At 31.6% G+C, this 72,089-nt stretch overlaps 3 protein-coding genes and 1 non-coding gene across 5 annotated transcripts; 2 read left to right on the forward strand and 2 right to left on the reverse strand.

The window, feature by feature from the left end:
* Positions 1–10,885: 10,885 nt before the first annotated feature.
* Positions 10,886–13,009, forward strand: LOC139899396 (uncharacterized protein OsI_027940). Its single transcript, XM_071882220.1, has 6 exons — positions 10,886–11,030; positions 11,758–11,938; positions 12,041–12,194; positions 12,289–12,329; positions 12,427–12,601; positions 12,719–13,009. The coding sequence occupies exons 1-6, from the start codon at positions 11,026–11,028 to the stop codon at positions 12,796–12,798; spliced, it is 636 nt and encodes a 211-aa protein (XP_071738321.1). The 5' UTR covers positions 10,886–11,025; the 3' UTR covers positions 12,799–13,009.
* Positions 13,010–14,547: 1,538 nt separating this feature from the next.
* Positions 14,548–14,621, forward strand: TRNAV-AAC (transfer RNA valine (anticodon AAC)). Its single transcript has one exon. It is a non-coding gene; the product is annotated as a tRNA-Val (tRNA).
* Positions 14,622–14,902: 281 nt separating this feature from the next.
* Positions 14,903–18,396, reverse strand: LOC139899397 (thiamine pyrophosphokinase 1). Of its 2 annotated transcripts, none has more exons than XM_071882221.1 (6): positions 18,081–18,396; positions 17,859–17,961; positions 16,554–16,626; positions 16,158–16,259; positions 15,822–16,071; positions 14,903–15,265 (listed from the first exon to the last, which is right to left on the reverse strand). In XM_071882221.1, the coding sequence occupies exons 1-6, from the start codon at positions 18,229–18,231 to the stop codon at positions 15,144–15,146; spliced, it is 801 nt and encodes a 266-aa protein (XP_071738322.1). In that variant the 5' UTR covers positions 18,232–18,396; the 3' UTR covers positions 14,903–15,143. The 2 variants fall into 2 exon arrangements, with proteins under 2 accessions (XP_071738322.1, XP_071738323.1); XM_071882222.1 differs by having other exon boundaries at positions 14,904–15,265; positions 17,859–17,966; positions 18,081–18,215.
* A 2,001-nt stretch (positions 18,397–20,397) lies between these two features.
* On the reverse strand, positions 20,398–30,070 carry LOC139899398 (uncharacterized). The gene is made up of 27 exons (XM_071882223.1): positions 29,899–30,070; positions 29,579–29,810; positions 29,315–29,457; positions 28,792–28,914; positions 28,559–28,705; positions 27,531–28,120; positions 26,718–26,839; positions 26,483–26,574; positions 25,881–26,103; positions 25,688–25,751; positions 25,393–25,541; positions 25,218–25,288; positions 24,553–24,726; positions 24,396–24,467; positions 24,179–24,283; positions 23,983–24,072; positions 23,811–23,886; positions 23,604–23,700; positions 23,424–23,493; positions 23,152–23,331; positions 22,938–23,060; positions 22,495–22,578; positions 22,167–22,351; positions 21,541–21,679; positions 21,362–21,421; positions 20,864–20,968; positions 20,398–20,623 (listed from the first exon to the last, which is right to left on the reverse strand). The coding sequence occupies exons 1-27, from the start codon at positions 29,989–29,991 to the stop codon at positions 20,510–20,512; spliced, it is 3,723 nt and encodes a 1,240-aa protein (XP_071738324.1). The 5' UTR covers positions 29,992–30,070; the 3' UTR covers positions 20,398–20,509.
* Between the last annotated feature and the right edge of the window lie 42,019 nt (positions 30,071–72,089).

Genomic DNA, 72,089 nt, shown 5'->3' on the forward strand with positions numbered 1-72,089 from the left:
AATTAGAGTTTTATCATCAGCGAGTAATATGGATAAAACAATTTGTTTATGTGAAGTGTACGAGTGAAGTTATCACAAAAGAGTGAAATAAGGAATTAAAGTTCGTCATAACTTTTGACGTTGTCTTGGTTGAATTTCCGGAATTCAAGGAATTTAAAGAAAATCTTTGAAATCTATAAGATTTGATTCTTCAGCGAGTAAGGAAGTTAAGATCTCTATATTTAAATACGGTGATCTGCCTCGATTACTCTGTCTGATATTTCCTTTATAAATTAAACTATTCCGTCCCATTATTCTCATCATTCCTACACTTTCTTTCTTAGTTCAGACACCCAGAAGATTGTGAAAATGATTAATCCCGTTCTAATCCTTGATATTTTCCTAATTTATCATTTTTGTCATCCTTCTTTTCAATCTTCCACCAGAAAAATCTATTTACTTCTACTATTACCTTGGGATGATACTATTCGTAATTATACCGTGTCTTTATATTGCTATTCATATTAATATCCATGGTTTGTAACCTTCGTGTTGTTATTGGGCTTTATATTTCCTCTTATATTTTGGATCTCTTTGCCTTTTTATTATCCTCTCGACCTCTAGTAAAGCGAGTAACAGTCCAGAATTCGTGAATATGGAACTTCGAATAAACTTAATGTTCTAAACAAGAAACAACGTAATCACACGATTTGATTTGTCAATTTACCAGAATCACTGAGGATAGAACTATCAAGAATATACTTTCTTGATATATTCAGAAATTAAACAGAATGAAAGAGTTATGTAACATGACACATGATGACGTTATGATCTGTGAATCATCACGTCCCATTAGAAACTCAGCATGACTTACTGTAATATAATCACGTTGATCAAGTGTCATTATATTATACTAACCCATGCTTCAGTTCCCAACACTACTTCAATAACATTCATATTTTAAGCTCGAAAGTTTACAGAATATAGAAACTAACAGTTTCTATGATGTAATACTGATAACACGAAGAGATTAATGATTTCAGATAAGATTAGTTATGAAAATATATTCAGAAATATCGAGGATATTTATAATGAAAGGTACGATAATATCTCGGAATATCTAAGATCAGAGGATGATAGAAACTATTGTCCGTAAGGGTTTAGAGTAAAGAGCAAGATATTCGCTAAAGACTTTAGCAGGCATTGAATCATTTGGATTCTTTAAAGTCAAACTTATTCTTTGTGATTTGTCCACGGCTTCCTTCATAGTTTCGCATAATCCGCTTTTCGGTACTAAATTTTCTATTGAATGTTTCCAATACTCCATTCTTTATTATCAAACTATTGGCCGTTTAGACCATCTACAATTTTGCTGTTTCCTCTGCATTTAATGCTACCATATCTGAATCATCGGTTATCAATTCGAGGTGGTTTCAAGGGAATTGTGTTTTTTTTTTTTTAGATGATTAAACGCTGATGGTACTATGGTGGAACATAAAAGGTTTCTTGGTAACAATAAAAGAACATACATATATATCAAGGTGATAATAAGATTGTTTCGAATGAAAAGTCGAAGTTGACTTGCTGGAGCTGTGACAAAATTTGCTACTTTGAAAGGAATCATCAAGTTATTTTTGGGTAATAATAACACTAAAGGAATTAGCATAGATACGTGTTAAATGTTTACTCAGGTTCCGAGTGTTTTTCAAAGGCATAACTATATGTATCAATCTTTTCTTCCGTAGATGAAGTGCGGTTGGTTCATCCTATCGATTGAGGTGTTTTCAAGAATCATGAAAGGTTTGAACGCAGATTGCAATCGTCAAGATACAAACCAGGTTTAAGATGAATTCAAGTGGCAAACTTGAAGAATTGTTTAGTTTCATATGTTATAATCAATATTTTAATTTATTTTTAATTGTTCAAACTTGGTAGTCCACAGTTAGCAGTCCACAGTCACTAACTCAATAATTCATATATAGTTTATAATATTCAAATTAATTAATACGTATCGTGACCCGTGTACATGTCTCAGACTCGATCACAACTCAAAGTATATATATTATTATAGAATCAACCTCAACCCTGTATAGAGAACTCGATCATTACTGCATATAGAGTGTCTATGGTGGTTCCAAATAATATATATAGATGCGTCGATATGATATGTCAAAACCTTGTATACGTGTCCCGATATTTAAAATGCGTAAAATAAATAACAGAAATTAAATAACGATAAATAAAGTGAGTAAAGTAAATAACAGAAATTAAATAACGATAAATAAAATTACGAGAATATAAATTGCGATAGTTAAACTGCGATAAATAAATTAAATGGTAATAAGGAATTAACAGTTAGCTAGGAACAGTTAGCTAGGATTTTGTTAGCGTGGATTCTTAATTGAATTTCATATTGTTAATTAGTCTGTTTCTAATCAATTTTTATTGTGATTATTATTTCTTCATTATGCCACTTGTTGGATTCTGGTAAGTCAAAATCCAAATATGAAATTGAATTTGAATGAAAATGATTATTCTGTGGTGAACGGATTCGTATATCGGTAGATGCAAATAGGATAGTAAATGACTGTTGAATCAGATTTGAAGAATGTACAGTGTAACTTATTAATGCGAAATCTAAATATTCCTCGGGTACTACCCGTTAAAATATTTTCACCATTAACAGTTTGTACAATAAAAATTTTAATTACAATCTTTATGAAAACATATATACATATATATTTTCTTCAGACATAATTATGGATTTAATGAGTCAATGTGATATTAAACTCATTTGGTTTACCATTAGAACTAGAATACATAATCTCTAAAACATTTAAAGATTACTTAATCGTCATGAAGAAAGAAGATAATCGATGTAGAACGATACGTAGAACGATGATTATACTCGAGGTACATAATGAGATGTTGAGGCACTGGTGCTGTTATTGATGGTACTGTTGGTGGCGATGATGTTGCTGAAGCTGGTACATTTTGTACCATATTCTCCAGATTGATTACTCGAGCGCGAAGTTCGTTGACTTCTCCTATTATTCCAAGATGATTGTCGGTCGGAACAAGCAGATGAATAAGGTTTAGAATTGTGGATAGAATATAATCTTGTCGAGTTACTCTGGAAATAAGACTGAAAATGGTGTCTCAAACAGGTTCGCCGGTAAACGCTTCAGGTTCATTGTCAAGAGGTGAATTCGGTTGGTGGAAGGGATTGCCTTCTGCGCATTTCCATTAATTAAGTCGACTACGAACCCATCAAATGAATTGATAATGGCTGGTTGGTTGATTCATGCCGATGATGCTGTTTTCGGAGCTTAGGTGAACGTCTATGTCGGAATAGCTGTCGGAATAACTATCAGAATAGCTATCGGAATCTGAGGGACTCGAACTGGTTGTAGGATTCGTTTCATACGATCAGATGAAGGATTTTCGGTAAGAAATAGATTATAGGATGTAGATTAGTACCCCGCAGTACATAATTTTACATATGCATATATAATACTAAAATCCCATAAGTTACGGAGGAATCTACGGAAGCTGTCAGGCAAAGGTAACAATAACAGATACGCTAAGATATGAATTTATCTATACACTGTCTATGCAATAGAGGCAGTAAGACATGTCTAGACTTTAAGGATGATAAGCAAATAATTTTCGACACGAAATGATAAGCAAAACTTTTGACATGCAGACCAGGTTCAAGTCCAGACTCCTTAAAGTAACCTAACAACTATTAAGTCGAAGTCCAGACTTACTTATGTATCCTAACAACTCCTAGTTAGACACACTAATGCAAGACCTGGTTCGCTACGACCACCGCTCTGATACCAACTGAAATGCCCCGTCCTAATCCATCTGGACGAAGTCATCAACATTTGATCCCAGAGCGATGATCGACTCCAAGTAATGTCCTTAAAATGAGCAATTGCACAGCGGAAGGTTTTTTTCATTCCTGAGAATAAACATGCTTTAAAGTGTCAACCAAAAGGTTGGTGAGTTCATTAGTTTAACATAAATAATCATTTCATAATTTTAATAGACCACAAGATTTCATATTTCCATTTCTCATAAACATACGTCCCATGCATAGAGACAAAAATATCATTAATATGGATTGAACACCTGGTAACCGACATTCAAAGTATGCATATAAGAATATCCCCATCATTCCGGGATCCTCCTTCGGACATGATATAAATTTCGAAGTACTAAAGCATCCGGTACTTTGGATGGGGCTTGTTGGGCCCGATAGATCTATCTTTAGAGTTCGCGTCAATTAGGGTGTCTGTTCCCAAATTCTTAGATTACCAGACTATATAAAAAGGGGCATATTCAATTTCGATCATTCAACCATATAATGTTGTTTCAATCACTTGTGTCCATTTCGTAAAACATTTATAAAAAAACAGCGCATGCATTCTCAGTCCCAAAAATATATATTGCAAAAGTATTTAAAAAGGGATTAATGAAACTCACCTAATGTATTTTGTAGTAAAAATACATATGACGACATTAAACAATGCAGAGTTGACCTCGGATTCACGAACCTATATCATTTATATTTATATTAACACATATAATTGAAATCGAACGAAGTTTTATATTATTAGTGATATATTTGTTTAAATAGGATTTTATGTCACTAATTGTTATTTGGTAAATTAAAATAAAAAAATTTATTAGCTTATAATAATAATAATAATAATAATAATTTTTAATAATAAAAATAATTACGATAATAATAATCATGATAATAAAAATATTATTAATGGTAATCAAAATAATGATAATAAAAATATTGTTAGCAAAAATAATAATAATGATTGTAAAATAATGATACATATAATAATAATGATAAGTTTAATAATACGATAATAAAAATATTAATTTTGAATATAATACTTAATAATGATAATAGTAAAATAATAATAATAATAATAATAATAATAATTATTATTATTATTATTATAATAATAATAATAATTATAATTATAATAATAAGAGTAAGATAATAATATTAATAAATAAATGAATAGATAAATAACTACCTCAAAGGAGTAACCCTAAAAAAAATGCCCAAGTCTGGGTTTGAACCCGCGACGTCCCGCTAACCCGATAACATCATCATTGTCGAATCTGAATGTTTCATTATCTTCATCGCATATTAACATAATCATCATCATTAATTTTGCATCTTTATCATAACTTAATCCTAATCACTAATCTAACCATATCATAACATAATCATCTTCATTTATCATTATCTATATTGAATATATTCATCTAATCTTATATCATTTTCGAATCCTTCCATCTCTATGATTATACGTAACCATCTCTATCATCATTTCTATCATAATATTACAATATATATCATCATCATCTTCATCCGTATTATCATCAATAATTCGAATCATAATCGACATTTTATGTTCATAACATCATCAATATCAACCTAATAACCATATCATCATCTTATCATCCTTTCATCATCATCATTTAACATCATACATCATGTATCATAATAGTGTATCACCAAATCATTTATCATCATATATATAATCATGCACTATCTCATAATTATCCTTCTTATAATCATGTTTATTACTCCTTTTCGGTTCCACAGCAAAACAGAATTCGTGGAACAACATGGCAGCCCAACTGCAATTGTATGAAATCTCAGCCCAATAAGATTAGGACACGGCCCAATCGTAAAAACTGAAATAGGCCCTATCAACTAAATTAAGCCCAACAAAACAAATGGATTTAGAGTCCTAAATTAAGCCCAACAATTAAAGGCACTACGGTCAAGGAAAGTTGTAGTCCTACATTGCTAAGGTACCTAATTGTATAAAGCACACATAAAATGCAATCCTGGTTCTCTACAACAACCTGCTCTGATACCAATCTGTGACACCCCCAAATAGGGCCTGGGGTATTTGTGTCTAATTATATCAAATCACGGTTGTATAAACGAGAACGACTCTACATGAGATGTTTTGTTGAGTTTTGCAGCAGAAGATAAATATGTCTTTAATTGATATGATATGTGATGAAGACTCCAAGCATAGTAAGCAATCATCATCAAAGCAGTAGATATACAGCGGAAGCAATATTTAAGTACCTGAGAATAAACATGCTTAAAAAGTCAACACGAGGTTGAGTGAGTTCATAGGTTTGTAATAAATAATGATTTCAGTAATAGTGTTAGACCACAAGATTTAGTTTGTAAAGTAGATCTCGCAAGATCCAAAAGTTGATCTCCCGCAGGATCAAAAAATTATGCCAGTGCATGATATTTAGACTAAACGTTGTTTGCCCCGTGACAAGTTGTTCTGTCCTTGTCGTTTAATTTCATTATCAAGTAATACAAAGACTTAGTCAAATGTATCGGGGACGTTACTCCCGATAGGCCTATCCCCAATAATTAAGAATGCCGCAGCATTTAAAAATATCACTGTAGGGACTTAGTCGGACATAGCCGGGTATAACATAGTTTTAATAGTTGGTACTGATATTTAGACTAGACTTTCAAGTTTGCCCCGTAACAAGTTATCGTTTATACTTGTCGGTTGGGAACTTGCTGGTCATAGCCCAACATATCACAGTTTAATAGTTGGTACTTGTATTTAGACTAGACTTTCAAGTTTGCCCCATAACAAGTTATCGTTTATACTTGTCGGTTGGGGACTTGCTGGTCATAGCCCAACATATTACAGTTTAATAGTTGATACGTGTAAAACAATTATAAAAGTTGAACATGTATTCTCAGCCCAAAAATGTAAAGAGTAAAAGGGATCATATGAAACTCACTATACGATAGTTTGTATGGTATGCGTATGATACACTTGAACAAGTACAGAGTTGACCTCGGATTCACGAACCTATATCAAGTATATATATTAACACATATACTTGTAATCGAATAAGTTTATATATTATTTCACTTGTTATATATTTCTATATATATATATATACACTTATATATATATATATATATATATTATGTATAAGTATTTGTTTGATAAAATGTTTTTAATAATGATAATGAATAAAGAGTTGTATTATTTTGTAATAACAATAATAATACTAGTAGTAAAATTGATAATAATCATAATAAAGTTTTTAAAAATAATAATAATAATAATAATAATATAGTTTTGATGATAGTAAAAGTGATAATTTTTGTAAAATGATAATAATGATAATACTTTTTAATAATAATAATACTAATAAAGATAATCATATTAGTAATAATAATAATGATAACATTAATAATATTTATAAATATAAAATGATACTAGTACTAATAATAATAATAATAATGATAATACTAGTGATAATAATGATAATAATATAAATTATAAATTATAAATTTTTATTAAAGATAATAATAATCATGGTATTAGTATTTGTAATAATAATAAGTAATTTAACAATAATAATAATAATCTTACTTATAATTATAATCATAAATGGTAACTAATATTTGTATTAGTAATAATAATAATAATAATAATAATAATAATAATAATAATAATAATAATAATAATAATAATAATAATAATAATAATAATAATAATAATAATAAATGGAAACTACCTTATAAGCCCTTTTAAAAATAATATGCCCAAGACGGGACTCGAACCCATAACCTCTCGCTCACCCGCTAACACCTTAACCAGTCCCTCTGCCCTACTTATCTGTTTTTATACCCCGTATATATTTATTTATCCTATTCTGTCTGATTATATTTTCCTTCTTCATTATATATCGTATCATCATCTTATTACTGTATCATTGTTTATACATCAAACCGTGATCATCATCAACTATCATCTTCATTTTAGTCGGTTGGGTGAGAGTCTGAACCAAAACAGACACGTACCATAGCAGTAACAGTTTCACGATGAACCCATATGAACTCAAACCTCAAAATCATTTTCTGGAACGTTTTAGATCACGAATCCTAAATGAAATATGCTCTAAATCCTTCCTGGAAACTTTCTCAACCCTTAATTTTAACAGAAACGACTTCTACAACTCCAATTTAATCTTAGAACACCCGGTTGACTTTCTGTTTTTGAACTTTGACTTACGAATTTGGATTCGATAGTTGAAATTGGAATGTGAAACTTTTCAGGAAGCTCAACTAGAGTAATCCTAACAACATGGCATTAACACATTTTGAAAAATATTTCGAATTCGAGCTTTTGATTATCGAGTTCAAGAACAGAGGTGTTTATCGAAAAATTTGATTAAATTGTTAATGTGATTCTGTAATTGATGTAGAGGACTAGTTTTTATAGCATGATTGTGTTTGCTAGATACAAATTCATAATCAGTAGAGGATTTAAAAAATACATCACGATTTGAATAAAAGAAATAAAAAAAATAGAAAGCAGAGATATATATATAAAAAAAAATAAAGCAGATGCTGGTGGAATATCGAATGTATTTATCAGTACAATTAATCAGCAGATTGTTTTATAGCCAAAAGAGAATGTCGACATAGAACACTCAATCAGGAAAAATATAGCAGATAATAATAAAAGAAAATAGAAAGCAGATCACGATCAATTAGAAAAATAGAAAAACAGATTAAGATCCCACAATGCTAATCACGATCATTTAGATAAAATTTAAAATTAGTTAGTGATATAACCTAATTTTGTTATCTGCACTTTTTATTTTTAATTACTACTACAAATTAATAAATAATACTAATTAATAATTATTATATTAATAATAATACTAATAATAATAATTATAATTATAATAATACTTTTAATATTATTAAGAGTACCAAAAATACTAATAATAATATAAATGATAATGATAATAATAATATTTTTTTAATAATAATGTTAATAATAATAATAATAATGATAATTGTATAAATGAAAATTTTAATAAGTTGTTTTATAATGGTAATAATAATATTGATATCAATGATAATGATATTTCATTATATTAATTTAAATGTTTAATAATAATTATTATAATACTGATAATTAGAATGGTTGTAAATGATGTATATATATGCGCATATATATTTTCATATCTTTTTATAATCGTTTGTTCGTGAATCGTCGGAACTAGTCAAAGTTAGGTTTGAATTTAGTCGAAAATTTCTGGGTTGTTATAACTTTGTTCACGAACATTATAGATTGGATGAAAATAAGAACATTTAGAAAAGACACTTCGTGATGAATGTTATTATTTTGGCGGGAAAACGATCGAAGAAGTTTTAAAATTTGTCAACACAGCAGGCTCTTAAACTCAAAAGAACTTTTAAAATTCAGCAACACCACGGGCTCTTAAACTCAAAAGGGGTTTTTAAAATTTGTCAACATTACGGGCTTTTAACTCAAAAGAAATTTTAAAATTTGTCGACACCACGGGCTCTTATATAATTCTTATACTTTTCCTATTTTTTTGGATCGCTATTTACGTACCAATATTAATTGCAAATTACATTTTTTGCACGGATTTTTTCAGACCCGTGCAACGCACGGGCTCAAAAACCTAGTATATATATATATATATATATATATATATATATATATATATATATATATATATATATATATATATATATATATATATATATATATCCTAAAAGAAGTATATCTGCGTAATTTTCCCTGAATCAACCTATTTCATGACTAATAATGAAATTTAAATACAATACACGTATTCAAGTACTCTACCCATTGAATAAGAGAAATTGCCTAAAATACACTTTTTAAAATTTTTTTATCACGAAATACACTTTTTTAAAAAAAATTGTCAATATACACCATCAGGGCGACCAAGACTTTGGTCGACCACCATTATAACATGGTTGACTGCGTAGTCGAGCAACCCTAATAAGGTAGTCGACCGGCCATTACAAGGTGGTCGACCACTCTTATTCGAACAAAAATTGGATCGACTACCATTATATCATGGTTGACTACGTGGTCGACCAACACTAACAAGGTGGTCGACCAACCATTACAAGGTGGTCGACCATAAAAAAAAAAAAAAAAAAAAAAAAAAAAAAAAATTTGTTAAACACGAACATGAACTCAAAAGTTGAATTTGAGATTCGATGTGTTTTAGGCTATGATTCCTTCATCAAAGTTGCATCTAAGCATACTAGGAACACTCGTGAATCTTCAATCAAACCAAAAACATTAAACTGACTTCGAATTTGAACATTGAAAATTCAGTTGACTTTTTCATCTAAACTTTGACTTTGAAATTCTAGCTCGATTCTTCAAGTTAGATCTTCAAAACTTGCAGATAGCTTCACGAAGTGATTTAGAACACAACTACATTAATGGATTTGAACAACTCATTACCTGCAAATATGTAACTGTGATGATTTGGTTAAGTATCTGCATATTTATTTATTTACAAAATTGTTTAATGGATTTGTATACATGGCCAGCTGTTTTGGTACAACTTTCCACCCTCACCAGTTCACCACAAATTTTTTTTCCAGCAAAGTAATATCATGGTCGACCACCTTGTAATGGTTGGTTGACTACCTTGTTAGTGTTGGTCGACTACGTAGTCAACCATGATATAATGGTAGTCGACCCAATTTTTGTTCGAATAAAAGTGGTCGACCACCTTGTAATGGTCGGTCGACTACCTTGTTAGGGTTGGTCGACTACGCAGTCAACCATGTTATAATGGTGATCGACCAAAGTCTTGGTCGCCTTAATGGTGTATATTGACAATTTTTTTTAAAAAGTGTATTTTGTGATAAAAGTTTAAAAAAAAAAAAAAGTGTATTTTAGGCAATATCCCATTGAATAACTTTAACTAGCCCAAAATAACTGGGCTTAATTTTATTTTTAACCATTTCTCATCATGAAAAAGCCCAACGTAGTCCACCTACACGGTAGGAACTTTTTCAAGGGTTTAAGAACAATATCATATCAATATCAATAATTGTTATTTGCTCAGAAACTAAACTGCGTTTCTAGGGTTTTCTTTTCTTGCTTTCTTTCGTCATCTAAATCTAAACAAACAAATATGAGGTAATCTTCTTCTCATGTTCATCCTACTTTTTATCTGATTTAATTTCATTTTTTTTTACAACGAGTTGTTCTTTTTTTTTACATTATCTTATCTGATTATTAACTCTATTTTTATTCTTTAAGTATTTTTTTTGTGGGGCTATGTAAAGTTTGTTGCTTGATTTACAGATGTGTATTGTATTGACTGATTTGCAGTTGTTAGTAAATTAGGGATTTTGAGAGATGAACTGGACTGGATCATTAGTAATTTAAGGATTTTGGTAACTTGATTTGGGATTTTAAAATTATTTACTATGCTTCAGCATTTGTGCATATTTGTTATTAAGAGTATATATGAGATTTATATTTGAGATTTTAGTGATGATTAGACAGTGTACTTGTGTTTTGGGGTTTTAAAAGTTAGATGTTTAATTAGCATTTGTGGCTCTAAAAATTGGCTTTTTAAATTGCAATATGGAATTTAGGTAACAAATTATAATGACGATTGGTTTATTTGGTTAATATGTTTCATTGTGACAGTGTTGTTTGTATTTGGTTTGTGGTCTTGATTTTAAGTGCTTGATTACTATATGTGTGAACCCTCAAAAGATTATAAGCTGTTACCGAATTTCATAACACGTTTAGTCCATTTATCTTCATAAGTCATTAGGGTATTATACCCGTTCTATCGTGTGTGTTTCTGTTTACTAGAACGAACTAATTTTTTAAGTACTTTCGACCTTTGTAGTCGTCATCCTGAAATTAAGTGGGCCCAGAGGGAAGACAAAGTTTTTATCACTGTGGTATTGGCTGATACAAAAGATGCCAAAGTGAATCTTGCTCCTGAAGGAGTATTTTCATTTACTGCTAAAGCTGGTCAGCATGATTACGACCTAAAGCTCGAGCTTTTCGACAAAGTTAACGTAGAGGTATACTTAGCTTTCTGCTTATATAATTTCTTAAGTCCCGATTGAAACATTAATCTCGATTTTTATTTATATCTTACCCTTTTTGTTATTGTTTATATATAGGAGAGCAAAATTAATATAGGTGAGAGAAGTGTATTCTGTATTTTGGAGAAAGCAGAGCCTAAATGGTGGAACAAGCTTTTGGGTGGTGATGCGAAGACCCCGCATTACGTTAAAGTTGATTGGGACAAATGGGTAGACGAAGATGATGATGCTGGTATGCTATGTATAATTATATCATATATTCATGTTATATATATCGTTACTAACTCTTTTGATTGGGACAAATGTTATATTATTTCTTGTTTCAGGTCCTGCTGCAGATCTTGACATGGGAGGAATGGATTTTTCGGTAAGGAGTTTGACCTAAATCACCTTGTAAATTTTGTTACACCTATCTAATAACTTTATTTTATTTTTGTTAAAATGTTTTTTTTTTCTTGTTACAGAAATTTGGAGATATGGGCGGCATGGGTGGTATGGGCGGCATGGGAATGCCTGGAATGGGCGGCATGGGGATGCCGGGAATGGGCGGCATGGGAGGTATGGGGATGCCCGGAATGGAAGGCATGCCAGACATGAGTCAGTTTATGGGCGGTGATGATGCGGATAGTGATGATGAAGGTAACTATTCGTTTTAACCTATTTATTTACAAAACTTAAATTGTATAATAACTAGTTTGCAAATTTGCAGTTAAACAGTTTGTATAAAATGATTAAATGTGGTATGACTGGTTTTAGGTGAAGAAGTGGAAACAAAGCCAGCTGTGACTAGCAAAGCAGCCGAAGAGGCGACTGAAGCTGCTCCACCAAGCACATAAATTTAATCCACTCATAAGGCGCACACGTTGAACTTATTGATGTGAACTTGAGTTTGGATGATATTTGCAAACATTTTAGTTGGACCAAAAACATGATTTCTACTTGTTTGTGGGTAGAAACCATACTGCTATCCCTTTTAATATTGAACTTTGAGTGTTGTAATATTAGTATCGGTTTTATGATATATGAACATTCTGATTGTTTCGCTTTCGGTTGTGATGCCTTTTTCTGTCTGTTCATATTTTGTTTGCTGGTGCTGCTTGTGTGGTTGCTGCAATTAGGATATTTTACTGATGCTTTTGTCCAGTCTTAGGAGTGACGTTTTGGGTCTGTTTCTAGAACTTCAAACTGTCTGGTTAGCTCACTTTGTTGCTCAAGCTTTGTAATGACTAAACATGTTCATAGCAATTTGTGAACTAGAAAAAATTACGTTGTTAATACTTGTGGTTTGTTTACACTTACTTGACAACACCTAAACTTGATTTTTTGCACGGTTGGTACCTAAGCTTCGCCTAACTTTCATGATTAGTATCCCAACTTAACTTCCGTTAAGTTTTTAATGTTAACTCCTACATGTGCCACGCATGTGAGGGCAAATGTGTCCCTATAAATAATTTAGTCCAGTAGTCCATATAAGTGCACATGGAAATTTCATGTCTTTATTTCCAAACTGATCATAAGAAAGACTAGTTAAAACACCCACGAATGGACTGTATGTTGCATAATATAAAATTAAAAAACACTGACGAACTTCCGTGTGTTATAAACCAAAAAAGTATGTAGTTTTTGACATCTACCACAAGTAACTTGTAGTTAAGGTCAAAGTTTTGGAGCATAACGCCGAGAGCTTGCATAGAAGCAACAGAAAGTGTAGCTGTAGATGCAACATGAGATGGGGAGGTTTCCAATAAAAACATTATAAAAAGTTACAACATTATAAACGCATCTGGTAGAACCTCGGCCACAACCATCCAGATCATACACCCTGCTGCAAATCACGTACAAAACGGCAGCATTTTGTTAAACGCATCCGCACATATAAAGGATGGTACTGCTACAACTGGCTACAAAGAATCAATTTTGTAAAGACTTATGATCTATAATCTAAAAGGCAAACCAAATTTGAACTACAAATAAATACCTGGGTAAAGATGTAATTACACTTCACAACATGGCATTTTGTGAATTGTTTTTATATGGACTAAATTATTTAAAGGGACGAATTTGCCCTCACATGCGTGGCAGATGTGAGGGGTTAACATTAAAAACTTACGGAAGTTAGGTTGGGGTACCAACCACGAAAGTTAGCAACCAACTGTGCAAAAATTAAGTTTAGGCGTTGTCAAGAAAATGTAAACAAACTACAGGTACCAACGGTGTAATTTTTTCTGCAAACTAATTATCTTTAATCATCTTCTTATTTGCTCCATCTAGCAACTGTCATTATTCATGTACTACTTGAGAAAAGATATATCGTCAGTTAGTCTCATTTAGTAGTGAATTTATGATCAAAATTTAAAGAGGTTCTTAAATGGGCCCAATTATATTTAGTGACTAATAATACCAAGGTGTCTATGTATGGATAACAATGCTAGTAATAATGATTAATAATTAAAAATACTAATAATACCAAGGTGTCTATGTAACAACATCGGTGATTTAAAAGGAGAACTCCGAAGTTAGAACCAGAAATACATATATTTACCACCTTTTTAATAAGTTAACAGACATTATAAATAAGTCGAAAAGGTTTCGTGGTGTAGTTGGTTATCACGTCAGTCTAACACACTGAAGGTCTCCGGTTCGAACCCGGGCGAAGCCATCTTTTTTTCTACTAGTTGATATCGAGACGATGTTTATTTTTTTTCTTTTTCATTTCACAAATAATAGAGCAAAATTCCCTTTAGTTGTCTAGAGTTCCCACAAATTAAATAGACTTTAAAAAAACAAAATCAAAGTCGTAAGCATCATTTTCACATTCAAATTATATAAAACGTGATTTAATTTACAAAGAATTGTTTAGTAAAATTTACTATTGATAAATGCTCATACAGAATATTCTGAAAAACTGCATTCCATGTCTTAACCAACTAAAATGGATAAATCAATTATATTTCAGCAACAAAAAGCAACAATTGAGCCATACGGTTCAAAGATTTCGAAATAGTAAGCCTATAATCCATAGATTCTAAGTATTACATTGTTGTCACGCAAAAAAATAATAATAATTAGTAGAATTATCTATCGAATGAATAGAAGATAGGACGTAAGAAATTATTGATGAAACAGAATATTGTACACCTACAAACAAAGTTGACGATCATGGAGCGTGCCTATTTCATATTCATGACTGCTTTTTAAGAGATATCGTCCACAAAAGATCAGAATCAGATTGAACGGTTACAGTCTCTTCTTTTACGATATTTGACGTACTCACTAGACCTCCAAATTTCATTTCAGTATTATCTGTAACCAAACAAAATTTGTTAAGTATGATTCACAGGTAAACAAATACCAAACTGTATATACTAACTCATACGGGTCGAATAAAGTAAGGGTGCGTTTGATAAAACTGAATAATTAAGCGTTGGATGGTTCATTGTCGGAATGATTCAAAGATTCTGAATGAAGTTGGTTCTGAATGAGAATAACATGTTTGATAATCAATAGATCATCTTTAACGAACAATGTGTAAGATGTAAAATTTCCTTATTAACCTTTTGCATGAATAAAATAAAGAATTAGTTGTTTAATAAGTGTTCTTGATATAATTTAAAGAGGATACTACGTAACATTTATGTGCTCAATGGTTAAGAGATTATTTGACCTCATTCAGCACCATACATCATTCAGACCATATATCATTCAGAGGTGAAAAACAAACCCGCTCAAATGATTAAGCATTCCAACGATAAGAGGTAATCAAACGCACCCTAAAATAACTCCTACACTAAATGATTAATTTATACCCGCACCATTATGTATTTGTTACCCAACCACCCATTTTGACACATCCACTTACCGAGATTCCATTGTAGCCCAGTAGTAGTAGAACTTCCCGAAGGGGTACCAATGGGAATAAGACCACAATGTGGGCCCTCAACCGAAGATTGAATATGGATCTTATGAATGCGGTTACCAGGAAGAAGCTGAATAAGACAATCATCCGATAAAAGAACTATTCGGGTCGTTGAGAAGCGGCAGAGAGTGTTAACGTTTCCCATTTCATGGTCAAACCTTCCCCCAAGTGCACCAGCAACAAGTATGCAAAGCTGCGACCCAAACAACATTGTATTCATTAAAAAATAATCCGAATCTGATACAAATAATTGTGTAATGACAAATGAATTATACTTACATTTGACTTTACATCATCGGGCACGAGATCACGAACATAGGAAATGCATTTATGTAGATCTGTTGTGTCCTGGTCATCAGAATTATCTACAACATGCGTTCCCTGCAATTGGATATACGAGGCAAATTGAGTAATAAATGGTTAGAAATAGCAGAAAGTATACTCAAGTGTATAAAGCCCTAATATTGCTTTATAAAAAAGCTTTAATTTTGTAATTATTATAAAATTTAAGTTTTATAAAATCCAAAATATAGACGAAAAAATGTTGGTGGGTCATCCATTTATATAGTTACCCGTTGCAGAGCTGCCCGTTATGACACCTAAATCATACTATGACATGTATAAACTATGCAAGATTGATACAAAATATTTAAATAAAGATTATATCCAGCTTACCAGGTCTTTGTAGAAATTTAAAACCTCTGGCCTAATTGAATCCATGTCTCCTTTAATTATATCCGGCTTGTACCTACAATATACACAATATTCAGATTAGATGTGAAACCACTCCAATTACACTCCAGTTTCAAAAAATTAATTGGACATGAATTCATAAAAATACAATCAACGCAGTTAACCAATTAATTATCATTTTACTATAAAAAAGGCAATATATGTTCCCGAACAGATTTGGATATCTTGATTATACATAGAGATACAAAATCATTTTTGTTTCCAAAAATCACCCAAAGTTATGGTAAAAGTAATTAGTAACCCACAGCACCACAACTTGTAAAAGACTCAAATTTCTATAACAAAAAGATCCACAGGTAATATCCATACACAAGGTTGCAAAATTCGCTATTAGAGGATTAATCGGTCGGGACTTTAAAAGGATTAATCGGCAATTCGGAGATTAATCAGATTGTAATGTATACATTTAAATATTAAACTTTAAAAATTATATGTGTAACTATAGAAAAAAACCATAAATATAAAGATAATTTTTAACTTAATTGTCTAAAATTGTTCATTTTGCTTCAAAACTATAAAAATCTAGTTTAAATTCATGTTAAAATGTTAACCATTTTTTACTTTGACTGACTTTGATTACCAGATTCGATTTTGATCCATTAATTGACGTTGATCGTTTAATTAAACGGATTATCGGAAATCGGAACGGATTGCTTCTAAAAATGATTAATCGGGGATTAATCGTCGAGTAATCGGGTTTTTTACAACACTGTCCATACATGGGTCCATATGTTTGACCAACTATGTGTTGGTTAAGTGGTCACCTATCACCACTGCAATACTCAAAGGTAAAAGTACTAAATTGGCCTTATAATTGCCGAATCAACTTACAATCATGGTTAGATATAATAACCCACAACTTAAAGGCACAGGTTTCTCAGAATTCTAATTCACCGCAACACGAAAATATGAGACGATATGCCACATGTTACGCACCTAAAACTCTCTTCCTAAAAATCAAAAGGAACCCTAAAACCCAACCATTTAGTGTAGATGAAAACATATGTTAGTAGATGCACACTCACTTTTATTAGGATGATTATTGTAGAAAGTTTAATAATACCATAATGTACTACAATTATTACAAGTCTTAAAAAAGTTGCTAAACCCCACACCACACTTTACCTTTATACAAAAAGCTACACAAACTAACATTTTAACACATAAACTCTCAGAAGCATTACATCAAACACCTAAAAGGCACTCAAATGATTACAATAAACAAACCTTTTTTGAATGATGGTGACATCATCATCTTTATGATCACAAAACTCCGGCATGTTATCAAACAACCTATTCGCTCCTCCATCAGCACACACACGAATTGTTGCTGCTCTACATCAATAACCCAACAATCAAAATTAAAAACCCATCATAAAAATCATAACTTTACCTATATATATGATTAACAATATACGTATACGTGTACATGAGTCATGAAAGACTTACCGTGTTCCCAAAGTAAAGGTGAAAAACGAGGAAGACGCTGATTAAGAATTATCAGGGCGTAAGTGGCCGGAAAAGAGTGTTTTCCGTCGGCGGTAATCGGCGGCGGTAATAAGAAAGTTGAAGAATGAATCATGGTTAAGTTTTCGGCCATTAGATTGAAGAAAAACTATATCTTTATTGAAATTAATATACGGTGGGAATTAAATGAATGGGATCTGTCGGTTTAAATTTATTGATTGTTTATTGATTGATAGTTGTAGTTTCAAGAAGGAAGAAGAAGAAATAATACGCGTTAGTATGTTGATACACGTTGAAAACAGAAATATTTGCTAGTTTTATATGGATGTGAAATAAGTGTAGAAAGGGTTATCAAGTTCGTTCATTTGTTTGTTTATAGTTTTTTTATTGTTTTGATGAAACATAAGTCAAAAATGTAATACTTGCACGCAAATGAGAGGTTAATAATAATAATATGTGATATGTTTACATTATAAAATAGTAATGACGGGCTAAATCATTCAACAAAGTATTAATACTAATTTAAATTAAATTATGATTATCAACTCTCAGAAGATATCTCCATGACTTTAGTTTTTTTGAAACAATGAATTAGAAAATAAATGATTCAAAAAATCGAATAAGTTACAAATGATAAGAAACAAGTCTACTTGAAGGATATTATGATTTAACACAACATCCATTGAGACAACTAAAATGTTACGTCTTGTACAACCTAACCCTAGTAAAGTTAAAACAATTAAAGGGGAGATATTGCTACACTCTGATGAACCAAATTACATCTTAATAATAATAATCTTTTTTTTTCTTTTTTTTTTTTTTGAACGGCAAGATTAATCTTAATAATAATAATCTTAATAATATCACATTGTAATAGAGGTCTTGAACATTACATTGTTATGGTTGTATTCTTGTTCGGATCGTTCATTTTGTATGAATGAATCTTGATTGTATAATTTTTGTTATTTTCGAGTAAAAAATATGTATAGAAAATATTAAAGGTACATTATTATCAATTAAAATGAGAATCTAATTTATTAACATGTTTTTTTTTTTTTTTTTTTTTTTGATAAATCATAAACTTGCAATGTAAATAATAAGTGTGTGTTGGGGTGAAACTAGTTGAAGCTCAACTCATAGCTGGAGCTTATAATTAAACTTTGTATCTAAAGCTTGTTTTTTAAACGGAAGTTATAAATTAACTATAAAAGACAACAATAATAATAATATGTAAACTAATACTCAAGGTTGGAGAATTCGGATCTCGGGGAGATCTCGTTTGGACTTTTTTAGGGAGATCTCGGCATCTCGGAATAATCTCGGGGAGATCTCGGACGTTGACTTACGTTGACTTATAGTCTTTTTAATAAAAGTATACATAAAAACATAAATATATGTATATTTATATACGTTTTTACGAGATTTTAAAAAAATATCCGAGAAATGAGCGAGAAAATCTTATAAATTAAGAATTTTACAAGAAAATCTTACAAATTGGCAAGAAAATCTAAGAAATCGTGGTTTTGACTAAGTTTAACCCCGTTGACCGAGAAATCTCGGAAGATGAACATCTCGTCTCGGTTGTCTTCTAAAAACGAGATTTACAACACTGCTAATACTCCATACTTCATATAGTGAGTTTTTAACATACATTTCATAAGCTCTATTTATTTATATAAGCTATAGATGTGAAGCTTATTTTTTAATAAGTGATGATTTTTATAACTCTACTTTTTAGTTAATGCCATTTCAACAAACAAAAATTATCTTTTTTGTAGCTTCTAAAAATCATAAACTTAAAGACTCATAATAAGCTCTTTAAAATGATCATCAAGAAAATTTTATACCGTCATTACTTCCTTGGACAAAGAAGTTCATGACCCCTGGGCTAGTGAATCAACTTCTTAATTTTTAATGCCAACAATTAAGAACTATTCATCCCTAATTGCTGTATAAAAAACCAAATAACTGTAAAGCTTAAAGTGTTTACAGCGTAACTAGGAATCATCTCTTGTTATTTTATACGTTCATAGGTGCCAAGGCTTAAGGTACAGCCACAATATATACACAACCAGACAGTCATGAAGTAGATTAGTTAGTCTATATACATGCATAAGAAATTATGTCGGGCAAAATTATTAGATTCGAAAAACCATCATAGACTAATAATAAATATATAAAATACACGTGGGGGGCTCGATGCAAACAAAAAGGGCAATAGAAAAACTCTTGGGTGATGACCTGCAATGGAATTTCCATTGATACAGGTCATTTTGTATCATCAGGATGGGACTTTATGATAAATTAAATAAAATAAAAAAACCTAATCAGCATCGTAGTTTTATCCCAAATAAACTACTTAAAAAAGGTAAACAAAAGGGATGAGGGGCTATACACTTATAACACATTGTCTACATAAAGTAACTGAGTAGTTTTTTCTTCCGGGATCCACCTTCGCCGTATAATTCATTCCATTGAACAAGCTCGTTCATATTTGATGACTCAGATGACACACTTGCACATACCTGCAGGTCATAAGTTATCAGCATCTACATAAAACTTCCATTTATTTCAACATTATCAGCTTAATCAACAATTTAAGCCAACTGTATTTTTCAGTAACTTATGCAACAAAAACCATTCTAAAATTAGCGGCTTGATCGACAAGTTAAGCCAACTATATGGGCTTTTTTGACATCTACACTTGAAATCTATAAAACCTATTTATGTGTGTCTTATTGTTTGCAGAATATATATATATATACCTGGTCATGCGCATATTTAAAATCATCTAGATTCAAAGGACGAACATCTGCACTGCTATGCAAAGCTGGAATTGGTCTGTTTTCAGCCAATGCCAATGCTTTATCCTGCAAAGTTCAAATATATAATACAATCAAAACCAAAATACATATTGGCTAATCGGATTACAGGTCAAAATGGGTTAACATTATGGGTCGGTGGGATTGAGCCGAAAAGCCAACACGTTTATTATACTTGGTAACTTAACTAACGAAATTGAATGTGATTACAAATACATACAATTACAACATCATTAGTATTATAGAATAATTAAATAATTCCTTTTAGTAAAACAACTTAGAACATTGTAACTTGCAAGTATATGAATACAAGTGACTTTTGACCTCCTAATCCTATTCTTCGACCATTTAATCCATTTCATGTTTTGCTAAATTTCTACGGTTGACCCGTTGTCAATAAACATAATATAGGTATAACAGATAGAAATCAAGAACACAAACCTTCTTTTCCTTCTCCAAAATTTCTCTTATTGGACAGTGGGCAGCCGTCACACAAAGATTCTGAAATTTGAACAAACAAACAAATACTCAAAACAAAAAACAAAAAGAACACTAAAAGAAACCAAAACAAAATAAAAAAATTAGAAATAATCAAGCAAAAAAAAAGAAAAAAGTGAGACCTTTAAATCACTTCCTGAATACCCATCAGTCATATTAGCGACTGCCTCGAGATCAATATCAGGTGACAATTCCTCTTTTGCCAATATGACTTTTAGAATTTTCTCCCTGTTTGCGGCATCGGGTAAATTAACCATTAACCTGCAATCACCACAGTAAAAACAATTCAGAACAAGGGGATACAGTAACATACATACATACATACATACATACATACATACATACATACATACATACATACATACATACATACATATACATACATACATACATACATATATATATATATATATATATATATATATATATATATATATATATATTTCAGTTTTCAAAAGATATATATAAATTAAAAAACCAAAATGATGAAATGAAGAAATTATAAAATCCAATGATACAGTAACATACATATACATACATACATATATATATATATATATATACATACATACATACATACATACATATATACATACATACATATATAACATACATACATATATATATATATATATATATATATATATATATATATATATATATATATATATAGTTCAGTTTTCAAAAGATATATATAAATTAAAAAACCAAAATGATGAAATGAAGAAATTATAAAATCCAATGATACCTGCGAGGTAGTCTCCTAATTACAGCTTCATCAAGATCAAAAGGCCGATTGGTTGCTCCGAGCACAAGTACGCGTTCTTTATCTTTTGTACGTAAACCATCCCAGTTCACCATAAACTCATTTTTCATTTTACGCATCGCCTCATGCTCACTCGGATTTTCACGTCTTCCCAACATGCTGTCCACCTATTATCACAAACATATACATACAACTTTCATATATGAAAATAGTCTTGGTCCCAAAAAGGATACAACAATGAATATCACTATGTTTGAATGCCGTAACATAATGACAAATTATTCAGAAGTACTTAACAATATGTACTAACCTCGTCAACAAAAATAACACTGGGCGAAATTTTACTAGCAAGGGTGAAAACTGCTTTTACATACTTCTCTCCTTCACCAAACCACTACAAATAAAAGCATCATAAAGATTAGTTACATTCTACTATAAAATCAATACTGATAAATTTACTAATGAACAAGTCCATTTGATTGTGTTTTATTGATGGTAGTGGTTAAACGGGTAACGGGTCAAATAGGTTAAAAAGTCACCAAACGTCTACTTGAATATGCATACAACCTCCGCATCATTTTATCAAGAAACGTGTAAAACCATTCGTAAAAATGTTTATAGGATTATAAGATGTTGGCCAACCTGACCTGGCCAATTTCCACTTGAACAAAACATAATTGAGTACTTTAAACGTTTATGTTATCGAACAGATGCTCCCAATATCAAAATAATAATAGGTAAAGAGTGACATACCTTTGAGGTTATACTTGACATCGATATGTTAATAAAATTTGCACCTGCCTCAGTTGCAACAGCTTTTGCAAGCATCGTTTTACCAGTACCAGGGGGTCCAAAGAGCAAAATTCCTTTACAAGGCTGAAAATTAACAACTTTTTTGTCAGATTAACAAACATCTTAATCTATTTTACAACATTAAACATTATTATTGTTATGCTTGTGTTCCTACCTTTGTTAACTGCCCTTTGCAAAACAATTCGGGCCGCTGAAGAGGTAACATAACCAACTCTTTTAGGGTTTCTTTAACAGATTCTAAAGCTCCGATATCCTCAAACGTAACGCCGAGCTCGTTAGGAGGGATAACTTCAGCAAGGAGTTTTTTCTCAAAATCATTTTCAGTAACCACATCCTAAACATTAGAGATTAAAAGATTAGTACTCATTAATATAACAACATTATTAATAATAATGATTGAACAAAAGATTCATGTATTATCTTCACCTTGAGGGTCTTCTTAGAACTTTTATTTTCGTTTTGAGTACCTTGCAGTATGTTGATCCCATACTCGAGACTACAGTCCACAATATGAAACAGTGAGTAAATAAGAAGTAATTAAAATACATCTAGATTAAGGGATGTTTGGATTTTCTATTTAATTTGAATATCCAATAAACATGCCACCTTTCGTTAGATATCGCCGGTTTAGCGTCCTTTATAAAAGATTCGGAACTCTGCATAAAGTGATGACTCAAGGCCCATCCAACAACTTTCTCCGCACCTATTAAAAAAAAATTAAAGCCAACAATAGTCGATAAGTATACAATTGAAATGAGAACATGTTAAGAATTTAAAATAAAAAAAAAAAAAAAAAAAAAAAGATGTACTCACTTTCATTTGTCAACGTTTGATCTTTTACGCACAATGCATCAAGGTTGGGGCAATCAAGACCTACACGGTTCAGAACCTGAAATCATGTAATCATAATCATTAGAGGTGGCATTTTTTATATACAGTTAAAAAAAAAATGCAGAAATAAAAAAAAAGGAATGGCAAAACTGACAGAACGGATGCTGATAATATTCGACTGCGATTTCAGTGTTTCTATGTCACGGTCCAACTGTTGCTTCCAGTCTGCGAGTAGCAACTCGTCCTACCATGATTTTAATATGATTAAATGAAGTCCATAAGCACTAATAATTAATAATTAATTTAAATTAAATTAAACACCACATAAGTATGAAAGTGTTTTTGCTTACCTGAGGCAACTGTATAGTCACTTTGTTTGGAAAAAGGCGAGTAAGTTGCTTCATCGTTTTAGGGGCTTCTTTGCTCCTATCATGCATTCTTCCAAAACCATTATCCTGAATATATTTTAACACAATTGTTTTAACAATATGATGTAAATAATTACTATGCAAATATGCATATGTGTGTATCTGCGATTCAAGACAGATCAAAATCTATAATGCATACCGGGAAAGCGAGGTCAAGTAACGTCGTATGATTGCTACCAAACTTTGTAAACAATAATCCTCCAGGATGAGACTGCAAGTTAAGACAATAAAATATCAACAGACAAATAAAAAATAGTATAAAAAATTTAAAAAAGACTAAAATAATGGCGACTTACTTTCTCCTTACGACTATCGACTTGAGTGTGTGAAGCAATGACAATGACATTTCCAGGTAAACTCTCGAGCTTATTCTTGAAAGAAGCATAGGCTTCCGGATTTCCCAACATCGATTTCTCGATATCTTTCAGAAACAAAAGCAACGAACTTTTTTTACTTCCTTCAACGGCAACCTGCAAAAAAAAGAAAAAAAAAAGTGCGCTTTTCGAATTAGCCAACTAATTTCTAAACCAACTTTATTATATGCAAGTCACCAAAAAAATCTATGTTAGTATCCAAATTAGATAATTGCCTCAAATATGTAGCTGTCATAAGTTATAGTTTAACTAAATGTCTTCAAAATTATTTCCTTTTTTCTTCTTTATGTTCTGTTTTATAACACAACTTTTAGAGTACAGTGAAACATTGCAAGTGAAAACACTATTTTTGTCGGTGTTTTAAGCGTATTATTTTTGTCGGTTTTTTAAGCGTATTGTTGCAATTCTATTCTGTTATACTAAAACAATCATCAGATATACTATACTAATCACTTACGAATACAACTTTTGTCCCCTAACATAATTTTTAAAAAAGATTTGGAAAATAACCAAAGAAAGGTTCAACAAGTAATCAACTAGATGCAAAAACCAAGAAGAAAAGAAAATAGTGTTGAGTTTAAACTTGCCTCAAACAGTTCATTGATGGCAAGCTTCTCGATGTCATCGGCACTCGAAGAATCAAGGCGTAACGAATCAGCTGCGCATAAAATTCATGACAAAAAAAGAAAAAACATTTACATTAAAACAGATACGAATGAGAACTAGATGATTAATATCCAATATTTATCTTCAGATCATTACCAGAACAGAAAAAACCATGATCTTCCTCACAAATTCCTCCAAGATCATTGCCTTCTTGAATTGACCTATCGAATCTAACTCCAATTTTGGAAGAGCCATTATCTTCAAATGCAAGTAGCACTTTGCCCTTATACCCATATGTGGGTCCCCTGACAAATCGAGTTGACACATTTATATTTATTTAAAATAATACCAAAAAAAAAGAGAAGTCTTAAACTATCAAATTAAGGTGTGTATCTATCTGAGACTTTTACAAATCTATCTGAGACTTTTACAAAACCATCAAATAACATACCTTGCGGGTGTCTGCAGAGTCGAAAAACCAGATGACAAGGAACCCACATACTTAACTCTATCACCTGCATGCATTAACAATATTATCACATTGGAATCACTAATGGAATGGTCATTTTAATATATAATTGAGTAAGTATTAAAAAAAAACTTCTTTTATATATACTTTACATCCTATATGTACATATGTATACCTTTCTTGAAAGTGTATGATTTTGATGATGCAGTAGATGCCTCCTGTTTTGGCTGAGCATGAGAGCCAGTAGTGGACCCACCAATTATATCAGCCTCAACACTTGATGTTGGTTTCTTAGAGTGAATAACCCCTGAATGTGATACGCGTTTAGGAAATACGCTTACTCTTTCATGCCTACCACTCTCCTTTGTAGACGTGTCTGTTTCCTTAGCAGCTGATCCCTGGTATCAGAAAAGATTTACTCAAGAAGGTGACAACATGAGCGGATCAGATTGTTCAAATATGAAAATTCTGTGTAGCTCCGAACAATTCGAGTCAAATTGAATTGACCCATTTTTCCCTTTATAAAATTTCTATAAATATTTAGCAGTATGTTCTGTAAATGTCAGATCATATTGAGTTGACCCAAATCATAATTGTCCGTTAGTGTGACAAAGATGACGATAGAATATATTTTTTTTCCAATGATAGGTGTATCTTCAATAGAAAATGATGAAAATAAAAAATATGTCCTTTCGAATCATAGTTTTATGCAATATGTAAAGCGTTGATATGTAGTTAGTATTAAAAAGACTTTGAATAATAAAATAGAAGACTTACACCAGGCAATAGAAGAGAATCGACCACAAGCAATCTAGCACCAAAATGCTTCGCTAGAGCCTTGGTCAACTTTTCCTGGTAGATTTCTGAACCTGTAGGGTATAAGTGTGCTTGCGTTAAAGTTAGGTGTTGATATAATATTATAATATTAAAATACTGTGGTAGAGCACAAAAAAAAAAGGTAAACAAAAATCAAAAGTTAGGTCCTTTTTGAAGAACATATTAAAGGACAAACCTGCAGGACCAGACAAGAGAATCCTGGGGCACAAAGTAGGCAGATCAGAGGCATACTTCACAAACTCATTACGTTTTAGAGGTATATATGTGGAAGCAATAAGCACTCCTTTTGTGGTTTCACTGTAGGTCGAGAAAAAACGATTATTAAAAATGATACATAATTACTGATAATGACAATAATTACTTGGATACTTATACCACATGTTAAAAAGTAACATAATCATATGCATATTAGAAGCTCACACTTAGCAACAAATCTCTCAATTGTAAAAGATGATCTGATATTAAAGACAGTTACCATGAAATAAAATGCATTGAAGTTGTGTTTTTTTGTTATATCAAAAAACTGATTTTTAGCAGTTTCAAAATTTAATGTCAAGTAATGTATATGCATATTAAAATATAGGGATCTTCTATAGTATTTATATATTTTGCTTGCATAGTAAACAGATCAATATTCTAACTTATGTATATGAATTATAGTCGCAACAAACTCACAACATTTTATTCATCTAAAACGAATGCATTGAAATTATATAACTTCTCAATCATCAAATACTTTTAAGAAAACGAAAAAAAATTCTTTGACGGGGATTGTATGATCACATATTGTCAAGGCCGAAAGTAGCCATGGATCAATGTGCGTGAAAAGATAATTTCAACATATATAATTCAGATGCATTCTAAACATTGTGAGATGTAATTGAGGATTCACGATAACTAAGTATAGAAAAACACAACAAAATAAAAAACAAAAACAACGATAAAGACAATTAAGACAATATAGGAAAAAGGGAGTCAATGTTCGCACCTTAAATAATAAGGGAACTCGTCAAATGTAACTTCAATTTTCTCAGAATCAAGAATTCCTTGTTGCAAGTTATCCTTATACGCTTGACGCCTTGCAGATAACGAAATCGGAGGATCACTATCTTTAATCAGTTCTCGTATTTCTCTACCCTCATCAAGAATTTTCACAATGTCAAACTCCGAAGCAGATGATCCCGCAAGCATACGCAACAGCTGTCTTAATTCATGAGTTGCTGCAGAAACATTTCCAGCTGCCACATCAGCAGAAGGTGCCACGTCAGCAGCAATAGTATTATTGGGATCAGATGCATCCTTCATTTCAGTGTCAATTACAGAGGGTGCCACGTCAGCAGAAGGTGGTTTTGCAGTTACGGTTTGTACACCTTTGCCTTTATGAGAAGACGATGGAAGAAGGGATAATTCTTTTTGGATGTTCGATAACGATGCTAATATTGAAGCTCCGGCAACTGCAGATGGATCTTTAGATCTTGTTTCTAACTGTAATCCTTTTAATGATCCGTGTGCTTCGAACACACTTACAGACGGTGCCACGTCAGCAGCTATATAATCATTCGATAGCTGCTGAAATATCTGGTCATTTGTTAAGAAAATCGCTTCACATACAAATTAAACACAAGGCAAGTCAACTGCACTCAGAAGTAAATGGGTCAACATGACCACATCAAGACGTAAACATATACTCCCTCCGTCCCAGATTAATTGTCCTCGGATAAAAAACATACAGTTTAAGAAATGTCATTATACTGTACTTTTTATGTACTATTTTCTTACCTTACAGTTTTACCCTCAATCAATTAATTAGAAAGGTCTCTCATTTTTGTAATTTAATTAATTCATTAGGGACAATATTGTAACCTTTGTTAAATTTACTTTCCATTTTTGGAAGTGGATAATTAATTTGGGACAACCCGAAAAGGAATACTGGACCATTAATCAATTAATCTGGGACGGAGGGAGTATTAGACTGTATGTATAGCACACGATTAAAATCAACATTGTAGAGGATACATAAGCATGTCTCCCTGAAGAGCTAAAAATGACTTCATCGCCAGCTCGAAGTGGTAAAGTTGAACTTTTGGAGCAAACCTTGCCATTGACTTTGACCACACCTTTGCCCCCGGTAATTTCAAGTAAAGTAATTGGTGCACCTCCTTGCTAATCACATGAAGAGATTCACATAGATAAGACGTGCAACAAACAAATTAAACTAAATAAAAAAATAGTAAGTGAAATGAGAGTACCTGTGCCTCAATGTGCTTCAAGCTACACAACGATTTACTAACAGATTTATCACTAAGAAACAAGTCACATTGGTGTCCTTGACCAACCGTAAAGATCGGACGATCCATAACAATATGAGGATTCTGGACACCAGACAAAGTACAAATTAAAATCAGCACAGACCATATATCAATCATTACTTAATCAAAATAATTAACATCTGTAGCATACTCAACACCATCAAAAGTAATAGTTGCAACTTATATCAAAGCACATTCAAACAAATCCTCGAACTTGCATGACCATTTAACGAAAAGCTAATCAATTTGGCTGCTGCTGCTACTTATAATAGCAAAATTAACATGCACACACCCAATTACTATCTCTTCCACAACCTTTATTAGTTTTTCATAATATTTTTCCAAAAACCCCCAATAAAGCTGAACTGTACCCATAATTCTTTGTACCATTTTCACCACTAATGGCTTAAAATTTCAAACTTGGATGCAGTACTAAATTCTTTTCTTAAAAAAAAAAAATTACCAGAGGACACTGGGAAAGAAGTTTTCCCCAAGCAACACCAAGATTCGATTTTGACGGCCGTTTCTTCGCCCTATTCAATGCAGTCGAAGTCGAACCACAGTTCGCTTTCAGCTTCGTCTTCTCAACATCAATCAATGAATCACCTAATACATATCAATTCAAATAAATAAATAAAAAAAACAATAACTTCACAAACAACTACACATATAATATCTTTTTTAGAAAAAAAAATATATCTTTAATGAAATAGAAAACATAACAAACCTAGAGAAATAGGAGAAACTAACGGCTGACCGTCCACCTGACCAACCGGTGACTTTTCAGGTACATCAACACCGGCAATTTCTTCACAAGCATCTGAATCTTTCTTACACAATGGATCAGATGATCGGACCTCCTGTTCTTGCGACTCACATCCACCGGATTCCTTAACCACCGTTTCAATTGGCTCCGCCGGCGTACCGGTAGTCGATGAAGATGCCGCCGTTTCCGACGCCTATAACAACCGATCACGTAATTGTAAAATTAGAAAATAAAAATTAGGTTTTTTTTAGAAAAAATGAGGTTTTAGGATTGGGGGATACCTTAGATCTTTTGCCTGTAGAAATTGGAGATGAACATGGTGATGATAAGGTACGTTTTGAAGATGATGATGAACTCCGGCGTGTTTCAACCATCGTTAATTTGTTGCGGAATTCGGTTGCGGAGGATTGTGAAGAGGAAAAAGAGGGCAAAATCTGGTGACAAAACTGTAATTTATAGATTTAAAATAACAAAATTATAGCTGAGCTATAGATATAGATATACGGCGTTTAAAAGTATAAAAAAGTATAGATATAGATATATAGATATATATAGAGTTATAGATAAAAGATATTTAACAAAATTTAAAAAATAATAAAAAATAAAAATTTCATTCTTTATCAATAGATTATCTTATTGATTAATTAAATTACAAAAATGAATACTCTAGATATCTCAAATAATATTGTAGACTTTATGTAGTATAATGGAATAAGTATATATATATATATATATATATATATATATATATATATATATATATATATATATATATATATATATATATATATATATATATATATATATATATATATATATATATATATATATTATAAAAAAATATCATAATAATTTATAGTTTCTATTAAAATCCTATAATAATGATATTATTATTAGGTTAATTCATTTATTAAGAAAAAATAAAAAGAAAAAATATAGATCACTTAAATGATGTCATTAATCCTAAGTATTTTATAATTAAAAAAATTGTACTTATAGTAACTAATTATTTAATAGCTTAAATACATTATTACTCTGTAATTTTCTGTTTGAGATATATAAAAAGCATGAGCACAGTCGGACATTTTCTCTATCACGCCTCCTCTCTTCAGTTTCTTCCTCTTCTTCCTTTTAGGGTTTCTTTTTTAGTTGTACACATCTCCTAACGAATCCTCAACAGCTTATTCTTTTTCCTTTCAGATTAGGGTTTCTTCTCTTCATTCAATAATTTGATTTTTAAATCGTTCATCATCTTTCTCTATTCACTTGGTTAGACTTTTGCACGCTTCATTCAAAAAAACCCTAGACAAAAAACACGCCTCCTCTTCCTCTTCACTCTTCACCTCCAGCTGTACAATCTAACATTATCATACCTCTGCTTTCAATCTAGACGATTGAATCTTCATTTTATCAAAAAAAATCATCATCTTCACTTCTAATTGTTACAAATGCCTCAATAACTAGACGAACTCTTCATCATTCTTTCAGAGAAGCCTCAATAACAGTTTAGTATTGGATTAGTCGATTTTGCCCTAATTTTTACTTTTTGAAGAATTCTTCCAAATACAGGTTAGTTGATTTACTTTAGATTATTATTTTTTGTTTTATGTTTATTGAAATTAGGGTGTTGATTTTTAGTTTTGTAATTTTATGATGTTTTGGTTGTCGATTCAAGTTGAATGGGTGCTGATTCAAAGCAGAGGTATGATACTTGCTGGTAATTTTTGTTATCTACTAACTTTACTTTTACCAATGTTCATTATTGAAAGTCACCGTTGTTGGTCCAATTAAGGATCATTAACAACCATATTCGAGCAAAATCAAAGACGGAAGAGATAAACACGATGAATCAAACATAAATCAATATTATTAATATAAACGTTACACTTACAATTGATTTAAACGGAGAAACATCGGTTGGCCAGGGGAGATCGAGCATGATCTCCCTTATGCACTGGAATCGCCAAAACGGCTCTTCCAAATTAGGGTTCTAGTGTAGAGACCCTTTCCTAATCCATCCGGACGAAGTCCACATCGATTATAAACGATTCACAATAGTTGGTTACATCACGAGGTACTTGACCTCTATATGATACATTTTACAAACATTGCATTCGTTTTGAAAGACAAACTTTCATTTCATTGAAAGTTGACGACCTGCATACCATTTCATAATACATCCAACTATAATTGACTTAATAATAATCTTGATGACCTCAACGACTCGAATGCAACGTCTTTTGAAATATGTCATAAATGACTCCAAGTAATATCTATAATATGAGCAAATGCACAGCGGAAGATTTCTTTCATACCTGAGAATAAACATGCTTTAAAGTGTCAACCAAAAGGTTGGTGAGTTCATTAGTTTAACATAAATAATCATTTCATAATTTTAATAGACCACAAGATTTCATATTTCCATTTCTCATAAACATACGTCCCATGGATAGAGACAAAAATATCATTCATATGGATAGAACACCTGGTAACCGACCTTAACAATATGCATATTAGAATATCCCCATCATTCCGGGATCCTCCTTCGGACATGATATAAATTTCGAAGTACTAAAGCATCCGGTACTTTGGATGGGGCTTGTTGGGCCCGATAGATCTATCTTTAGGATTCCCGTCAATTAGGGTGTCTGTTCCCTAATTCTTAGATTACCAGACTTAATAAAAAAGGCCATATTCGATTTCGATAATTCAACCATATAATGTAGTTTCGATTACTTGTGTCTATTTTGTAAAACATTTATAAAAATTGCGCATGTATTCTCAGCCCAAAAATATAAAGGGTAAAAAGGCAAATGAAACTCACCATACTGTATTTCGTAGTAAAAATACATATAACATCATTGGACAATTGTAAGGTTGGCCTCGGATTCACGAACCTATATTAATTATGTATTTTTATATGTTGGTCAATATTTGTCTAATAATTTAAGTCAAGTCATAGTGTACCACAATCCTAATGCTCGAGACTAATATGCAAAGGTTTACAAAAGTTAATTTGACTCAAAAATAATTTCCAAAATTTATAAATGATTATTATATATTTTAAATATCGTCGTTTTATATTTTTAAATATTTTTAAAAGATTTATTAGAGTAATAATATAATAAAATTTTATATAAAAATATACTTTGACATATCTTATAAAGTTCGTTTAGTAAAGATATTATGATAGGTTTTATTAAAGTAATTATATTATTTGTATTACATATTTATTTGATAAAATAACATTGATAATATTAGTAGGTAAAAGTTGTAGTATTTTGTAATAATAATTATTATTATCCTATTATTAAAAATATTAATTTTTGTATTTACCAAAATGATATTATGAGAAATGATAATTCTAATTCATGATATTAGTGAAATTTATATTAACAATGATATTCCTATTAAAAATAATAACTTTTGTAAAAATTAATATTTTTAATAATAATAGTGATAAAAATAATGAACAACGATAATTTTATCTAAATCATTTTCTTATAATATTTTAAATTTCATCATGATACTCATACTTATTATTTCCTAATTGATTTGTTAGCAGCTTTTAAATCGTCTTTTATGTCGCGTTCATTTTAGTGATAATAATAGTAAATTATAATAATTAAGTGTTACTAATATTAGTTTAATTATAATAATACTAATAATAATAAATATTATGATAACTGTTCTAATAATAATAACTTTAACGATAGTAATAAAAATAACAATTTTTAATGATAATACTTTTTATTGATAATAATAATAATACAAATAATAATAATAATAATAATTTGATAAAACTAGAACGACGATAATAATAATCATTTTTACAAAAAATTCAATTGACTATAACTCCTAATCCGTTCATCGAAACCATTCGACATCTAAAGGAAAAGTTCTTAATTTTTCGCTAGCTTTCCAAGGACATGCATATCTTATACCTTATCTCAATCACAGGTGTAATTAATTCGAGATTCGACATAACCTATCTAAGGGCAATATCAAAAATATAAGAATGCATAATCCTATATTCTCAAGCACTAGTCAAGGATACACTATTGATATGTAAAAATTAATTTACGAGTACTCACGTATCAATATTGAGGTTCAATATTGCAGAAAAGGTACGTAGACGCAACGGAGATGATAAACACTAAATTGACCTCATGAGCACACCCATGAACCATACCCATCACCTCCATAGCTATAACCCATAATTTCCTTAGCCCTATCCTACTCGAACCCAGTTTTGAAATTACTCGTTCATGACCTCGTCGTAGTATTTTATGTAATACTACTAATAATATCGCTTATTAATACTTAATACTAAAAATAATAAAATTAATAATCTTAATATTAATAATAACAATAATAATAATAATAATAATAATAATAATAATAATAATAATAATAATAATAATAATAATAATAATAATATAAACATACATATACTACGAGAGAGAGAGATAGAATATGAATGAAAATGGAACCCGTGCGTTTTATAAGACCTCTCCCCCAATTATACCCCATGCGACCATTACAGCTCATATGCACTCACAAGAATTTTGCCGACACTAGTTCTTTACACATATTACACATATGGTACGTAATATAGATTAGTTTATATATTAATTAATATATAATATATTTAATCTTTAGAATTAATTAAATATTATATTATATTTACGTGCGTAGTAAAAATATAATTTTTATAAAAATGACACGGACGTGGTCTCATGACTCATGTACCACTTTCGATTTTTCGAGCGCACTCTCGTACGTTTAGAAAACTAGCCTTTTACGTTACGCGACGTGTACCTTTAATAATAATTTGATTTATTTATAAAAAAATACTTTATGAAAATATATCTTATAAAATTTGAGTGTCGTGGTCATTTGCTTCTATAAATCAGTGACTCGTTGTTTACCAAAATATTTTATTTTAAATTGAGACGTTTTATGACGAGGTTAAAATATATAGATACATTTTTAGGAATATAAATTTGTATCCAAAATCTTTCATCTAATATAATATTTAGTTTTTCAAAACTATTTATTTTTCAAAGTTTATTTTTATTTTATTTAGGAAAATAGTTTAGCGCGTAACATTTTTCTTTTTAAGAATTTAAATGGATACAAGTACTAATCGTTTTTTTTTTTTATCAAATGCGTCACTAGGCGGGTGTTACTACCGTATACTTAATTTGAAAACATATATATTTAATGAATACTTTTAAATACACGTTACAACCAATATTTCAACTTACGTTTATTTATTCAAAGGCAGTTTAGATAGACAAGTCATGTTATATGGAAAAGTGTTTTAGTACAGTTGAAAACTACATCAATTTATTACTATGAAATTTCTTCAACAAACATATAGAACCAAATACTATATTGTAAAGTATTTATACTTAATACCTCGCTAATGTTATCAAGTTATAATATATACATGTATTCATATATAATCAATTATGTTCGTTTAATGGTTCGTGAATCATTGGAATTTGGTCGAGGTTAAATGAATGTATGAATACAGTTTTAAAATTTTCAAGATTTAACTTAACAAACTTTGCTTATCGTGTCGGATTAATATAAAGATAAAGTTTAAATTTGGTCGGAAATTCCCGGGTCGTCACAGTACCTACCCGTTAAAGAAATTTCGTCCCGAAATTTGATCGTGGTCGTTATGGCTAATCAAATGAAATGTTTTTATGACGATTATGAGTTGGTATATAGAGTTTTATCACTATTGAGTAATATAGATAAAACAATTCGATACTTGAAGAGTACGAGTGAAGCTTCCCCAAAAGGAATGAATTGAGAACTAAAGTTTTGCCTTAACTTTTGACGTTATCATGGTTGAATTCCGGAATTCAAGGGATTTAAAGAAAATCTTGGAAATCTATAAGATCTTATTCTTCGGGGTTTATGGAAATTAAGATCTCTATAATTAAATGCGATCATTTGTCTCGATTACTTTGTCTGGTATTCTCACTATAAATGAACTTCTTCCGTTCCATTGTCTTTACCACTCCTATACTAAATTCCCAAACTCAAAAGGCTGTGAAAATGCTTAATCCAGTTCTGATTCTTGTCCTTATCGTTACTATCTCAACAATCATTCTCCTTTTCCAACTTCCACCTGAGGAATCTGTGTTCTTCTACTTCGCCCTCGGAATTATAGTGTGTTTAATTCTTCCGTGTCTTTATGTTGCGATAAACATTGATATACACGGTTTGTAATTTATGTGTGGTTATCAGATTTATTTTCTCCTTTATATTTTGAAGTCCTTGCTTCTGTTTTCTATAATCATTGTTATCCCCAGTTAATACTCTCCCCATATTTGCTGCGATTTATACTCAAATTTCTATTTCAGAGCTTTGTCCTTTCGTTTCTTCTTCTTGCGATTAGGCATCTCTTGTAATGGTTCAGAATTCGCAGATATAAGTTTCAGAATGAACATTGTTAATGTTCTACGAAAGAAATAGTAATAACACAATTTGACTTGTCAAATTACCAGAATTCAAGGAAAGATAGGACTATCAAGAAAAAATATGTTCTTGATATGTTTATAGATTAGACAGAACGTAAGAGTCGTGTAACATGGCACATGATGACGTTATGATCTGTGAATCATCACATTCCATTTAGAAACTCAGCACGACTTACTGTAATATAATCACGTTGATCAAGTGTCATTATATTATACTAACTCATGCATCAGTTCCCAACATTACTTCAATAACATTCATATTTTAAACTCGAAAGTTTATAGAATATAGAAACTAACAGTTTCTATATGATGTAACACTGATAGTACGAATAGATAAATGATTTCAGATAATAATAGTTATGAAAATATTTTCAGAAATATGGAGGATATTTATAATGAAAGATACGATGATATCTTGGAATTTCTAATATCGAAGGATGATGAAGAAAATTTGTCCGCAAGAGTTTGGAGTCAAAAGCAAGGTATTCGTTAATGACTTCAGCAGGTACTGAATCATTTAGATTCTTTGAAGTCAAACTTATTCTTTGTGATTTGTCCACGGCTCCCTTCATAGTTTGCTCAATCAGTTTTTCAGTTTCAAACTTTTTTTCTGAGCTTTGCCAACCTACAATTCTTTATCATCAACTTCCGACGATTAAGGTCGTTTACGGTTGTCTACGGTTTCTGTTGCTTCATTCAGTTTTTTCAACATTCAGAGTATTTGATTTGTAGACCGAGTGCTTTTCAGGATTTCAGATGAAAGATCATAATTCTAAGAGATAAATGTTATATGTTTACATATAACTGTTGATGTGGAAACGTTGCGTGGCTCACAATACAGATTTGCTGATTCCCGGTAATTGGTATGGCAATTCTCGTTACCAGATGCGGATGAGAATATGATGAGACTTCAATAGATAAAAGTAGTGATTTATCGTAGGGATTTAAACCAAGGAGCAACGAGATTACTGGTATGTCAGCTGGTAATATGGTAGAATATAAAAGATTCTCTGGTAACAATAAAAGAGCATGCATATAGATTAAGGTGATAATAAGGTTGTTTCGAACGAAAAGTCGAAGTTCACTTGCTGGAGCTGTGACAAAATTTGCTATTTTGAAAAATGAATAGCAAAGTTATTTTCGGTAATAACAACGCCAAAAGAGCTAGCACAGATACATTTTAAGCGTTTACTCAGATTCCGAGTGTTTTCAGGTGCATAACTATATGCATCAATCTTTTCTCCTGTAGATGAAGTGCGGTTGATTCATCCTCTTGATTGAGGTGTTTTCAAGAATCATGAAAGGTTTGAACGCGGATTATAATTGTCAAGATACAATGAGATTTGAGATGAAATCAAGTAAGTGGCAAACTTGAAGAATTGTTTAGTTTCATATGTTATAATCAATATTTTAATTCATTTTAATTGTCCAATCATATTAGTCCACAGTTGATAGCCCACAGTTGACAGTCCAATAATTCATATACAGTTTTATATATAATATACGAATTAATTAATTCGTATCGTGACCCGTGTACCTGTCTCAGACTCGATCACAACTCAAACTTATATATATTATTATAGAATCAACCTCAACCCTGTATAGAGAACTCGATCATTACTGCATATAGAGTGTCTATGGTTATTCCAAATAATATATATAGATGGGTCGATATGATATGTCAAAACATTGTATACATGTCCCGATATTTAAAATGCGTAAAATAAATAACAGAAATTTAAATAAAATTGCGAGAATGTAAATTGCGATAATTAAATTGTGATAAATAAAATGTAATCAGTTAGCTAGGAACAATTAGCTAGGAAGAGTTAACGTGGATTCTTAACAAAAATTTTCATAGTTAATTTGTTTGTTTCTAACAAATTTTATTTTGTCAAATGTTTTCTTCATTATGCCACTTGTTGGATTCTGATAAATCGAAATCTCAATATGAAATTGGATGAATATGGTTATTCTGTAGTGAACGGATTTGTATATCGATGGATGTAAGTAGGATAGTAAAAGTCTGTTGAATCAGATACGAAGAACGTACAATGTAACTTATTAATGTGAAATCTAAATATTCCTCGGGTATTACCTACCCGTTAAAATATTTTCACCATTAACAGTTTGTACTATAAAACTTTTAATTACCATCTTTATGAAAACATATATACATATATATTTTCTTCAGACGTAATCATGAATTTAATGAGTCAATGTGATATTAAACTCATCAGATTTACGGCTAGAACTAAGGTAAATAATCTCTAAAACATTAGAGATTATATAATCGCCATGAAGGACGAAGATAGTTTATGTAGAACGATTCATAGAACGATGATTATGATAGGGGTATAGACTGCGAGGTTGAGACGTGTGATGATGTTGTTGTGGTTGGTACTGGTTATGCTGCTGGTGCTGCTGATGGTGGTACTGTTGCTGTCGGTGCTACAAGTGTTGTTGATGCTGATGATGTTGGTGTAGTAAGTATAGCTTGTAGATCACGCACCATTCTTGTCAGGTTTTCTATCCTACCCTCTATCATTTCTATCCATCCACTCATCTGATTCGATAGATCTTGATTATCAATTCGAAGTTCCCTAACTTCTTCTAATATTCCCCTTCTATTGGTATTCGGAAGTAGAGGTTGAATATTTTCTGAGATTACAGTAATGCGACTTTCGAGGTGAAAAACTTTAGCAAGAAGGGTGAATACAGTGTTGCGCATAGGTTCACCGGTGAGTACATCGTTTTCTCCGATGTTAGGAGGTAAGTTTGGTTCGCGGTAGGACTCGCCTTCTTCATTTCTCCATCGAGTGAGTAAGTCTCGGACCCACCCCCATCTCCTCCAGAAAGAAAAATAACTAAATGGTTGAGGCACTTCTGGTTCATTGACTTCGGAGTCTGCTTCAATATACATCTCGAAATCGTTTCCGGAACTAATGGAATCCAAGCTAGGTGTAGGATCCATCTCTCACGATCAGTTAAAGGGTTTTGATATGAAATGATTTTCGAATATCGAATGATATTCTAATTATATATAGAATATCTATACATACTTCCAAAGATCCCGTGAATTACGGAGAAAATTTAGGAAACGTGTCAGATAAAGTCTACAGTGACAGATACGCTAAGATATGGATTAGTAGATATGCTAAGATATAAATTTTGTCTATACACTATTCATGCAATCATTGCAGTAAGATGTGTCTAGACTAAGAATGATAAGCAGGTAATATCTTAAGGATGATAAACTGATGATTTCCGACAAAAACGATAGGAAAAATTTTTGACATGCAGACACGGTCGAAGTCCAGACTCACTAATGCATCCTAATGACTTATCGGTTATACACACTAATGCAGACCTGGTTCGCTAAGACCGCCGCTCTGATACCAACTGTAGAGACCCGTCCTAATCCATCCGGACGAAGTCCACATCGATTATAAATGATTCACAATAGTTGGTTACATCACGAGGTACTTGACCTCTATATGATACATTTTACAAACATTGCATTCGTTTTGAAAGCAAACTTTCATTTCATTGAAAGTTGATGACCTGCATACCATTTCATAATACATCCAACTATAATTGACTTAATAATAATCTTGATGACCTCAACGACTCGAATGCAACGTCTTTTGAAATATGTCATAAATGACTCCAAGTAATATCTCTAATATGAGCAAATGCACAGCGGAAGATTTCTTTCATACCTGAGAATAAACATGCTTTAAAGTGTCAACCAAAAGGTTGGTGAGTTCATTAGTTTAACATAAATAATCATTTCATAATTTTAATAGACCACAAGATTTCATATTTTCATTTCTCATAAACATACGTCCCATGGATAGAGACAAAAATATCATTCATATGGATAGAACACCTGGTAACCGACCTTAACAATATGCATATTAGAATATCCCCATCATTCCGGGATCCTCCTTCGGACATGATATAAATTTCGAAGTACTAAAGCATCCGGTACTTTGGATGGGGCTTGTTGGGCCCGATAGATCTATCTTTAGGATTCCCGTCAATTAGGGTGTCTGTTCCCTAATTCTTAGATTACCAGACTTAATAAAAAAGGCCATATTCGATTTCGATAATTCAACCATATAATGTAGTTTCGATTACTTGTGTCTATTTCGTAAAACATTTATAAAAATTGCGCATGTATTCTCAGCCCAAAAATATAAAGGGTAAAAAGGCAAATGAAACTCACCATACTGTATTTCGTAGTAAAAATACATATAACATCATTGGACAATTGTAAGGTTGGCCTCGGATTCACGAACCTATATTAATTATGTATTTTTATATGTTGGTCAATATTTGTCTAATAATTTAAGTCAAGTCATAGTGTACCACAATCCTAATGCTCGAGACTAATATGCAAAGGTTTATAAAAGTTAATTTGACTCAAAAATAATTTCCAAAATTTATAAATGATTATTATATATTTTAAATATCGTCGTTTTATATTTTTAAATATTTTTAAAAGATTTATTAGAGTAATAATATAATAAAATTTTATATAAAAATATACTTTGACATATCTTATAAAGTTTGTTTAGTAAAGATATTATGATAGGTTTTATTAAAGTAATTATATTATTTGTATTACATATTTATTTGATAAAATAACATTGATAATATTAGTAGGTAAAAGTTGTAGTATTTTGTAATAATAATAATTATTATCCTATTATTAAAAATATTAATTTTTGTATTTACCAAAATGATATTATGAGAAATGATAATTCTAATTCATGATATTAGTGAAATTTATATTAACAATGATATTCCTATTAAAAATAATAACTTTTGTAAAAATTAATATTTTTAATAATAATAGTGATAAAAATAATGAACAACGATAATTTTATCTAAATCATTTTCTTATAATATTTTAAATTTCATCATGATACTCATACTTATTATTTCCTAATTGATTTGTTAGCAGCTTTTAAATCGTCTTTTATGTCGCGTTCATTTTAGTGATAATAATAGTAAATTATAATAATTAAGTGTTACTAATATTAGTTTAATTATAATAATACTAATAATAATAAATATTATGATAACTGTTCTAATAATAATAACTTTAACGATAGTAATAAAAATAACAATTTTTAATGATAATACTTTTTATTGATAATAATAATAATACAAATAATAATAATAATAATAATTTGATAAAACTAGAACGACGATAATAATAATCATTTTTACAAAAAATTCAATTGACTATAACTCCTAATCCGTTCATCGAAACCATTCGACATCTAAAGGAAAAGTTCTTAATTTTTCGCTAGCTTTCCAAGGACATGCATATCTTATACCTTATCTCAATCGCAGGTGTAATTAATTCGAGATTCGACATAACCTATCTAAGGGCAATATCAAAAATATAAGAATGCATAATCCTATATTCTCAAGCACTAGTCAAGGATACACTATTGATATGTAAAAATTAATTTACGAGTACTCACGTATCAATATTGAGGTTCAATATTGCAGAAAAGGTACGTAGACGCAACGGAGATGATAAACACTAAATTGACCTCATGAGCACACCCATGAACCATACCCATCACCTCCATAGCTATAACCCATAATTTCCTTAGCCCTATCCTACTCGAACCCAGTTTTGAAATTACTCGTTCATGACCTCGTCGTAGTATTTTATGTAATACTACTAATAATATCGCTTATTAATACTTAATACTAAAAATAATAAAATTAATAATCTTAATATTAATAATAACAATAATAATAATAATAATAATAATAATAATAATAATAATAATATAAACATACATATACTACGAGAGAGAGAGAGATGGAATATGAATGAAAATGGAACCCGTGCGTTTTATAAGACCTCTCCCCCAATCATACCCCATGCGACCATTACAGCTCATATGCACTCACAAGAATTTTGCCGACACTAGTTCTTTACACATATTACACATATGGTACGTAATATAGATTAGTTTATATATTAATTAATATATAATATATTTAATCTTTAGAATTAATTAAATATTATATTATATTTACGTGTGTGACGATCGCTCCAAATCCATATGGACTAACACGTCATTCATTGATTTCATTGCGAGGTATTTGACCTCTATATGATACGTTTTGTAAACATTGCATTCTTTTGAAAAGGCATACCATAAATGAATATTTAATTTCAAGGTTTTCGACATCTGATGATTTCTACATATAGACAATCACCGTAAATAATAGTTTACAATAATACTTCCGTTGACAATGCAGTCAAAATAGATACATGATGATGGTTTTGTGAATGCAACGTTTTCTTGAATAAAGCATGCAAGTCTCCATGCACATAGCTTGTATAACATGTAAGCAAACAGTGGAAGACTTCTAGGGAACCTGAGAATAAACATGCTAACAAGTGTCAACACAAAGGTTGGTGAGTTCATAGTTTTAATGTTTTGCATAATCTGTACATAAAGGTGGATCACAAGATTTCAGTTGTTTCATCCAGAAACGTTTATCAAAATATTCTACGAAATTGAGCACCCTGGTAACTAAACTTAACGTATATATAATTTGTACCCTTTGTATAATCATCTTAATAAATACACGCAAACCAATGTGTACGCTTCTCAAATAGCATACGTCCGTTAAAAGGCTAGTGCTCTAGCTCGGACGGGGATATCAAGCCCTATGGATCCATATACTACTACTCGCGCCCACCAGTTCTTATAACCGGCAATTACTAGTTACCAAAGCTAAGGGATTTTCGGTTCAAACTCGGTGTAGAATTTAGTATGTACTTGTGTCCATTGCGTTTAAAATAAATTGCATGTATTCTCAGCCCAAAAATATATTGCAAAAGCAATTAAAAAGGGATCAATGAAACTCACCTTAGCAGCACATAAGGTCATTCATCGAAATGTGACCAAAACTCGGAATGCAAAATAACCGTAGATCTCAACGTATCAATATTGTGATTCAATATTGTAGGAAAGTACGTAGACGCAACGGAGATGATAAACACTAGTTTGACCTCACGAGCATACCCCCGAACAATACTCATAACCTCCATAGCTATAACTCATAATTTATTTAACTCTATCCCGCTCATAAAACCCGTTTTGAAATAACTTGCTCATAACCCCGTCGTAGTATTTTATGTGGAATAATAATAATAATAATAATAATAATAATAATAATAATAATAATAATAATAATAATAATATTACGTAGCATGTATATGTATGTGATTATGTTTTATAGTAAAACAAAGATAATTAGATAGAGTAATATCTATCTAGGTGTTTAACTAACTGAAATATATATATACACACATTTTCAATCGTGCGACAAAAGAAGGAAGAAAAAAAAAATAGTATCCATGTTGTCCTAACCCACCTCATCAAGTCCGTGACCATAAGTTTTGTTTTACACTACCGGCATGCTTACCCACTTGTTTAAATAAATGACACGGGCCCGGCCAATTATAGTCAAAAGTTGGGACTAACATGCCAAACCTCGAAACATTCAATACTTTGGACTCCTAACTACTCTCTTTATCTATTCTAGTTTTTTTTTTTCTTTTTTTTTTACGTAATTACACTACTAAATCCCATATTATTATGTCTAATTAATGCCTTTAATTATTTGGGTCAAATTAGATAAAATATAAATGAAAGTAAAAAGGCTATATGCCATTCTTTGAAATGAAAAACAAACACTACATAACTACGGAATATTATATTCATTCATATTTATAAAATAATAATACTAATATTTTATAATAATAATAATATAATACAATAACAACAATAATAATAATATAATAATAATATTAATAATGTACAAAATTACGGAGTAATAGGTTGATAATATATGTTTGTGTGATACTCGATAGACATGAAATATTTATAACTACCCAAATCCACGTGTTAACAAGATTATTGTCCCAATTCTTGTCATGTGACAGATTTAGATGGATCCATGACTTGTTTAATATTCAACGTTTAAACTTGTTTAATATAAACATGTCGCTATTTTTTTTAACGTTATGCATGGCTAGAAATTCCATCCGCCACAAATTTGTCTCCTATCCAACCCGTGCCATCTTGTTGTTTTATATCAAAAAGAAAAGCGAGATATAACTATATCTCTTTCCATTCGGTCCAATTTAATAAAATAATTAATGCAACATGCTAAAATAATCATTAAGCTCACCATTCATGAGCATACTAGACCCGTGATGCGTTGTCACCTTTTATTTATTAACTTAAAGTTTTAATTTATATCATATTTATTAACCTCCGTAGTTAAATATATCTAATAGATATTCAAGATAATAAGTTTAATGTACAGTATCATATACTAAATATTTTGTTAACGTTTTCAAGTTATGGTATATATATGTATCTATTTACCTATAATTGTTCGCGAATAGTTGAGAACAATCGAAAGGTAATTGAATAGTTCAAAAATTTTGAGATTCAACTTTACATACTTTGCTTATCGTGTCGGAAACGTTAAAGATTAAGTTTAAATTTGGTCAAAAATTTCCGGGTCATCACAGTACCTACCCGTTAAAGAAATTTCGTCCCGAAATTTGAGTGAGGTCGTCATGGCTGACAATAAAAATGTTTTCTTGACGAATATGAGTTGGTAAATAGAATTTTATCACCATTGAATAATACGGATAAAACAATCCAATTACTCGAAGCGTATGAGAGAAGTTATCGTAATAGAGTGAAATGGAGAATAGAGATTCGTCTTATCTCTTGATGTAGTAACGATTGATTTCCGGAATTTAAGGAATAGAAAATCTTCATAATTTATATAAGATTTGATTCTTCGGAATTTAAGGAAATTAGGATTTCCTTTGATTAAATGCGTAATCTGCCTCGATTGCTATGTCTGATATTTTGCTATAAATTAACCTCTTCCGTTTCATTTATTTTCACCACTCCTATAATCTTCTTTCTTAATTCATACTTACAAAAGATTTGTGAAAATGCTTCATCCAGTTCTGATTCTTAATATTTTCTTGGCTATCATATCATTCATTCTTCTTTTTCATCTGCCACCAGAGGAGGTTATTTTCTTCTACTATTACCTTGGGGTTATATTGTTTTTCATTCTCCCGTGTCTTTATATTGCTATACGCATTGATATACACGGTTTGTAATTTCGGGATTGTTTTCGGGCTTTATATTTTCCATTATATTTCGGAGCTACATGCTTTCGTTTTCTCTTCCCGACTTTAAGTCAAGCGAATAATGGTCCAAAATTTGTAGGTATGGATTTTGAAATGAACATAATTAATGTTCTAAGAAAGAAACGGTAATGGCACAATCTGACTTGTCAAATTACCAGAATACCTCGAAAAAGACCGAATCATCAAGAAAAATATTTTCTTGATATGTTTAGAGGTTAAATAGAATGAAAGAGTTATGTAACATGGTTCACGATGAGGGTATGATCTGTGAACATTTATCAAGTTCCATTAGAAACTCAGCATGACTTACTGTAATATAATCACGTTGATCAAGTGTCATTATATTATACTAACTCATGCTTCAGCTCCCAACACCACTTCAAAAATATTCATATTTTAAACTAGAAGGTTTCAAAATTTAGAAACTAAAATAGTTTCTTTTATGATGTTACACAGATATCGCAAGGAGAAAATTGATTTCCGATAAGAATGACTATGGAATTATCTCCAGAAATATGGAGGATATTTATAATGAAAGATACGATGATATCTTAGAATTTCTAATATCAGAGGATGATGCGGAAAATCTGTCTGTGAAGGTTTAGAATAAGAAGTAAGATTCTTACTAATGGTTTTAGCAGACACTGAATCATTTGGATTCTTTGAAGGTAGATTTCGTCCTTGTGATTTGTCTACAGCTTCGTTCATACTTTGCTCAACCCGTTTTCCAGTTTCAAACCTTCTCTTTTTCTGTGCTTTTCCAACACACTATTCTTTATCATCAAACTTTTGACTGTTAAAGTCGTTTACAGTTTTTGCTGCTTCATCAACATTTTTCTGAAATTCGGAGAACTAGTTTCGTAGTTTGGGGTGTTTTTCGGAAATTTCACATTCGAAGTATGTAAGTCCAGGAGGTAGATGTTATATGAACACATATAACTGTTGGCGTAGACGTGCTGCAAGATTTCAAAATACTACTTGCTAATTCCCGATAGTTGGTATGGCAATTGCTGTTACAAGATATGGATGAGTACATGATACGGTTTCAATGAGTATAAGGATTTTTCGGAAGGTCAAAGATCAATGAAGTTGTTGATAAATTTACTGCTAATGTGGTGGAACATGAAAGATTCTCTGATAACAAAAATGTATATGCCAAAGTTACAAGTCTGAAAGGTCGTCGTTGACTGGTTGAACGGTTAATAATACTGGATACTTTGAAAAGAAATTGCAAGGTTATTTTCAGTAATAACAATGCTAAAGGATCTTTCACATTTTTGAAGTCAAAGTATAGCTTTGAAAGATGTAGAGATCTAAGAATGATGTCACCCGTTAAATCTTGACTTGGATTCTGATCCGTCAATATCAGAATATGTAATTGAATTTGTATGGAAATGATTGTATATCGCTGTGAACATAGTTAATAATTTTTGAATCAAAGTTGAAGAATGTACAGTATAACATATTAATTGTGAACTTATATATTTCCCGGGAATTACCTACCCGTTAAAGATTTCACAAGTAATATTTTGTACAAAAGAATTTTTATTACCGTCTTTATGAAAATATATGTATGTATATTTTCTTCAGATGTAACACAGATTTAATGAGTTAATATCATATTAAGCTCATTTAATTTTCGGCTTGACTTAGAAATGATTAATCTCTAAAACATTAAAGATTACATAATCTTTACGGAGTATTTCGCTAATGTAATCGATACTTCATTATTTATTCTTATTGATATTCCTCGGTGAAGGATGTTGGTGCTCGTGGAATTTTTGTGAAGCTTACAAGGCACAGATGATGTTTTCTGAAAAGTTTCGAGTATATTGAAATTGAAAATGTAAAATCAATTATGTAATTGATTAATACACTTGGTTTATTATGAAATGGAATTCGTGGAGTTGAAACGGAGATTGTAGTTAACAATGGTTAAGTTGTTAAGGAAGGATGTACATCATTGCATATTAGTAATATGAACTAACCGAGTAGTACCTACCAGTTAAGATTCACACGTAATAGCTTAGTACGAAAATATTTATTTTGATTTCAAAATTCATATATATTAAATATACATAAAATTTCTTCAGGGGAAATGAGTTAATACTTCATCGGTTATTGTTGCTGGTATTTCTTGGTAACTACGGTGCGTATGACGTTGATGCTCGTGGAACAGATTGTGAAGTTGAGGTTTGCGATGCGGATGTTGTTGGTGGTGGTAATGGTACTGTTGGTGTTGTTGTCGGTGGTACTGTTGATGCCGGTGATGCTGCTGGTGTTTGTAACCTTTGCACCATATTCTCCAAAGCCATTACCCGAGCACGAAGCTCGTTGACTTCTTCTACTACACCGGGATGATTGGCGGTTCGGACGAACGGATGAATAAGATCCAAAATTTGAGAGAGTATATGATCATGACGAGATATTCTGGAGATGAGAGAGAAAATGGTATTACGAACAGGTTCGCCGGGAAGTGCTTCAGGTTCTTCGCCAAGAGGGCAATGTGGTGGATAGAAGGGATCGCCTTCTTCTTGTCTCCAATAATTAAGTAGGCTATGAACCAATCCCCAATTCATCCAGAATAGATGATGGCTAATTGGTTGATCCATTCCGGTTACACTGTCTTCGGAATTCGGGTGAATATCCATATCGAAATAGCTATCAGGGTTTGAACTAGATACGGGATCCATCTTGTATAATTAGGGAGATGATTTTTTTTTTATATGAATTAGATTATAGAATGTAGTTTGGTATTCTTCAATACATAATTTACATATGTATATATAATACCAAATTCCATAAATCACGGAGAAATTTTCAGAAGATGTCAGGAAAAGTTTACAGTAACAGATACGCTAAGATATGAATTTTGTATATACGCTATTCATGCAATCAATGCAGTAAAACGTGTCTAGACTAGGAATGATAAGCAGGTAATTTCTGACAAAAAATGATAAGCAAAACTTTTGACATGCAGACACGGTCGAAGTCCAGACTTACTAATGCATCCTAACAACTATCAGTTAGACACACTCATGCAAGACCTGGTTCGCTAGGACCAACGCTCTGATACCAACTGTGACGATCGCTCCAAATCCATATGGACTAACACGTCATTCATTGATTTCATTGCGAGGTATTTGACCTCTATATGATACGTTTTGTAAACATTGCATTCTTTTGAAAAGGCATACCATAAATGAATATTTAATTTCAAGGTTTTCGACATCTGATGATTTCTACATATAGACAATCACCGTAAATAATAGTTTACAATAATACTTCCGTTGACAATGCAGTCAAAATAGATACATGATGATGGTTTTGTGAATGCAACGTTTTCTTGAATAAAGCATGCAAGTCTCCATGCACATAGCTTGTATAACATGTAAGCAAACAGTGGAAGACTTCTAGGGAACCTGAGAATAAACATGCTAACAAGTGTCAACACAAAGGTTGGTGAGTTCATAGTTTTAATGTTTTGCATAATCTGTACATAAAGGTGGATCACAAGATTTCAGTTGTTTCATCCAGAAACGTTTATCAAAATATTCTACGAAATTGAGCACCCTGGTAACTAAACTTAACGTATATATAATTTGTACCCTTTGTATAATCATCTTAATAAATACACGCAAACCAATGTGTACGCTTCTCAAATAGCATACGTCCGTTAAAAGGCTAGTGCTCTAGCTCGGACGGGGATATCAAGCCCTATGGATCCATATACTACTACTCGCGCCCACCAGTTCTTATAACCGGCAATTACTAGTTACCAAAGCTAAGGGATTTTCGGTTCAAACTCGGTGTAGAATTTAGTATGTACTTGTGTCCATTGCGTTTAAAATAAATTTCATGTATTCTCAGCCCAAAAATATATTGCAAAAGCAATTAAAAAGGGATCAATGAAACTCACCTTAGCAGCACATAAGGTCATTCATCGAAATGTGACCAAAACTCGGAATGCAAAATAACCGTAGATCTCAACGTATCAATATTGTGATTCAATATTGTAGGAAAGTACGTAGACGCAACGGAGATGATAAACACTAGTTTGACCTCACGAGCATACCCCCGAACAATACTCATAACCTCCATAGCTATAACTCATAATTTATTTAACTCTATCCCGCTCATAAAACCCGTTTTGAAATAACTTGCTCATAACCCCGTCGTAGTATTTTATGTGGAATAATAATAATAATAATAATAATAATAATAATAATAATAATAATAATAATAATAATATTACGTAGCATGTATATGTATGTGATTATGTTTTATAGTAAAACAAAGATAATTAGATAGAGTAATATCTATCTAGGTGTTTAACTAACTGAAATATATATATACACACATTTTCAATCGTGCGACAAAAGAAGGAAGAAAAAAAAAATAGTATCCATGTTGTCCTAACCCACCTCATCAAGTCCGTGACCATAAGTTTTGTTTTACACTACCGGCATGCTTACCCACTTGTTTAAATAAATGACACGGGCCCGGCCAATTATAGTCAAAAGTTGGGACTAACATGCCAAACCTCGAAACATTCAATACTTTGGACTCCTAACTACTCTCTTTATCTATTCTAGTTTTTTTTTTTTCTTTTTTTTTACGTAATTACACTACTAAATCCCATATTATTATGTCTAATTAATGCCTTTAATTATTTGGGTCAAATTAGATAAAATATAAATGAAAGTAAAAAGGCTATATGCCATTCTTTGAAATGAAAAACAAACACTACATAACTACGGAATATTATATTCATTCATATTTATAAAATAATAATACTAATATTTTATAATAATAATAATATAATACAATAACAACAATAATAATAATATAATAATAATATTAATAATGTACAAAATTACGGAGTAATAGGTTGATAATATATGTTTGTGTGATACTCGATAGACATGAAATATTTATAACTACCCAAATCCACGTGTTAACAAGATTATTGTCCCAATTCTTGTCATGTGACAGATTTAGATGGATCCATGACTTGTTTAATATTCAACGTTTAAACTTGTTTAATATAAACATGTCGCTATTTTTTTTAACGTTATGCATGGCTAGAAATTCCATCCGCCACAAATTTGTCTCCTATCCAACCCGTGCCATCTTGTTGTTTTATATCAAAAAGAAAAGCGAGATATAACTATATCTCTTTCCATTCGGTCCAATTTAATAAAATAATTAATGCAACATGCTAAAATAATCATTAAGCTCACCATTCATGAGCATACTAGACCCGTGATGCGTTGTCACCTTTTATTTATTAACTTAAAGTTTTAATTTATATCATATTTATTAACCTCCGTAGTTAAATATATCTAATAGATATTCAAGATAATAAGTTTAATGTACAGTATCATATACTAAATATTTTGTTAACGTTTTCAAGTTATGGTATATATATGTATCTATTTACCTATAATTGTTCGCGAATAGTTGAGAACAATCGAAAGGTAATTGAATAGTTCAAAAATTTTGAGATTCAACTTTACATACTTTGCTTATCGTGTCGGAAACGTTAAAGATTAAGTTTAAATTTGGTCAAAAATTTCCGGGTCATCACAGTACCTACCCGTTAAAGAAATTTCGTCCCGAAATTTGAGTGAGGTCGTCATGGCTGACAATAAAAATGTTTTCTTGACGAATATGAGTTGGTAAATAGAATTTTATCACCATTGAATAATACGGATAAAACAATCCAATTACTCGAAGCGTATGAGAGAAGTTATCGTAATAGAGTGAAATGGAGAATAGAGATTCGTCTTATCTCTTGATGTAGTAACGATTGATTTCCGGAATTTAAGGAATAGAAAATCTTCATAATTTAAATAAGATTTGATTCTTCGGAATTTAAGGAAATTAGGATTTCCTTTGATTAAATGCGTAATCTGCCTCGATTGCTATGTCTGATATTTTGCTATAAATTAACCTCTTCCGTTTCATTTATTTTCACCACTCCTATAATCTTCTTTCTTAATTCATACTTACAAAAGATTTGTGAAAATGCTTCATCCAGTTCTGATTCTTAATATTTTCTTGGCTATCATATCATTCATTCTTCTTTTTCATCTGCCACCAGAGGAGGTTATTTTCTTCTACTATTACCTTGGGGTTATATTGTTTTTCATTCTCCCGTGTCTTTATATTGCTATACGCATTGATATACACGGTTTGTAATTTCGGGATTGTTTTCGGGCTTTATATTTTCCATTATATTTCGGAGCTACATGCTTTCGTTTTCTCTTCCCGACTTTAAGTCAAGCGAATAATGGTCCAAAATTTGTAGGTATGGATTTTGAAATGAACATAATTAATGTTCTAAGAAAGAAACGGTAATGGCACAATCTGACTTGTCAAATTACCAGAATACCTCGAAAAAGACCGAATCATCAAGAAAAATATTTTCTTGATATGTTTAGAGGTTAAATAGAATGAAAGAGTTATGTAACATGGTTCACGATGAGGGTATGATCTGTGAACATTTATCAAGTTCCATTAGAAACTCAGCATGACTTACTGTAATATAATCACGTTGATCAAGTGTCATTATATTATACTAACTCATGCTTCAGCTCCCAACACCACTTCAATTTATTACTATGAAATTTCTTCAACAAACATATAGAACCAAATACTATATTGTAAAGTATTTATACTTAATACCTCGCTAATGTTATCAAGTTATAATATATACATGTATTCATATATAATCAATTATGTTCGTTTAATGGTTCGTGAATCATTGTAATTTGGTCGAGGTTAAATGAATGTATGAATACAGTTTTAAAATTTTCAAGATTTAACTTAACAAACTTTGCTTATCGTGTCGGATTAATATAAAGATAAAGTTTAAATTTGGTCAGAAATTCCCGGGTCGTCACATCTAGCCTGACTCCAATTAGGGTTCTACTATCTTGGCCCTAACACACATGTAAAACTGATATATATAGACGCCTTAGGCTTAGGTAACCCTAATGGGCCTATCAACATGAATGGCCCAACAGTCGGCCCAACAGTCACATATGCTCCTGTAACTGATCAGTTTCACGCGTGTAACACAACTATGTGTACAATGTAATAATAAACGTTATTCTCCTAGCGACGACCATACTAATATGCATCAACAACCGTATAGTTTTGATTCGTTAAGTTGTTAACTTTGAAGATTATAAAGTTTTTTTACTTATTCCAACTTGCTAGAAAGAAAACTGAAATGTCATCTTTTTAGATTGCAAAGGAAACTGAAATGTCAATTTGATATTTGCAGGTTTCAAACAAAGTGTGTGGGCAATGAATGTGAGTTTACGCAAATGCTTTATTATTTTAGTCCAAGATTTTTAAGTTTAAATAGTATTTATTCTTGAGATCCCATTTATGGGTTAATTTAACAATTATTATTTAGATTTTATTTGTTGTTTATTTTGTATTTTTGTAGCTATTACAGTTGTAGAAGAGTAGGCAATTCACCGGTAAGCTTTAAGTTTCCTTTCTTATTTTAACTATTGAATTCATATTCATATAGAGATTATAATTAAGTTGTTAGTTATGTTTAAATAAAGGTCTTTGCATTGAAAGTGTGGTCCCATGGTTATGTAATATGTAAAATTGTTCAAAGTGTTTATATATGTTATTAATGCTTTTGTAATATTCTTTTACGTATTAGAGAGATCATGAGACAAGATACACATGTTCTTTTTTGACGCACTCCAAGTGTTTGATAAAAGGACATGATAATTTTGGTTATTGGAGAAACCTACTATCTGGTTGATGCTTTAATAAGTCATAAGTTTTTTAAATGCTAACATGAGATATTATGTTAGTTGTTACAAGTATTTCTATATATTTATGTAGGCGGTGCTTAAGTATTCGTTTGGACACATGATCGGTTCATAAATACCGATTGTGTTTTGATATTAAAAGATGAATTTTATGTGTGTTTTTGAGGTTGAAAAGGCTCTTTTATAAGGTTTTTATAATGGGTAACGAGTCAAGACGAAACGCGAAAACGAGGATTAAAACGAGAAAAAGGCGCGAAAAAAGTACCCAGCCGCAAATTGCGGCTGGTGAGAGTAAATTGCGGCTGGCCTGAAATTAAAAGTTTGGTCTGGTCAGAAACGGGCATAAGGAGGCGCTTGGTTTTTGCGGCTGGGCGTAAATTGCGGCTGGTGAGAGTAAATTGCGCCTGGGCGTATTTTTGGATAGAATTTAGAGCCGGATTTGAGGGATTTAATGCTTGGGGGTTACCCTACTTCACCCCTATATAATAGAAACCCTAGGCTACGAATTGGAGGTATCTTCCATCAGTTTTTAGAGCATCAAACACACAAAAACACACCATTAATCATCATCAAATCAAGATTCAAGCTAGGTTTCAAGGAGTGTTCTTCATGCAACTTCAAGAAGCAACCATGATCATCATCACCAACATGCTTGGCTAGTTTCAATCACTTTATTCCTTCCATGAACAATTGATACATGTATTCTTTTCATTCAAGTTTATGTGGTTTGTAATGTTATGAAACTTATGTCTTTTGAATTGTGATATTATAAACCAATTGTTTATTGATCAATGCAAGTATTATTGATTGTGATTATTGCAAGTTGAATTATAGTGATTTAACATTGTGTTCTTGATCCAACTTAGTGTTAATTAGATTAAGGATAAAGACATAGTGTCTAGGTTGCATGATTCAATCCCAAGATAGTTAGAATTGATAAGCCTAAGAAATCTTGTCTATGAGATTTGATCAATACTTGATAAACATACTACTTGTTTGAATGAATGCACGTTAGATTGGGATTGTGAAGGGATAAAGGCTTCCATCCAATTGATTACAACCTTTTTAATTAGCCCATTGTTTATGCTCTTAAATACTCAAAGTTTACATTTGCTTAGTAATTGTTAATCTAACCTTTACTTTAGTTAATTTTAGTTAATCACAAACAAACCAATCTTGAAATTGCTTGCTAATTAACCATAACTTCCCTTGGAACGAATCCTGCTTACCCTATATAAAGTAGAGTAATTAGGCTATTTTTGACCGGCCCTTCGACACCGATCAAATTTTGGCGCCGCTGCCGGGGAAGTGTGTGCTTGATTGCAAGCTCTTATTTTATTGCTTTCGTGTTAAATTAGAAAAACCATAAAAATTATAAAACCAATAAAAATCCAAAAATAGTGTTTTGTTTATTTTGTTTTTGTCAGTTTTACGCTCGGTGTTCTTGTTTTTGTTGAAGTGCAGGTTAGTGTATGCAAACTCGGAGTTTGGGAGATCAAAATCTTAAGCCTTTAGACCCGGAAATCAAGAAATCTGCAAAAGCTAATCGAAAAGTTACAAGAATCTTAAAGGGTTCGACAGTGGCTTCAGCATCCACTCAACCACAGTTAGAGACACATCTGATTGTTCCACCAAACTCTCCTAAGTCAGAGTCTGATACGGAAGAGGTAGTTTTTGATCAACGAGACGAGATGACCGAACGACCAAGAGGAGTAGACACCTACTACCAACCAGGTGATTTTGAGGATCATTCACCCATTGTTTATCCTGCACCAGCAGGAGGAAACAACCGACGATTTGAGGTCCGACCTCAACTCATTTCGATCTTGCCAACCTACCGAGGTATGGCTAACGAGGAACCATATGAGCACATCACTGAGTTTAATGGGATATGTGCTACTAATCAGGTAAACGGTTTCACTGATGATGAGGTACGTCTTCGATTATTTCCTTATTCACTTAAGGATAAGGCAAAAATATGGTTTCTCTCCTTGCCCGCCCGGAGTATTAATACTTGGACGGAAATGAAAAAACGATTTTTAGAAGAATTTTACCCCATAAGTAAAACTTCAGACATGCGTACGCAAATAAAATCTTTTAAACAATTACCGGGTGAATTATTTCATGAAGCGTATGAACGACTGAAGGAGTTACTTAGGGCATGTCCACACCATGAGATACCCAAGTGGGAATTGGTTAAAGTTTTCTATGATAGTTTAGATTCCCAAAACAGGCAGTTTCTTTTGGCGGCTAGTGCTGGGGCATTCTTAACTCGGTCTAGTAATGATGAATGGACGTTCTTCGAACAGTTAAGCAAGGGTTCAAAAACCCAAGCTTCGGTTGATCGTAAACAACCTAGTACCTCCCGAGTGAATCATATTTCCGATTCGGGTGGCTCATCTAGGAACTTAGAGCAGGAATTTGATGATTTGAAAATGCTTATATTTAACAACCCAAACCAGGGTCTTGCTTGTAATGTTTCGCAGGTTCAGGAAGTATGTGAGATTTGTGGAGATCCTTCTCACTTTTCATATGGATGTAGAAATGGGATTCCACTGGTAAATCAGCACATAGTGGAAGAACAAGTTAACGAGGTTCAGGGGCGAAGATATGATCCATACTCCAACACGTATAATCCGGGTTGGAGAAATCATCCTAATTTCAGTTAGAGCAATAACAACGCTCTGAATGCTAACCAAGGGAACCAACTTAGACCACAAAACAACTTTCAAAACCAAGGCAACTTTCAAAACTAGGGTAACTTTCAGAACCAAGGCAACTACCAAAGAAACTATCAAAATCCTTATCCCAACAACCGAAACCAAAACCAAAACAATTACCAAAACGAAGGCCAAAACCCAAACCAAAATCAAAACAGTATTTCAACCAATCAACCATCTAGCTCGGATGCTAAGATGGATGCGTTCATCTCCGAAATGCGAAAAATGATAGAAGTGCAAAATAAGTCGATTGGTGCATTGGCTAAGGAGATCAGTAATGTAGTGGAAAGTAAGGGAAATAGGGAACCAGGTACAATTCCAAGCTACACGGTTCTAAATCTAAATCATAAGGATCAAGGAAAAGGGCATAGCGTTAACATGGTAGGTACCTTGAGAAGTGGAAAGAAGTATGACAATAAGGTTGGTGAAAAAGAGGTAGTGCAACCAGAGTCAAGTAAGTCTCCTATGGTTCTTGATGAGGAGGATGAGGTAAGTGAAAATATTGACCATGGGAAGGGGTGGAAAATAAAGAACCCCTCTTTAACGAAATTGAGAAATCAGACATGGAGACTAATACCATTCCATTCCCCAAGGCCTTAAAGTCCCCGAACCAATTTCCTTATGGGAAAAAGGGACCGAAAACGGATGATATGTGGGAAACATTTAAACAAGTAAAAATCAATATTCCACTTATTGATGCAATCAAACAAATTCCAGCATATGCTAAGTTTTTAAAAGATTTGTGTGTTCAAAAGCGTAAACTCAACGCATCATTGCCCAAAAAGGTAAAATTAACTGAAAAAGTGAGTGCTGTAATTTCGGGTTCACTTCCACCTAAGTTTAAGGACCCGGGGACACCATTAATTTCGGTTACGGTGGGTAATGTTAATGTCAAAAAGGCTTTGTTGGACTTAGGGGCTAGTATTAACATACTTCCATCGAGCCTTGTTGACCAATACGAGTTGGGAACTTTAAAACATACAGATATTCTTGTCCAACTTGCGGATCGGTCAATGAGAACTCCACGGGGTATGTTAGAAAATGTGATTGTGAAAGTGGAAGACTTTTATTACCCAGTAGATTTTATAGTTATGGACACGGAGACCACTTTTAGGGAGACCCAACCGACGATCATTCTTGGTCGTCCATTTTTGGCCACAATTGATGCTCTTATCAATTGTAGAACCGGGGTTATAGACATTTCTTTTGGTAATAAGAGATCACGGATTAATATTTTTAATTCATTACATACACCGGATGTCCAGGATTGTTTTTTGTTGGATACTAACCATGAACAGGTTCAAAAGTATGCACCGGATGTGAAAGAGAAAGAGGAGGTAAGGAAATCTAGTAAAGAGGGTATGACAAGTGAATTCATGGAATCTCAAATAAGAACTAATGCAGAAATTTTGATGAGTCAACAAGAGTCGATACAAAATCTTGAGCGGGAATTGAAAAATCCGAGTCAAGTTCTTGAAACCAAGTTGAGTTCATCATTTAGCACCACTTGTTCATTACCGATTAAAGAAACTGTGATGGCAGTATCCACATTTGTTGGGGCAGATGAAAAAGTTTCTAAATGTGAAGAGAATGAACATTTGGTAACCCCGGAGACGATTAGGCCTTCCCGACCACCATCAATGAGAAAATTAAATGAGCAGGTATCTAGTGATAACAAAATGGAGAATTGTGTTGGGAATGTGTCTGTTGATACACTTGAAAAGTCTGAAGAATCCGATGAAAAAGTAGTCAAAGTAATGGGAAAAACCGTAGAAAAACTCGTTGAGCGGTTTGGAGGTCACAAGATCAAAGTGAATAAGAATGAAAAGGTGAATTCTCGAGTTGATTATGAGGTGATTTCCAATTTAGAGGATCTTGAAGGGCCTAAGTGTGGGGGAGATAGTGAAAACCCGCCACATAGTTCTTTGAGGCATGATAGTGAGTGTAAGGAATATGTGGATGACCCGGTGCTTGATCGTTCCATGAGAAAATTACATAGACGGGTCCATGATGCTAGGAGTAGGGGGGATGAAAGTTTGAGCAACCGTCTTGTGTGTAACTTGTCTCCTAAAGAAAAAGATAAATTGTTTGAGTTAATGCATGTGGCTAAGGAGAATGATGTGTGGTTGGATTCTAAGTTGAGGAAAGTTAGAGATAGCGAAGGTTCTCACAAAGTGAGGGAAGGAGGAACCTTCTACAGTCCTGGAATTAGCTGAAGTGGCAAAAGAGTCGTGTGCACGACTCGGATATAAAAACTGCACAAACTATGTGTAGAGTTTGTAAGTTTTCTTTATTTTATTTTTAGTTTATTTCTATTTTATTTTTATTTTTAGTAGGTAAATGAACTTTGTGGGTATGTTCACTGCAAGCCCTCACGAGACAAAACTCGTCCACCCGAGGGAATTGGGTGGTTTAAAGCGGATCCCTCCGAAAGTGGGCTAGTTAGATTTTACACTTTTTCTTTTGTTTTTCTTTTCTAAGTTGTAATGGAAGGATAAATGTAATCGAATGGAATGCGTGATGATGAATCAAAATGATGTGCGATGGTTACTATTGGATGGTGAACTTGCGAGTATCTCGGTAATGCGTTAAATTTTTCTTTTCACATAAGTATTGTAATATTCTAAACATGCGTACGAGGGCGTAGCATAATTCAAGTGTGGGGGAGAAGGGAAATTTTAAATTTTTTTTGTGATACATTACTTGGTTTGAAGCTTAAAGTGAGTAAAACATTATGGTTATTAAAGTTGAACAAAATTTTATCATAATTTTATAACAAACCAAGTGTGATTCTTGTGAAAAAGAGTTGAAAGAATAAGTGAAGTGGCATGGTATTAATGGGTATTAAGAAAAAGTTGGTTGTAAACATATAAATTAAACAAAAAGTTTCAAAGCGGTCAAGTTAAGAAGTAAAGTCTTCTTAGTTGAGTTATCAAGGTGTTTTCAAAAAGGAAGTAAAGTCTTCCGATTTATGTTTCAAAAGCGCTTTTAGTGCAGTTTTTTTACCCATGAATTGACGAAATTGAAAGGTACAAAATCTCATTTCCTGTTCATTCACATCTTGTTTCGATACCGGGAATAAATGCTAGTGCTTGGACTTGTTCTGTGTCGCTATTCAAAACCAGGATTAGCTGTGGATGACACTAGCCATACCCGCAGTTCGCTGCAAAATAGCCAGTATAGGGGCTGGATAAATATTCCTACACGAGAGCCATGCTTGGGGCTAAAACCACAAAACGAGAGCTCGATGGAGCCAAATCCATAAAACAGCCAGTATAGGGGCTGGATAAATATTCCTACACGAGAGCCTTGTTGGGACTTATAATACCGCTAAAAATAGAGCTAGATGGGGCTAAATCCACAAAAATTATTTCTCATTATAAGTCACGTGGGACTTAAATTCCACGACCCTTCGTCGATTGTCCGCCCTGCTCCAAGAGTCACCGGAGGAGTTGTTGGGGTATGAGATGAGTGCCGTGATCCTAAAACACCGGGAGAACCAAAAAGGGTGTCTTCGGACACTCTGGCACACCAACCTTTAAAACAAAATATGGAATTGACGGTATATGGTTCTTTTGTCTGGTTCATATGGCGGATGGCTCTCACTTGACTTATGTTTTATTTGAAGATCACCAAGTTTGAAGTTTTGTTACATTTTTGAAGAATTTGCTCGAGACGAGATGTTCACATAATCGAGAAGTTAAAGTTGATTAAGTGAGAGCCATGTCGGAAGAGTTTATGTTCCACATTGAGTTCAAGATGTTGCGGTTTTATATAATCCTTCGAAGATTTATCAGTTGTTAAAAGATCAATTAAAGGTTCGAGTCGAAGAGTTGAGTTTGAGATTGTTTGAGGACAAACAATGATAAGTGTGGGGGAGTTGATCGGTTCATAAATACCGATTGTGTTTTGATATTAAAAGATGAATTTTATGTGTGCATTTGAGGTTGAAAAGGCTCTTTTATAAGGTTTTTATAATGGGTAACGAGTCAAGATGAAACGTAAAAACGAGGATTAAAACGAGAAAAAGGCGCGAAAAAAGTACCCAGCCGCAAATTGCGGCTGGTGAGAGTAAATTGCGGCTGGCCTGAAATTAAAAGTTTGGTCAGGTCAGAAACGGGCATAAGGAGGCGCTTGGTTTTTGCGGCTGGGCGTAAATTGTAGTGACCCGAACTTTTCCATGTTTATATATATTAATTGAGATTGATGTTTACATGATTAAATGTTTCCAACATGTTAAGCAATCAAACTTGTTAAGACTTGATTAATTGAAATAGGTTTCATATAGACAATTGACCACCCAAGTTGACCGGTGATTCACGAACGTTAAAACTTGTAAAAAAACTATATGATGACATATATATGGTTATATATATAGTTAACATGATATTATGATAAGTAAACATATCATTAATTATATTAACAATGAACTACATATGTAAAAACAAGACTACTAACTTAATGATTTTGAAACGAGACATATATGTAACGTTTATCGTTGTAACGACATTTAATGTATATATATCATATTAAGAGATATTCGTACATCATAATATCATGATAATATAATAATTTAAAATCTCTTTTGTTATTATAAACATTGGGTTAACAACATTTAACAAGATCGTTAACCTAAAGGTTTCAAAACAACACTTACATGTAACGACTAACGATGACTTAACGACTCAGTTAAAATGTATATACATGTAGTGTTTTAATATGTATTTATACACTTTTGAAAGACTTCAATACACTTATCAAAATACTTCTACTTAACAAAAATGCTTACAATTACATTCTCGTTCAGTTTCATCAACAATTCTACTCGTATGCACCCGTATTCGTACTCGTACAATACACAGCTTTTAGATGTATGTACTATTGGTATATACACTCCAATGATCAGCTATTAGCAGCCCATGTGAGTCACCTAACACATGTGGGAACCATCATTTGGCAACTAGCATGAAATATCTCATAAGATTACAAAAATATGAGTAATCATTCATGACTTATTTACATGAAAACAAAATTACATATCCTTTATATCTAATCCATACACCAACGACCAAAAACACCTACAAACACTTTCATTCTTCAATTTTCTTCATCTAATTGAACTCTCTCAAGTTCTATCTTCAAGTTCTAAGTGTTCTTCATAAATTCCAAAAGTTCTAGTTTCATAAAATCAAGAATACTTTCAAGTTTGCTAGCTCACTTCCAATCTTGTAAGGTGATCATCCAACCTCAAGAAATCTTTGTTTCTTACAGTAGGTTATCATTCTAATACAAGGTAATAATCATATTCAAACTTTGGTTCAATTTCTATAACTATAACAATCTTATTTCAAGTGATGATCTTACTTGAACTTGTTTTCGCGTCATGATTTTGCTTCAAGAACTTTGAGCCATCCAAGGATCCATTGAAGCTAGATCCATTTTTCTCTTTTCCAGTAGGTTCATCCAAGGAACTTAAGGTAGTAATGATGTTCATAACATCATTCGATTCATACATATAAAGCTATCTTATTCGAAGGTTTAAACTTGTAATCACTAGAACATAGTTTAGTTAATTCTAAACTTGTTCGCAAACAAAAGTTAATCCTTCTAACTTGACTTTTAAAATCAACTAAACACATGTTATATATCTATATGATATGCTAACTTAATGATTTAAAACCTGGAAACACGAAAAACACCGTAAAACCGGATTTACGCCGTCGTAGTAACACCGCGGGCTGTTTTGGGTTAGTTAATTAAAAACTATGATAAACTTTGATTTAAAAGTTGTTATTCTGAGAAAATGATTTTTATTATGAACATGAAACTATATCCAAAAATTATGGTTAAACTCAAAGTGGAAGTATGTTTTCTAAAATGGTCATCTAGACGTCGTTCTTTCGACTGAAATGACTACCTTTACAAAAACGACTTGTAACTTATTTTTCCGACTAGAAACCTATACTTTTTTTGTTTAGATTCATAAAATATAGTTCAATATGAAACCATAGCAATTTGATTCACTCAAAACGGATTTAAAATGAAGAAGTTATGGGTAAAACAAGATTGGATAATTTTTCTCATTTTAGCTACGTGAAAATTGGTAACAAATCTATTCCAACCATAACTTAATCAACTTGTATTATATATTATGTAATCTTGAGATACCATAGACACGTATACAATGTTTCGACCTATCATGTCGACACATCTATATATATTTCGGAACAACCATAGACACTCTATATGTGAATGTTGGAGTTAGCTATACAGGGTTGAGGTTGATTCCAAAATATATATAGTTTGAGTTGTGATAAATACTGAGATACGTATACACTGGGTCGTGGATTGATTCAAGATAATATTTATCGATTTATTTCTGTACATCTAATTGTGGACAACTAGTTGTAGGTTACTAACGAGGACAGCTGACTTAATAAACTTAAAACATCAAAATATATTAAAAGTGTTGTAAATATATTTTGAACATACTTTGATATATATGTATATATTGTTATAGGTTCGTGAATCAACCAGTGGCCAAGTCTTACTTCCCGACGAAGTAAAAATCTGTGAAAGTGAGTTATAGTCCCACTTTTAAAATCTAATATTTTTGGGATGAGAATACATGCAGGTTTTATAAATGATTTACAAAATAGACACAAGTACGTGAAACTACATTCTATGGTTGAATTATCGAAATCGAATATGCCCCTTTTTATTAAGTCTGGTAATCTAAGAATTAGGGAACAGACACCCTAATTGACGCGAATCCTAAAGATAGATCTATTGGGCCTAACAAACCCCATCCAAAGTACCGGATGCTTTAGTACTTCGAAATTTATATCATATCCGAAGGGTGTCCCGGAATGATGGGGATATTCTTATATATGCATCTTGTTATTGTCGGTTACCAGGTGTTCACCATATGAATGATTTTTATCTCTATGTATGGGATGTGTATTGAAATATGAAATCTTGTGGTCTATTGTTACGATTTGATATATATAGGTTAAACCTATAACTCACCAACATTTTTGTTGACGTTTTAAGCATGTTTATTCTCAGGTGATTATTAAGAGCTTCCGCTGTCGCATACTTAAATAAAGACAAGATTTGGAGTCCATGCTTGTATGATATTGTGTAAAAACTGCATTCAAGAAACTTATTTTGTTGTAACATATTTGTATTGTAAACCATTATGAAATGGTCGTGTGTAAACAGGATATTTTAGATTATCATTATTTGATAATCTACGTAAAGCTTTTTAAACCTTTATTGATGAAATAAAGGTTATGGTTTGTTTAAAAATGAATGCAGTCTTTGAAAAACGTCTCATATAGAGGTCAAAACCTCGCAACGAAATCAATTAATATGGAACGTTTTTAATCAATAAGAACGGGACATTTCATAAATTGCGGCTGGTGAGAGTAAATTGCGGCTGGGCGTATTTTTGGATAGAATTTAGAGCCGGATTTGAGGGATTTAATGCTTGGGGGTTACCCTACTTCACCCCTATATAATAGAAACCCTAGGCTACGAATTGGAGGTATCTTCCATCAGTTTTTAGAGCATCAAACACACAAAAACACACCATTAATCATCATCAAATCAAGATTCAAGCTAGGTTTCAAGGAGTGTTCTTCATGCAACTTCAAGAAGCAACCATGATCATCATCACCAACATGCTTGGCTAGTTTCTTTCACTTTATTCCTTCCATGAACAATTGATACATGTATTCTTTTCATTCAAGTTTATGTAGTTTGTAATATTATGAAACTTATGTCTTTTGAATTGTGATATTATAAACCAATTGTTTATTGATCAATGCAAGTATTATTGATTGTGATTATTGCAAGTTGAATTATAGTGATTTAACATTGTGTTCTTGATCCAACTTAGTGTTAATTAGATTAAGGATAAAGACATAGTGTCTAGGTTGCATGATTCAATCCCAAGATAGTTAGAATTGATAAGCCTAAGAAATCTTGTCTATGAGATTTGATCAATACTTGATAAACATACTACTTGTTTGAATGAATGCATGTTAGATTGGGATTGTGAAGGGATAAAGGCTTCCATCCAATTGATTACAACCTTTTTAATTAGCCCATTGTTTATGCTCTTAAATACTCAAAGTTTACATTTGCTTAGTAATTGTTAATCTAGTCTTTACTTTAGTTAATTTTAGTTAATCACAAACACACCAATTTTGAAATTGCTTGCTAATTAACCATAACTTCCCGTGGAACGAATCCTGCTTACCCTATCTAAAGTAGAGTAATTAGGCTATTTTTGACCGGCCCTTCGACACCGATCAACCTATTTGTATTTAATGGGGTCGTTGAAGAGGCTATGATGCCTAATAGACTAATAGTGATCAAACTTTCAGTTTGAACTGGCAATCTTTAGTACATGTGAGAAATGCTCAGACGCTTAGATATATTTATATTTATATAAGACTTGACACTTAATGTATCTAATTGAAACATTGTTGTATGATACCTTTGTAGGCTGATAAACAATTGTCGAGTCAAATGTGACGATCGCTCCAAATCCATATGGACGAACACGTCATTCATCGATTTCATTGCGAGGTATTTGACCTCTATATGATACGTTTTGTAAACATTGCATTCTTTTGAAAAGGCTCACCATAAATGAATATTTAAATCAAAGGTTTCCGATATCTGATGATTTCTACATATAGACAATCACCGTAAATAATAGTTTACAATAGTACTTTCGTTGACAATGCATTCAAAATAAGATACATGGTGATGATTTAGTGAATGCAACGTTTCCTTGAAAAATATGCCTTGTAAGACTCCATGCACATAGCTTGTCTAACATATAAGCAAACAGCGGAAGACTTCTAGGGAACCTGAGAATAAACATGCTAACAAGTGTCAACACAAAGGTTGGTGAGTTCATAGTTTTAATGTTTTGCATAATCTGTACATAAAGGTGGATCACAAGATTTCAGTTGTTTCATCCAGAAACGTTTATCAAAATATTCTACAAGATTGAGCACCCTGGTAACTAAACTCTAACGTTATAATAAGTACCCCTGTTTTAACATACATGCAACCAACATGTACAATACACGCAATCCAACGTGTACTAAACTCAAATAGCATACGTCTGTTTTATAGTTCAGGCTAGGGTTTCTATACCTGGAACAGACGGGAATGTCAAGCCCTATGGATCCATATACAACTACTTGCGCCCACCAGTTCTTATAACCGGCAGTTACTAGTTACCAAAGCTAAGAGATTTTCGGTTCAAACTCAGTGTAGAATTTAGTGTGTACTTGTATCCATTGCGTTTAAAATAAAGTGCATGTATTCTCAGCCCAAAAATATAGATTGCAAAAGCAATTAAAAAGGGAGCAAATGAAACTCACCTTAGCAGCACATAAAGTTGTTCATCGTAATGTGACCGAAACTCGAAATATCAAATAATCATAGATCTCAACCTAGAGAACATATGTTGGTCAATAAATGTCTATCAAGCTAGGTCAGGTCATAGTGTATCACAATCCTAATGCTCGAGATCGACATACAAAAGTTATCCAAAGTCGTTTCAAAAAGTCAATTTTGACAAAAGTTCAACAAAACGAGACGTACCTTATATAAGGATTCATTTACTCGGTTGGTGATATTCAAAAATCTAATTTATCAATCTCGTAAACAAGTTGTTTAAATCTTACTTGCAGATTCAAAAGCAATTTCAATTAACGTCAATCATAATTCAGTTGATCATATCTTTTAATCCGTTCATCGAAATTATTCGATATCTAAATGAAAAGTTATTGATTTTTCGTCAGCTTTCCAAAAACATGTATATCATATACCTTTTACCAGTAATATATGTATTTAATTCGTGATTCATTATAAACTGTTTAACGACGAGATTTAGCATACAAGCATATATAAATATATATATATACTCGAGCACTAGACATGGATACACAATTAATATATAAAAGATAAGATATGAATGCTCACGTATCAATATTGTGATTCAATATTGCAGGAAAGTACGTAGACGCAACAAAGATGATAATCACTAGTTTGACTCACGAGCAAAACCCTCGAACCATACCCATAACCTCCATAGCTATAACTCATAATTTCCTTAGCTCTATCCCGCTCGAAAACTTGTTTTGAAATCATTTGGACATCACTCCGTAGTAATATTTTATGTATATTATTATTTTTGTATCGTAAAAATAATAATACTAATACTATTAATAATAAGATTAATAATAATAATCTTAATATTAATAATAATAATATAATAATAATAATAATAATAATTAATAATAATAATAAAAATATAAATATAAATAATACGGAGTAAAGAGAGAGTAAGATAGATTGATGATATAAATTGGCCAAATGATCGAGCTTTATATAGATGTGGCCTGTCCAGGACTGCCATGCGATCGCATGGCCTTCAAGACCATTTCCCATGCGATCGCATGGGATGGATTTCCAGTTCATGGTCGTTTAACTTCTAGTTTGTCGACATATTATTTAATTATAAATATAATATATTTAATTTATATAATTAATTATATATTATATTAAATTCACATGCATAGTTGACTTGAAATTTTTGTTTCGATAAGTCGTACGTTGTCACTCGACTTATGTCCCGGTTCCGGTTTCTCGAACGCATTTTCGTACGCTTAGAAAACTAATACTTTACATTTCGTGAATCTTACCTTTGTCAAAATATAACCTTAAGTTATCCATAAACTATACCACTCAAAGTATATCTTAAACTTTCGAGTGTTTTGGTCATTTACTTCTATAAATCATCGTCTCGTAGTATATACATATACATATATACATTTTCATTTTGAAATAGTGTCTTACTGTAGCAAAGTTACTGCAAGTTTTTTTTTTATGTAGCAAATAGTGATTTTTGAAAACACTGTAGCTTTTCGGGTACTGTAGTAATTCGAAAATACTGTAGCAAATTAGTGTTTTACTGGTTCATCTTAAACATTTTAGTTAACTTATTTAAATATCAATCGAATCAATAATCGAATATTATTATCGTTTACTAAATAACTTGAAATCATATATTTTCAAATAGATATATAAACCAATAAGTTTAATGTACGGTATCATGCAATTAAAACTTTGTTACGTTTTCAAGTTATAGTATATATATGTATCTATTTACATATAATGGTTCGCGAATCGTTGAGAACAACCGAAGGGTACTTGAATAGTTCAAAAATTTTGAGATTCGGTTTTACAGACTTTGCTTATCGTGTCGGAAACGTTAAATCATTTAAAGATAAAGTTTAAATTTGGTCAAAAATTTCCGGGTTGTCACATCAAAGGTACAAAAATATTATCGATAGATATATTAGATTTTCCAAGGTTTATGGGTCTGTTAGGTTTGATGATGGGAATGAGAGTACAAGAGCTATGAATGACCGTTATTGTTCAAGCAGACCCATTTGTATTGACTATGCGTCCCTAAGAAGCCAACTACTTCCCAACAATATGACATAATCATTGAGTCTCGAGGTATGTCTGTTTGGATTGTGTAGACGTGGTGTTTTGACCCATTTACGTATGAATAATTTGAGACGAGATATATTAAAATTGGGTCAAATTGGTATTATACGAAATATAAACTATGTGTGCATACTTAATGTATTGAAGTTACATGTGTAATTTAGTTTTATTATCGTGAACTGTATTACATGAAAAATTGTAGTAAAATCGACTCTTTTATGGGTGACAAACTTAACCCATTTCTTTAATGTTGACTACTTCACTTAAGTTTATGGTTAGCTATCAACAGTAATATGAAACAATAGGACAAATCATTGGATTGGTATGGTTGTATTTTTAGTCACAAGGCTAATTTTAACAAGTTTGACCATCATTGTTGCTTTTGGTCATAATTGTGCTCATCATAAATTCTTTTTTATGTAATTTAAATAACAAGTGTGGTATGATAGCTGCTATGGTTATGATTTTTTAAAGTGGTTCGGTTTACGTGCAGGGCAAATTTTGAAGCATAAGAATCTTAGTAATTACATTGCTTCCAAAGTTACAAGCTTGAAAGTACTTGATTCCAAGTATTCAAATGATGATGTTAAGCTCTCATCTCTAAGGTTAGCGAGGTTCCCGTTATGGTGAAGTGAAGATCTTTCACTATAGTGGGAAGAAGACAGGTCTGAACGAGCAAAACGAGATCAAAGCAAGTTCCATTGATAGGTTGTCTTTCTGGCCCTATTTTTATCTTTTCCCTGGTATGGAACTCACTTCATACAATTAAAGTCTCGATGGTTACTAATTGTCTACAATGGACCAAAGGTTTGAATTATATTCTTTGTAACTGTGTGTTAGACTTTTCTGAGTCGGTAAATGAATTCTAATTTTTTTTTTTTAAAGAGTATCGAATTTTAATTGGTTTTGAGAAAAAGGGTTTATGAAGATATTTTGGATATGAAGATCCAAGTGAAGATTTATTTGAAGATCCATACTCCATTTTGTATTAAATATTGTGCGAATAAATATAAATATACTATTAGTAAATGTATTTATTGTAATGGTGCTTACATTGTTAGTAGAATATAGTCATTTTAAATGGCATTTCAAAAGTCTCATGCTGAAGTTATTCAGTTGGTTCAATATATGAGATATTTGTATATATGGGATGAAACTAAACTTATCGTATTTCTATTTGTGTATGATAACTTTTGAGGATTATAATTTTTAATTATTAACTTTAGATATCATACCAATAGCTTATTTAGTTTACAATGATATTGATTTTTTTCACATGTTGGCTTAGTATAAATTGTAACTTTGAAAATGTCTCTTAAATGTTTTTCTTGAACACACCCGTGATTTCACGGGTCATTCAACTAGTATATATCTATGTCTTCACTATTATAGCATATTATAGCAAAGCAATCTACTTAAATGGTGACATTTAAAAAAGGTAATTTTTAGATTTAAAAGTAACAATTTAGGGGTGTTTTAGGTTAGGTCGTGTTAGTTTTGCTTGTTTCTCTAACTTCTTACTAGCATTCTATTCTATTTTTAATATAAAAATTCTTGCTTTTCAAAAAAATTAAATTAATAAATAAACTAAAAGTAACTATTGGTACCAATCATTGGATTGGATAGAAATATATAACGCTTTTTTGCCAATATAAGTACAAAATCAGCACAATTTCCTTTAATACTCTCGCCTAATTTTCAAAACCATTTTGCAAAACCCTAATATCAATTCCCTTCCACAATTCGTTCCAATATTCCTAAACCGACTCCACATTCAATTTGTTTACAAAACCCTTACCTTTCAATTCAATTCGAGGATTCCTTCCAATCGATTCATTCCAATTCGCCTTGTGTTCCAATTCTAATCCTAAATCGCGTCCACTTCCTTTTCCTTCGATTTCTTTAACCCTAAACTGACTATCAATTCGATTATTTGCAATTCCTGTGTACCTTATAAATATATCATATACCTCACAAATGGATTCATGTTTTTTACGTACTTTTTTCGTATTCAATATCAGTACTTATTACGGTTTCCCTTTATCATCTCGCTTATCATCAATCATCCATTCTTAATTATTAGAGATGTTAAATACAGGAAGAAAAAAAAGATCTGTGCTCAAAGATTCGCATATGAGGTGGATATGAATAAACGTTTCATATCGATGTGCCTATTTTTGCTCCAACTTTATGGCACACTGCGAGTGGGTCTCTTTTATGCTATATAATATGCTTCAAATTCTTATCTACGGGTCATATTTTTTATAAGATTTGTGTTATACATGTTTCATTTCATCTAGTATTCCAATGCAGCAGGATAATCCTTATGTTGTCCTCATTGGTCAAAACTTGGTGGTGATCAACTAGATTCAATATGATTTGTGCAATTAACGTGTAACTTTTGCAAGCAGATATATGAAGCAAGAAATGATATAAATAACAAAGAAGATGAAAAATACTGAATATGTCTAAATATTATAATTCATTTTGTCATATGTCTAGAGTTTATTATATTATTGTGTATCATGTGCTTGACTAGCAGATCTTTGTAGTTCTTTACATGTATAGCTTCAAGAAAAAGATATTATATAATCACACGAATTTACGGGTCTTAAACTAGTTGATTATTATACAGGAGTATGTAATATAGCACTCGTAATGTACTACAATATTTATTGAAGTGTATATGTATTATACGCATGCATGTATGTAAATATATATCATACTCCGTATATAGTTTATATTATTATTATTACTAGTTTATAACCCGCGATTTCGCGGGACTTAAATATTAGGGTGCGTTTGTTTTCCTTCTAATTGAATTGTTTACCGTAGAGTGTTAAACCGTTCAACATTTAATGTGTTTGTTTGTGACATCTGAATCACAAATGATAATACATTTATTTTACATCATTTATAAAGTTAATCCACAATGATTATCAAACAAGTTTTTGTCATAGTTTTGATTATTAAAATGATTATCAAACAATATTAGGGTTTGGGGCGGGTTATAGATACAAACCCGCAAATCTAACTCATATACACAAAAATTAACCGGAATATATATTATTAACTTGTTAAATTACAATAATAATAAAAATAATATTTATATTCCTTACCACTTGTCACTCAATCTTAATTCATGTTAATTCATGATGTTCCCTTATCCTAATTTTTTTTTTTAAAGAACCAAATACAATATTCCATAGTTCTAAGTTTCCGATTGATAATAGTAATAAAGTATGTAAATTGATAATTTTGTCGCTCTAATAGAATTATATTAATACTAATTGATAATATACATACAATAATTGTTAATATATACACACGTTGGGCATAAGAAAAACAATTTTAAACATCCCAAGCTATAACAACCGTGCATATGCACATTCATGAGATCAACCTCATACCCATCTTCCAATTTGCAAACTAAATTCAAATTTGGAACTTTTACTTATACATGGTGATAATCCTATTGGCTCAAAAGTTACCTCAAAGAGCCAGTAAATTAGTATAGGTCTCATTTTCTCATTGATGTAAAACTGTTTTTCATATATACTTGTAAGGTCAGGCTAGTTTTCTCCAAAGAGCTCAAGCATTAGATGCACATTATTATAATTTGAAAGTGTCATCGGGAAGTCAAAAGTATTGCAAGGTAAACTTTATGCAAATGCTGCTGAGAATATATTTATTCATTAGTTGACACCTCATTCTAATAAGAAAAAATAAGAAGTCAAACTAATGATCATAATATAAATTTCGGTCTAACACTTGATATTAAAAAATATGAAAATAAATTTTGGTTTGTATGCACAGTGCACTCGAAAGCATGAAAACACAATAACAATCCCAAAATTAATCAACTAAAGAAAAATTTAAAGAATCCCCAAAACTAGCATTAACCCTAATCTAATTAGGTTGAAAGTAAGCAATACAATCATGTAATCCTATACCAATAGGTGAATATGATCATAAGATATCATATAATCGATAATAAAACCCCTAACACCTATAATATATCTCATCATTGAATTCGATCGAGCAAAAGAGCTGTCATACGAATACAATACTATTATGTTATACCTCAATTTTGTTTTCGATATGAGATGGAACTCCTAGATGATATAGCTTCAACGGAGAGGACGTGATTTGTATTCATGGAGTAAATAGCATGGGTTTTGGGGGTTAAGGAATTAAATTGGATTATGAAGAGGATTTGTAACGGAATAAAAAAAAAAATCTAAACATGGAATTGCGTAAATTAGTAAAGGGTATTTGTATCAATCACACTTGTTAGGAGATATATTTGCTAATATTGTTAATATTGTTGTTTACCTTGATCTAATGGTTCTTAGTTAATTCTAATTTTAAATCTAAGGGCTATATTTTTTACATGTCAGTTTTTATTCAATTTGCTTTGCTAATTTCACTTTTGTTATAATAGATAAAGAGAAGAGATTTTATTATTATTATTATTATTATTATTATTATTATTATTATTATTATTATTATTATTATTATTATTATTATTATTATTATAATAATAATAATAATAATATTATAACGTATTAGAAGATAAATAAATAAAGACAAAAGGTAAAGAATTTGATTGTGATTGTTGATAAAATAAATACATAGCATAAATGAGTCAAGAAAAAAAAAGGTAAAGAA

The sequence above is a fragment of the Rutidosis leptorrhynchoides genome, chromosome 3, assembly GCF_046630445.1.
Source record: "Rutidosis leptorrhynchoides isolate AG116_Rl617_1_P2 chromosome 3, CSIRO_AGI_Rlap_v1, whole genome shotgun sequence".
NCBI lineage: Eukaryota > Viridiplantae > Streptophyta > Magnoliopsida > Asterales > Asteraceae > Rutidosis > Rutidosis leptorrhynchoides.

Coding starts and splice junctions, on each gene's coding strand:
- LOC139899396 (XM_071882220.1), top strand. Junction 11,939..12,040: donor TCGACAAAGTTAACGTAGAG/GTATACTTAGCT, acceptor GTTTATATATAG/GAGAGCAAAATTAATATAGG. Junction 12,602..12,718: donor TGCGGATAGTGATGATGAAG/GTAACTATTCGT, acceptor GACTGGTTTTAG/GTGAAGAAGTGGAAACAAAG.
- LOC139899397 (XM_071882221.1), bottom strand. CDS start 18,231: ATGGCCGAAAACTTAACCATGATTCATTCTTCAACTTTCTTATTACCG. Junction 17,962..18,080: donor ACCTTTACTTTGGGAACACG/GTAAGTCTTTCA, acceptor GATGTAGAGCAG/CAACAATTCGTGTGTGTGCT. Junction 16,072..16,157: donor CCGATGATGTAAAGTCAAAT/GTAAGTATAATT, acceptor TTTGGGTCGCAG/CTTTGCATACTTGTTGCTGG.
- LOC139899398 (XM_071882223.1), bottom strand. CDS start 29,991: ATGGTTGAAACACGCCGGAGTTCATCATCATCTTCAAAACGTACCTTA. Junction 26,575..26,717: donor TCTCTTGTCTGGTCCTGCAG/GTTTGTCCTTTA, acceptor TATACCCTACAG/GTTCAGAAATCTACCAGGAA. Junction 23,494..23,603: donor CCGGCGATATCTAACGAAAG/GTGGCATGTTTA, acceptor TGTGGACTGTAG/TCTCGAGTATGGGATCAACA.